The sequence below is a fragment of the Poecilia reticulata genome, chromosome 12 (assembly GCF_904066995.2).
Source record: "Poecilia reticulata chromosome 12, P_reticulata-male-v2, whole genome shotgun sequence".
Taxonomy (NCBI): Eukaryota; Metazoa; Chordata; class Actinopteri; order Cyprinodontiformes; family Poeciliidae; genus Poecilia; species Poecilia reticulata.
The window spans coordinates 26,064,687-26,136,775 of NC_088841.1; the positions used below are offsets into that span (position 1 = coordinate 26,064,687).

General features: G+C 39.4%; 1 protein-coding gene and 1 pseudogene across 3 annotated transcripts; one reads left to right on the forward strand and one right to left on the reverse strand.

The window, feature by feature from the left end:
* Positions 1-3,772: 3,772 nt before the first annotated feature.
* LOC145554136 (cyclin-I-like) lies at positions 3,773-13,413 on the reverse strand. 2 transcript variants are annotated; one of them, XM_081613529.1, is made up of 10 exons: positions 13,267-13,413; positions 11,345-11,504; positions 7,998-8,132; positions 7,799-7,873; positions 7,567-7,707; positions 6,851-6,976; positions 6,678-6,779; positions 5,526-5,664; positions 4,945-5,084; positions 3,773-4,610 (listed from the first exon to the last, which is right to left on the reverse strand). In XM_081613529.1, exons 2-10 carry the CDS (start codon positions 11,456-11,458, stop codon positions 4,449-4,451), a joined length of 1,134 nt encoding a protein of 377 aa, XP_081469655.1. In that variant the 5' UTR covers positions 11,459-11,504; positions 13,267-13,413; the 3' UTR covers positions 3,773-4,448. The 2 variants fall into 2 exon arrangements, with proteins under 2 accessions (XP_081469655.1, XP_081469654.1); XM_081613528.1 differs by having other exon boundaries at positions 7,998-8,195.
* Positions 13,414-14,709: 1,296 nt separating this feature from the next.
* LOC145554137 (cyclin-G2-like) lies at positions 14,710-19,691 on the forward strand (annotated as a pseudogene). The gene is made up of 7 exons (XR_014090179.1): positions 14,710-14,981; positions 16,901-17,039; positions 17,115-17,252; positions 17,678-17,928; positions 18,723-18,801; positions 18,891-18,989; positions 19,453-19,691. The product of XR_014090179.1 is annotated as a cyclin-G2-like (transcript).
* The last annotated feature ends 52,398 nt before the right edge of the window (positions 19,692-72,089 follow it).

Below are 72,089 nucleotides of genomic sequence, written 5' to 3' on the forward strand. Positions count from 1 at the left end.
TGTTTTTTATGCTTTTATATATTTTTATTTTTCCCATAAACAAAGTTTTTATGAAGTTAATCCAGAATAACCTGGAATATGTTTCTTTTTACATTGAATGAACGTCTGCTGGCTCCATTTTGTTTGCTTCGGTCTCGTATCTTTGGCCGCTCCGCCCGTTTCTAACTGTCGCATTTAGTTTCTGCAGCGGCTGAAAACAAAGGAAGGATTTTATCTCCGGTTTCAGTTTGATGTGGGAGGATAAATGTGTAAAAATCCTCCAGACGCCACGATCTCAGGTTTCACTCTGAAGCTGTGAATCAGAGTGAAAACTCTGCTCTGATTTTAACTGAGTTTTATACCAGAAACAATAAAAACTACATATTTACTAACATATTTAACGTCCCGTTTAATTTAGGGTTCAGGTTCAAAGATGCTTATAGAAATTAATTTCTGCTGGTTTTAACATGGTTACTTTTATTAGTTTTTTTTAATAAAAGTGTGGCGAAACTTTTACTTAGGTGCTTTTATTTTGAAGGAATAGTATTGATTCCTTCAAACCCTAACCTCTGATTGGTTGATCAGAGGTCAGGGTTTAAACTTCAGCTGGTTCTGGTTCTGTTCTGCAGACGACCATCAGAATGCTGCGCAGCAACAGAGTCTCCAGTCAGAGGCTTTATTAGAAACGCTGTGCACAGACTGCTACAGGAGATGCCTGCTGCATCTGTAACAAACTCAGTGAGTTAAACATGACAGAGTCTGTTGATCTGTTATTGTTTCTGCAAAACTTTTATCTTCTTAGAAATGAACAATCTGATGCTCTGTTAGCCCCGTTGGTAGCCTGGAACGTAGAGACGGTTCGATTCCTTTAAGTTAAAACACATAAAGTTCATCATAATCAGTCAAAATTCACAGTTTATGCTGAGAAAAACATGATTTCTGCTTAAATATGATGCTTTTTTAAATATGTTTTCACTCCAATTTCAGCTGAAATTTATGTTTCTGGTTTTTGCTTCATAACAGAGAAAATCAATATTAACTTCCATCTTTGTCACCTGACCAAACAAACACCAGACGACCGACCCACTAAACTCCCTCTAAATAATTAATAATGATTAAATAAATAAATAAATTTGATACATATATATAGTAAATATCGGCCCAGTACCACTTATTGACCCAAAAAAAATGTAAATTTAGTCACAATTTAACTTATTTTTTTCCACTATATTATTTCACAAACTAAATCTACGGAAGAGGATTAGGGCCACTGGGAAAAAAATGAAACAGTTCTGACTTTAATCTCAGAATTCTGAGAAAAAATTCTGAATTTTGAGAAAAAAAATCAGAATTTTGAGAAAAAGTCAGGATTCTGAGATTAAAGTCAGACCTTTTTTTTCCCCAGTGGCCCTAATCCTCCTCCGTACTAAATCAGATATGATTCTAAACTAAAAGCTGTTTGTTTTCATAGGAACCCTGAAGTGAAGCCGGATCTGCAGCCCGGCGTCCCGCCCCGATGTGTGATCATGTTGGGTCTGGCAGCTGTTTGCTCAGCGCCGTGTTGGTGTCAGGAACCGGTTCCACACCAACGGGTCAGAAACGTTCCTGTTTTTAGGTTTTGTCGTGATGTAAATAACAGATCAGATGTGGATTATTAATGAAACAAAACAAAAACACTGTTAGGAAAAGTGAAATTCCTCCTGCAGGACAAACAGACTCCAGGTCAGATTCAGACTGGAATGAGAGACGATTTGCAGCTTTTCTGATAAGAGCCTCACATTCCTGGAATCGATTCAGAAACGAGAAGGACAGAAACGAGAAGGACAGAAACGAGAAGGACAAACGGAGCGTAAACAACTCAGGTTTTCCTTCTCTGTCGTCAGTGAGACTCTGCAAGTCATGGAAAAGCAAAACCATCTGTGAAATTCAAACAATGAGAGGAATCTCAAGGTGTCATAAAAACCTGACTGGGACTTTGGAGCGTTAGCATTAGCGTTAGCATTAGCGTTAGCGCCTGTCACTGTGGGCAGACAGAGGAACAAACGCTGCAATCAGGAAGTCATCGGTTCCTCCTCCGACTTTAATAACGTTTTAAACCAGATTGAATCGCTGAAAACGGTCAGGAACGGTTTCCTGCCTGAACCTGTTGTTCAGTCAGATGCTTCATTTCTTCATTCTCCTCTGTGCTGCTGTCAGATTCTGAGAGATTCTGAACGAATCAAACACCCGGAACAAAAATACGTAACGAGATCCGACTGGTTTCATTTGAGAGAGAAACAAGAATCATAACAACATGATGCAGAACGCAGTGGGAGGCAGTTATTGTATTATATTTATTATTTAAAAATCATGTCACTGCCTGGCGCTACGGGTTGAACCAGCAGCAACAAAACCTGTTTCTGTAACGGCTGAAGATTTTCACTAAAAGTTACGTTAAAATATGGAGCAACATGTGATGACAGCAAATTAATATGTTTCAAAGATAATTTTTGACTTTTTCCCAAACGACAATAAATATCATTTACGTGTTTGACGGGTTGAAAGGTTGAATGTTTGGGTCAAAAATAATCAAATATAGATAAGAAACTTTCCTAACAGGTAAATCTCTTCACAGTGTGAGCAAGAAGAGACTTCAGTGATGTCACTTCCTGGGTGCAGAGGAAATTGAAAATTCTTTTCAGGTGACAGGAAGTGATTCTTTTGAACTGTCAGGAAGTGATTCTTTTGAACCGACAGGAAGTGATTCTTTTGAACTGTCAGCAAGTGATTCTTTTGAGCTGACAGGAAGTGATTCTTTTGAACTGTCAGGAAGTGATTCTTTTGAACCGACAGGAAGTGATTCTTTTGAACTGTCAGCAAGTGATTCTTTTGAATCGACAGGAAGTGATTCTTTTGAACCGTCAGGAAGTGATTCTTTTGAGCTGACAGGAAGTGATTCTTTTGAACTGTCAGGAAGTGATTCTTTTGAACCGACAGGAAGTGATTCTTTTGAACCGACAGGAAGTGATTCTTTTGAACCGACAGGAAGTGATTCTTTTGAACTGTCAGGAAGTGATTCTTTTGAACTGTCAAAATGTGTTCGGTGGGAAGCTAGCTGTGCTAAATCTTTTCAAATTCATCAAAAAATGCTAAAGCGCTAAATAATTAGCTCTGCTATCAGAAGCTCAGTAGAAATGTTCCCACCACTGTATTTTTATAACTTTTATCTAATTGTGTAAAATTTTAATTCTGCTGCTGTGATGAAACATTTTTCCCTCTTTGGAGAGTTCGGAGCTACGGGCGTGAAAAAATACACCTCTTTAAAAATTCAGTGTTTTTTATGCATTTATGGGTGAGAAAGTTATTTAACTACAAACAAATGTTAGAGATTAATTCATTAAACAAAATAAGTGCTTCCTGGAGGAGGTAAAAAGTTAGCACACCCTCCTTGCAGTGGTTAATATTTAGCTGAAATAACTTCAGTAAGAAGGTTCAAGAATTGGACTGAGAAGATGTTTAATAATTTCTGGGCTTTGACTAGGCCAACGGTGAATCTACTGGTGAGTTTTGGGTCATTTTTCTGCTTCAGATTAGAGCTTCAGGTTCTGATCATCCCCAGATCATGACACTTCCACCTCCATGCTTCAGTGTTGGAGCTACATTGTTCCAAACGCGACATGGCGCCCTCTGGTGGCTGTTCAAGGAATGACAGCTTCTTGCATTTTAAATGGACCCAAATGAAGGCCGAACTGGACTCGGTTTTGCTCTAAAATCACTTTTTGGCCTATTTAAATCAGAAGAAGAAGAGCAGGAGTCTCGTTGTAAGGTCTTTATTTAGCGTTCAGGGTCCCGGAGCAGCAGCTCCTCCAGCATGAGCAACAGAGCTTTTTACACGGAGGACAAATCATTTAAACAGGAAGTTAAAACGTCTTAAACGGGAGGGAACATCGTCTCCGAGAGCCTGGACACAAAGACGTCCATCCAGAGGAGGAGACGCTTCGTCCTGATTGGTCGACAAGCGGAGAGTCGTTGGCTGGGAAAGCAACAAAACACGTCTCATGCATTCACCTCAAGGAAACAGACTGGAAAAGAAAGACACGTTTTGGCAGGTTGAGTTTTAAATGTAACATGAATAAATGGCACCGAGCTGCTGCTCTTCCTCCTCTTCCTCCTCCTCTTCCTCTTCCTCCTCCTCCTCTTCCTCGGGGGAGGAGTCGCATTTTAGGAACCAACAAAAGAGGAAAACATGCAGAAAAACCCACAAATAGGGAAATTTTCACCATTAGCGACACGTTCAGGTTTTAAGGAAGCTTTATGTTTACATTTTTTTTTTTTTTTGAGTTAAACAATAATTACATCAGAAGCAGATTTTTTTTTTTTTTTTACATTTTGGATGTTTAGTTTTTTTTTTTGCTCTGTTTTCCAGCTGCAGGGGCTGATGGGACACCAGAACCCGGTGGGTCGGTCGGTCCGCCGAGCCGGTTCCCGTTCTACGAGGCGCCGACCGGCTGCAGAGGAGGGCAGGGGGAGGAGCCGCCGCTGTAAGCCCCGCCCCCGGCGGGCGGCGCCCCCTCGTGGACGACGGAGGTGGCGTCTTCGTTGTAGAGGCGCTTGATGCCGTCGTAGAAGTCGTCCACGTCCATCTGCTCCACCTAGAGGCAGACGGAGGTAATGCACAATTACATCATTGTTTTTTACCTAAAAACAACAAACAAAACAACCAGAGTGAAGTTGGTCAGGTGGTCAAACGTTTTACAGACTTTAATAAACGTTTCCAGAGGTCAGAGGTCAACCAGCCAATCCACTTTTACAAATCAAATGAAACATTTGTGCAGCAAAACATTTTACTTGTGCCGTTATAATAATAAGATTTAAAGGGAAAAAACGTTTCCAGAGGTCATTGATGTAAACTAATTGATTAATCCTGTAAATGGTTGACCTTTGATGACCTTCGGAGCCATTTGTGAACCAAACTCCAGGGCTCACCTTGCGCTTGGCGGAGGCTTTGCAGCGCAGCGGGGCTTTGTGCAGGTGGCTCAGGCGTTTCGGGGAAGGGGGCGGAGCTTTGCTCTCCTCTCCAGCCGTCTGAGGCGGGGCGGGTTGGTCCCTGGAGGTCTCCATGGTGCCTGGACCAAAGCAGACCAAGAAGAAGAGCCACATTCACACCACGTTATGTGATCGGTCGTATTTACGGTGGCTCACTGGGGCCATAGAGGTAAAAAAAAAGTGACATTTTTCAGTTTTTAAAAGCCTTTAGACGACAGGAAGTATTGGTTCATTTGCATCTTTTAATGTTTTTCTAACACTGAACAAAAAGAGGCTTAATTAGTTAAAGAATCACAGAATCTGTTAAATGTGATTATTTGTTCATCAGATTAATTGATTAATCGCAAGAACAACCAATTAATCATCCAAATAATCAATTAACCTGCAGAATAAATACGTATATTTTTATTTTTTCCAGACTTCATTGTCATATTTGAGGCTCTAAACCAGTTTGTTTCATTGGCCCGAGGCTAGAAGAGGTTCTGCATGGTTCTTCTGGACCGGTTCTGGAGGGAACCTACCCAGCGGGCGGCGGCGTGCCGGGGCGGCGAGCTGCAGGGGGTGGTAGATGTAAACGGTGTTGGGAGGCAGGGAAGCTCTGGGAGTGGACAGGCTGCGTGAGACCAGCTCTCTGCTGCGGATCAGCGCCGAGCTGTCCATCTGGGAGGAAGAGGAGCGGGAGAGGAAGAGTTACACCTGGTCGCCACGGCGACGCAGAGGGACTTAAGGACGTCTGCTCTGATTGGAGGATTCAGACTGAGATGGAGAAGGATTTTAGTCGGGCAGATTCAGAGGCAGCTAAACAGATTATAATGGTTAAGAGGAGGGAAGGAGACAAGGAAGGAGGGAAAAGAGAAGGATGGAGGGAACGAGAGAAGGATGGAGGGAAGGAGAGAAGGAGGGAAGGAGAGAAGGAAGGAGGGAAAAGAGAAGGATGGAGGGAACGAGAGAAGGATGGAGGGAATGAGAGAAGGAGGGATTAAGGAAGGAAGGAGAGAAGGAAGGAGGGAAAAGAGAAGGATGGAGGGAACGAGAGAAGGATGGAGGGAATGAGAGAAGGAGGGATTAAGGAAGGAAGGAGAGAAGGAAGGAGGGAAAAGAGAAGGATGGAGGGAACGAGAGAAGGATGGAGGGAATGAGAGAAGGAGGGATTAAGGAAGGAAGGAGAGAAGGAAGGAGGGAGAGAAGGAAGGAGGGAACGAGAGAAGGATGGAGGGAACGAGAGAAGGAAGGAAGGAACGAGAGAAGGAAGGAGGGAACAAGAGAAGGATGGAGGGAACGAGAGAAGGAGGGATTAAGGAAGGAAGGAGAGAAGGAAGGAGGGAAAAGAGAAGGATGGAGGGAACGAGAGAAGGATGGAGGGAAGGAAAGAAGGATCTAGGGAATAAAAGAAGGAGGGATGAAGGAAGGAACAAAAGGATGGAGGGAACAAAGAAAAGATGGAAATAAAGGATAAAAGAAGGAAGAGGGAAGGAAATATGGGAGGAAGGTCAGACTAAAGAAAAGAAAATTATATTAAATATTTTAGGGAATAAAATCTGGAAACTTAATTTTTTTTAATTTGGTCTAAATTGATCTCCATCTGTTCCGGTTCATAACCTTTGACCTTCACTCCTCTGCTGTCTGGCTTCACGGCTTCATGAGCCTCTAGCTTCGTTGTGATGAAGACTCACCTGAGCCTTCCTCAGCAGGTCGATGGTGAGCGCCAGCCAATCAGGACAGCAGGTCTCCAGGTCCAGGCTGACCAGGGCCAGGGCCAGAACAGAGCCTCTGAGCTGCAGATCAAATCAGACCCAGTCAGTCAGAACCAGCCGCACACCAACAGGAAGCGGCGCCGGGCGCCCACCTGCATGAGGGCGTGGTCGGCCAGGCAGGTGTAGAGGCGGCGGGTGAGGAGGCAGAGGTGCTGGGAGCGGTTCAGCCCGGCGGAGTCCAGGAAGCCGGAGTGAGACGCCGTCACCGTCGCGTGGAACTGAGGCACAAAGCAGAGCTGTTCACATTTCCTGCCACCGGGTGGCACTGCTGAGCCGATTCAGTCTCTCATCTACTTTAATCTATGAAATACAAACTGAATCAATACTGTATTTTTGATGTTTAATCAGAGGCTGAAACAACTTTTACCCTCTAAAGAAACCAGGAAACGAGCAGAAATTTATTTTAGAATTCAATTATTCACAAGATTAATCAGATTAATCTGTTATTCAGACTTAAATGAAGATTTTTCATTTAACCGCTCAAGTCTTTTTTACGCAACATGGAAAAAAAAATGCAAATAAAGAAATAATTCAATTCCTTTTTTAAATGTTGCTGCCTGAACTGCAACAAGACTAATTTAGTGAACGGCTGTTTTTAACCGATTAGGGTTTAGAAGGCAAGAGGCCGCTGCCAAGCCGAGTCAGCAGATTCACGACAACAACTAAAACACCCAGTCAGAATTTAACCTTTTCATGAATCGTTACATTACTTCTATGACTGATTAATCACGATGAATCTGATTAATCGTTTCAGCTCTAAGTGTGTGTGTGTGTGTGTGTGTTGTGTGTGTGAGTGAGAGACACGTACGATGTGCAGGAAGTCCAGAGCGGTGGCGGTGTGCAGGTCCCAGTCCAGTTTGTCCAGGATGAGTCTCTCCATCCTCAGGATCTCCGACGGAGAGCAGCCGCAGTTACTGGAGGCAGCCAGCTCCTTCAGAGAGGGAACACACTGAGACACACACACACACACACACACACACACGGTTAGCCTCCCCTGCCGTTCCTCCAGCGGCGCTGCCCCCGGTGATGAAGGCTTTTACCTCGTCCTCCTCGCAGGTCTTGGCAGCCAGGAAGAAGCAGGCGACGGCGATGCAGCGCAGATACTTCGGACGGACCTGAGAACCATTAATCGATCGATGGAAGGAAAACACAGAGGTTTTGAGTATTTATTGTCGATATAGTTTTGACCTAACACAGATGTTCTGGTACCAGAACCAGGTTGTGTTGTTCTTCCGGTACCTTGATGGGAGCCAGGAAGCGGTCCAGGATGCTAACGGCTAACACCAGGGTCTCCGGGTAGAGCTGCAGCCGGCCGTGGAGCTCCGTCAGCCAGCGGACCGCCTCGTCCCGCTGCGCCGGGGAGACGTCTGCGTCCTGAAACCACAGGGACAGGTTACCATGACGACGGCCAGGCTTCCATCTTCCCCACTTTGGAGACTTAAAACGACACAAATGAACCGAAAAGACGACATTTAAATTCACTATTATATGATCTGATTTTTTTTATGGAGTAAAATAAAATATGATTTAATTTTATGTTTCACTGGTCTGAAAAAAAATCTGTAATTTAACAAAAAGATTTTAAAAACTTGGTTTAACATATAAAATATAAGCAGATCAATAAAGAAAAATAAGTTTTTTAAATTAAATTCAAAACTTTCTCACCAAGTCTTCTGACATTTTGCAAATGAAAATAATTTTGCTAATTTTACTGAACCTAAAACAGAAAAAGTTTAGATTTATCTTTAAATTTTTTGAATCCTTTTATCAGGTGTATGAATACATCTGGTTTCAACTGTTAATGTTTTCAAAATTCACCTTTTTAATCAAACGTTACATTATGTACAGACCTTAAAAACAACTCATTGAAGTTCAAGGATTTTCAAGAACTTTTAAGGATTTAAAGTATGAAGCCTTCCTGTGGGGTCAGAAGGTCAAATGGACCGGACAGAAACTTTAACTTCGTTTGTTTATTAATGGACGTAAACGACAAGCGAGAAGAAGAGTTAAAACAGGGCTGTTCAAAGTGTGGCGCGGGGGCCGTTTGTGGTACCTTGAAATGATTTTGTTCGGCCACAAATAAAAACTGGGGGAAATTTGGCCAAGAAAACAGGAAACAGGTGAGAACCCAAAAAGTTAGAAATTTTTCTTTTATCTTCTTAAAGCAACAGTGAAAGCATTTTTATGTTTGGATCTAAAATGGATATTCAAACTTCTTTTATTTTTATTTTTAAAACCAGATAAATTACAGCAAACTAAGTTTTCACTTGGAATTTAACGACTTTGGTTTGGAAACAGTAGTTGAGTTAAGGCGTGTCCAGGATCTGACAAAACGTCTGAAGCAAACAGGTGACGCCACGAAGCGCAGACAGGGTGAGACCAGCTGATCGAACACAAACACACACCCTGTCAGCTGGTTTGTTCTGTGACTCAAGTGTTTTTTGCTGCTTTCTGAATGTGTGTCACGTCTGAGAACTGCAGGTTTTATTTCTGTCTTTTGTGAAACGCTGAGTCGAAACGCCGCCCAGACTCACGTGACCATGGCAACCGAGCAATTCGTCAACAGTTTAACAATCGTTTCGCAACTTTAGCCTCACGGTTTGGAAACACGTCACACCTCATGGAGACTGAAAAAAATAAAACATTTTTAAGGATATGATTCTCTGTGGTTGGTTGGTTTTTCATAAACCGGTGAATGAATAGACGGTATTTATGGCATTTATGGTATTTCATATTTAGAAAGTGGGTTGGAATGTTGGTTGTGTTTTGCTTTCGATTCCTAAACCAACTCTATTTAAAAAGCACTTCAAAGAAACAGCAGCCATTTACTAAAACCAGCTGCACAACCAGAATGACTAGAATAAATAAAACACAATAGAAATACAATACAAGAAAACACAGAGAGAAGAAAATCTAAATAAAATGATTCCCTCCCGTCTGTTCCTCCATTTCTGGATCCAAATAAATCCTCAAAACATTTACAAGTTTGTTAATTATAAAACTCGAGAGAAACATTTCAAGACATTAATTTTAATTAATACATAAAAAATTTAACAGAATTTATTTATTTATTTTTTTACTTTTGTAAAAGTTTTGACGGAACCTTTTTATTTGTACGTTTCTGGTACATCCGTAAATCTGACGCACAAGCGACATCCGCTAACAACAGTGATGGAAAAAACTTCTCTGTTTTAATTTCTGCTTCTAAAAACGATCTGATTGGTTCCCATAAAAGACTGTTCAAGTTGTGCTAAAAGGAGTTAGCCTATCAGCGAAGCTATGCTAGCCTAAAACAGCAATAACAGGGATAGGGTTTGGGTATGCTAGCTCAAAATAGCATCTCAATTCTAACGGTGTAGCAGCTAATGCAACCCATAAATGTTTTAGTGTTTTATTCAGAACCTGAACAACAAACTGGAGGTTTGGACTTTAGCATTTTTCAGAGTTTAGTGTCTCTGTAAAAGTTAATAAAGTTAAATTTGTTTACAGAGACGCCTGGGAGCCGCTGCTGCCTCTATTTCTCCTTTAGTCAAAAACAACAAACAGAAACTTTGACCAAAGTTGACTTTGACCTCATATGGATGCATCTGCATGTATATGACAGAGAGAGTCGACGCTTCCTTCTTGTGTCGTTTTACGGTTTCACAACTGAAAGGGAAGAAAAAGCAGAAATGGGTTTGTTTTTGACGTCGTTCAGGTTTTTCCCTGAAAACCGACTGAAATCAGTGACGTAAAAAAATCCCAAAATGAAGCCAGAAACGGTTTCCACAGTGGAAAATCTCTCTGACTGGTTTGAGACCCAGTAACCAGATTTAAATAAAATTTACTGTTAGGAGTATTTTTTACTATGCTGTAGTAAAAATTCAGTTTTATTATGAAGTATTTCTGCTCTTGAGTAAAATCTCTGGATTTTCTTCCCACTGAATGAAAAACAAACATGTTTCAACCAAAAACTCACAAACACAGAAACACACCTGCAGTTTAGTTAAAGTTATTTAGTGAAAGAAACTGATATGGAAAAATTCATTTTGCCATTTTTTTTTTTTACTTAATGAATTATCATCATTTTGGTTCTTAAAATACTACTGAACTTATATTTTGCTCTGTCTGATGATGTATCAAATGACTGATAATTTAATCAGTTACTCAGTAAACTTTTTACCAAATATGTTTTTACTCTTACTTGAGTAATTTCTTGGACGATACTTTTTACTTTTACTTAAGTAAAATATATTGAAGTACTGCGATTGTTACTTGAGTAGTTTTTGGGGACTCTGTTGTTAGAGCACCTGAAAAAAGAAAACCAACTTAAAAGTATCTTTTCAGCAAGAGATAGAAGTCAATAATTTCTCAGTATTGATGTTTGTTTCATTGGCAGATTATTTCACTAGTAATGTGGGAAAAATGTCTTGTTTTATGTGAATAGAAGTTTTTTTTAAATCAAATTTAAGGTGTTTTTAAATAAAACAAGCTCAGATTTCTTGCTGAAAATGTACTTATAAGTTGTTTTTGTGTCATTTCTGTAGATATTCTCTCTGGAAACGTGTTAACATGTATAGTTTCTGCAGTTTTTCGCCGGTCCTGACCTGGGAGGTTTGCTTCTTGGCCACGTAGCCCCTCCACGTCTGGGCTTCCCTAGAGGCGGCCTTCTCCAGGAGAAAAGACAGCCTCTGGCGTCCCCAGGGTTGGGCGAACTTCATCCTGGCCTCCCCGGGTCGAGCCGACCTCCCCACTGGATACAGCTACCTGCACACACACACACACACATACTTGTATTTCCCAAAACGTGAGGACTTAGTTTTGCGAGTGACTAGGTGGTTACACGTGGGGACACAACTTTCTAAATGAGCTAGACTCTGTTTTAGGTTTTGATTTTTTTCTTTAGCCTTCCATCGTGTTATAATTTCATTCCCTCATCAAAACCAGACCTGGAGTGTTGCTTTGATTCTTTCACATACGTTTGAAGAATCCTTCAATCTCCATGGCAACCATTCAGCTGTGCAAAACGCCTGGGTGGGCCTAGCCCCATCTTCTAAACTCAGTTCCTTCAGACTAGCCAGCAGCAATTAGCAAACACCTGCTGAGCTCATTATAGAAGCTGCTGCTCAGTGAAACGCTGGTATAAATGACTTAAGGGTTAATAAAGGCAGAGTTTCAGAGAGAGCAGGAGTTTCTTAAAGAGACAGAGGTCCAATTTTAAGGCATTGAATTACTAAGTTAAATATCTTTTAAGTCATATTTGTTATATGTGGCATTTTTAAAACAATCGAAGGTGACAGTTAGTTGATTATGCTATAATGCCACTACATATTACTGCCCCATTCATTTTTGGAAATTCATTTTACATGGGAAGCCAAACTTACTTGCCTCCATAAAGGTCTCAAAATCAGCCATTGTCCCCATTTGCTCTTGATGATTTCAGACAAAAAAAAAGTCCAACATTGGAATCGCCAGGTCAGGATCTTTAAAGATTGGTAATCGGACAGAAAATTGTAATCGGTGCACCTTTAAATCAAACTGATTTGAAAACATAAGGCCGTGGTTTTGCAAGTCAAGTAACGGCTGTAAACATGACATCCTGGACTGGTGATGTTTATAATGGGAAACATAAAATGTTATGACAATTTTGACCTAAATATCTAATAAAAGTAATAAATTAACCAGAAAAATGGGTAAAATATTAATTACGAAACTGAGGCTGAAGGGCAAAATCTAAAATGTTTAAATATGGAATTTCTGAGATTTTTATATTTTTTTCCTTTCAGAGGCTTCAATGTAAGAAAATCAGTTTTTGAATATCCGACACATCGCTGTGCTAAAGATACATTCGTTTCAACATCTGACACCATCATAGTTGAACAAAAATATGGTAATTTGTAAAGTTATTCTTCAAACTTTGCTGCATTATAACCGCAAAGATACAGATCAATATTTTTAATCAGTTTTTACTGACATTCAGCTGCAAAATGTTCATTATTACAAAACATCCAAAGCTCAGTCAGACTGAGTCCAGACCTAAATGAAAATTTACTTTGACTAGGTCATTCTAAGACTTGATCTAAATCACCCTATAATATCTTTGGATGGATAATTGGTCAAAAGGGTTGGATTTTGTCAACAAAAACGTAATAATTCTAGTTGCTAATTTTAAACAAAGCTTTAGAAACAGCCAGCGCTTGCTGACAGGTTGGAAAACACCTGGACGGTCCGACGGAAATTAGGGAAATTTCCAGATCTCAACAGACAGGCGCATTTGAAAATGAAACGAACTACTTTCTGGAATGCAGCTAATTTCACAGCGAAGCTAGCAGCTTGATGGCTAACGTCACGGACAACAAAAAGAAGATTTATTGTTTAAATATATTCTAGAAACAAAACTCAGAGCTTTCCGTTGGGGTGAAATAAAGGCGATCGGTTGCTATGTTGCAGTAATAAACACGAACACGACCACAGGGACATTTAAATGCCCGAGTCAGCGCCAGGAAGTAGACGGAGCCCGGCGTCTTACCTCCCCTGCGAAGCGGAGAAAACCACAGTTGGGTTTCATCCGGTCCTCTCGATCCAAGCAGGAAGAAAGACGGGTGGAATCGAGGACCCGGGCTCCGGTTTAGTCGTCCAATGTGAGTTTTGAGGGTAGAAGGGTTTGTAAATAAATATATAAAAAAAAAAGAACGGAATATAGACGGGATACGTCTACTTCCGAGGAGGGGACTGGGAGAGAGAGGGAGCGGATGAAACCCGCCCCCTACGGCCAGAGCTAACGCGAGAAACAATCGCACCTTCTGTTTGTAGTTCATTGTTATGTAACGATGCCACTGTAAATAAGGCGTTACATTTGTACAAATACAGATTTTACCTTCTGTTTCACACGCTCACAGCGCACAGACACTAAATATAGAGAGCAGATAAAAAGAGCAAATATGTACATTTATGTACGCGGGTTAGCATGGTGGAAAAGTACTTTTTATTTGTTCCATAACATTTGTGGAACAAAAACAGTCAAAAGTAAAATAATAATAAAAACAATGAAATCAAACAAAAGAGTTCAGTTATTTTCTTTATTAGTTTTTCATTTGTTAGTTTATTTATTTTTTTTTATAGGAAACATGCCATTCACCCAAAACTTTAAAAAGATGTTGCATGTTTGCTGTATCAAAACCGACATTTCGTTTTCATATTCATTTGGACTCAATTGCACAAATTTATTCTCAGTTATAAAAACAGGATTTCTTTCAAAATGCTTCCTATATTTAACTACCAGCTGATTTAGTTCAGTAAAACCTCTAGATAGATGTGGGTCTATAATTATAAAGTATTTGTTATACATAAACAAATACTTTGTGTTGTATTTAACGTTTTATTTAAGTATTTCGGAATATTTTGGTAGTAAATTGATAGGCTTCTTCAGAATTGCTGTAACACAAACATCTACAGATGTTTCCTACCCACAGATATCAACTTCTACGTTATTTATCTCATTGTGAAATTAAATGTGACTCAAAAACTCAATTTCTATCTGAGATTATTAAAGTATTTCAAATTGAAATGAATTAAATGGGTAGTGTTTCGCTTTAATTAGCTTTGAAAGGCTCTTCTGACATTTTAAACATAATTTTACATAAGTCAGCTTTATCAGAGTCCGAAAGAAGTCAATAAGTGTCTCAGCTGATTACAGAAGTTGTTTTTGAGATTAATACCCAGTTTGGTTGATAACAGTTGTTAAAAAGCTGTCAAATACAACTACGTAATGTCCTGATTACGTCAGGAGCATTTATTTCCCTAGACCAATCAGAATGTAGAATTTTGGGCGGACTATTTGAAAACAACAAGTGGCCGGTTGCTGATTGGCTAATGGAAAGGTCAGTCACAGGGGGTGCGTCTAGCCGAAGAGCTGTTAGATTTCTGTCACTCTTAATATTCCTCAACAGATGATACACCTAGAGGAAACATATGGATATATTAGATCGAACTAAAGTGAAAAATCTTAGTAAAATGTTCGTTGCAACCGTCGATTTATGCGATTAGCCCTTAAAATGAGGCGGTTGCTAACGTCAACCAAGGCTGTGATTGGTTGTTGCGGTTTTGCTAGGACATGTGGGCGGGGCTTGTCTGAACATCAACAAAAGAGAGGAAAGAGAAAGGAGGAGTAGAAAAGAGGAGAGAAGGCTGGAAGGAATAAACGACAACAGACGACAGATATGTGGCTTTAACCAGAAATAACAGGTAGGAGAACTATTTTAAAGTGTTTTCCAGCTTTTAACTCGTCCTGACACCAAGTTGTTACGGGATAATATTCGGTTTTAAACCACAGGAAGAATAGATGGCCAACAACCGTCTTTTAGCTACAGACATTTTACAGATAATATAAAGATATTAATGCTGTTCAAACGTTACCAAGCTGTAGTTATGCTGTTATTCCTACAACCGAAAATAACTCCGGAAAGGCTACGAAGATGGTTTCCGATTCAGAGCCTCGGTAAAGGACTATTCCGCAGCGTTTTACAAATCTGGAGCATTTTATATCTGTATTTTTTTACATCTTCGTTGTGTTGGTAAATAATCAAACATAAACCCAGCTTCAGTTTTATTTTCTCTGTAAACCACATCCAGCCTCAGAGTTTAACACTTTTAATCTGCTTTAAATTGAAGTTATGTTCCTTAATTTAAATACAATTTATACCTGTGAAACCTTTGTTCTGCGCGTGAAATGCAAAAATAATAAATTAATTTTGAACACTAAATTCCTCTTAATATAATCTCTATTATTTTGCAGTTAAATACATTTAACACAGACCTGTGCAACATTAAATTATGATGCAATTTTTTTCTACTTTTTGTGGAAAATTAAATAATGAAGGTTTCCTGGACAACCACAGAACAACTTGATCTGTTATTAGTCAAGAATATAACTTAAAAGATCTAATTTTCCTGAATTTGAAGCCAGTAGATCTTAAATCTTTATGAAAAAGAGTGAAATTCTCCTTTTTACTTTGTATGTTTACGTGACCGAACCGGAAGCCAACTTCGGCGTCCTCCATCTGGAATCTTGACATACATTCTCCAGTTTCCAAATATTAAAGGATATTTTTCCCACATTTTCTGTCAGATTTCTGTTAAATGTTCCGATAATGAACTAAAATGTGTGAATGTGGCTGTTTTAGAAGTGCGTGGATGTGGATATGTGTGTTAGAAGCGGTTCCCCTCCCCCCGCTCCGACCAGAGGATTTAAAAACGCAAACAAACGGTTCGAGCTCAGTTCGACGGTAACGGTCCACTTTAACGACCCAAACCCGGCCGGTTCGGGTTTTCTGGTTAAACTACAGGGGGAAACGTCTGAAAAAATGCAGATTTCTGTTTGTGGGTCAAACTGAGAGGCGTCTACCGAGGGAAACCTGACACCGGAGCCCAGCTCCAGCTGGGGGAAGTGGGCCGGGTTCGGGCTCCCTGCCGGGGCCAAGAGGCCGATCAGTGACAGGGTTACATCACAGCACAGCCCCGGAACACAAACCGGGTTCTACCCGAACCTGAAGCCTTACTAGGAGGTCAGAAACAGTTTACGATTGGAGATCTGAAAAGTGCGGAGTGCTTTTTTTGTTTTTAGGAATTCAGTTTTACATAATGAATGCAGGGGAAATCACAAATTATGGATCACAGCGTCATTGTATGGCGATATGGACTTGCATTTTAAACAGCATATTCTCTGGTACTATTGTAAAATCAATTAAAGTGACAATAAAACCTAAGTATTACTATTTTTTTTTAGCTAATACGGCTGTGACTGTGTTACAGCAGTTATAGCCCCACAAATACAAATACTGTTGTAGAAAAACATTCCTATTGTAGTACACTTTTTTAAAACAACATTCACACAAAGTGTGATTAGTACCAATAAACCGCAAACAGTAACAACATTTAATCATATTTTCAAATTTATTAACACTTTTTTAGAACAAAAAAAAAATACAGATAGTTTTGACTTCTTTTTAACATCACTATTTAGGATTTATCATGACCGATGAATTAAAATTGTCATGATAAACCAAACGATGAATGGGACTCTTTTTAGCTTTTTACAGAAGCTACAGGGAAGCTACTATGCTAGGCTACGCTAAAGGTTAAATGACCTTCTCTTTTCCTTGCAGTGTCTGAACTGTGGTGGGAAAACGAACCGTGAACATGGATGCCGTGCGGCTGATGAAGGAGCTGAGGGTGAATTATGAGCAGGAGGCCAACTTTCTGCCCAGAGAGACGGGTCTGAACCTCATCGTTTCTGCCCAGCAGGTGAGAAACGCGTCCGTCCGGTAAAGTCCAGAGAAACTCTGCTGTGAGATGCTCTAAACTGTCTTTGCCCCCCAGAGCGGCGGCCAGATCACAGCCAGGAGCCGGGATGTGACCGTGGAGGATCTGTGGAGCCTGACCAGCTTCTTCGGCTACAGCACCCAGAGCTTCGTCCAGGCCGTCAGCCTGCTGGACAGATTCCTGGCCATGATGAGGGTACGACCGACCGCCCAGTCCAGAAAATTACTGGGAAAATCTTTAAACTGTGGATACAAGCATTAGCATGCTAACTCCTCTGGTCGTGTGTTTTTCATATTAGCCACTTGAATTTCAGGGTGACGGCCATTTTTTAAATTTTATGTTTATGATTAGCATAGCAAAGTTTTTGGCTAGCTGTGCCCACCACTTGCAATAACTACGGCTGAGTTTAGTTCAGATTTTTCACTACAACCATGGCGGCCATTTTGAAAAGTGTCAAAAAAGGAAACACAAGATGATAATCTGTGAAATATTCTCAAATTTAGTACAAAAATTTGTTTTCCTTGACAACCATGGCGGCCATCTTGAATTAGTGGCTAATGGTGAAATCTGTGTAAAGTTCTTCCATCGACGTGTGAAAGATTTTTCTGAATGTTCTCCAGGTCCAGCCCAAACACCTGTCCTGCGTCAGCCTCAGCTGCCTCCACCTGGCGGCCAGAGTGACGGAGGCGGAGTGCGACCAGACGCCGGCCGACGAGCTCATCCGCATCGGCCAGTGCCGCTTCACCGTGTCCGACCTCAGCCGCATGGAGAAGATTGTCGCCGAGAAGCTGCGCTTCAAATCCAAAGCCGTGACCGCCTTAACCTTCCTGCAGCTGTACCACCAGATCACGCTCACGCACGCCACCTACAGGTGAGGCGCAGGCTGCAATCGCAACCGTTTCAGTCAACAGCTATTCTGCAGATTAAGCGGTTATTCTGATGATTAATCGTTATTCTGTCAATTAATCAAATGGGAAAATGGTCGCATCCTGCAGATTTTTCATTTAATCACTAAAGCGTTTTTCTGCAATATTTAGAAATGCGTTGAAACATGCAGATAAAGAAACAACTAAGTCAGAATCAGCTACAGCCTCCATAAAAGCCTCATCGGTGCATCAGTGCCGGGTTCGGGTCAGAGCTGCTCCCTGTTTGAGGGTAAAGCAGGGCAGCCGGCGATAAGGCCGGTCGTTCAGCCGTCTGCAGCCGCTTACGCAACGCGGCTGCTTCCAGTCTGCAGAGGTCGAACACAAAGTTCAGTTCCAGTCTGTTTACAGTTTACACTGTCAGCTTGTTGACCTGAGAAGAAGCATAAAAATGTCCAGATTTCTTCTGCAGTCGGTTTATTTCATGAATTTCGCCTCCAAAAGTCGGATCAGCTGTGAGGAACATCACCAGGTTTAGATCTGTTATGGCAACGAATGTTTCTGGAGTTATTATGATTAAATGACAGAACTGTTGCTCTGAGACCATTTTCTGGATAATATAATGGAAGAACACATTCAGGGAGACCAAACTTTAAATTCTAGTGAATATTTTAACCTGTAAAATGCTGAAGGCTCATTAGAACATCAGTTGTTTTCCTCATGTGGTTGAAGGTTTGAGCATCTTGAGATGCCAGATGTGCAGAAAGTCGTCGTGACTCTGATGTGGTTTGGTTGTGAACAGGAAGGAGACGCTGAGTCTGGAGAAGCTGGAAGCTCAGCTGAAAGCCTGTCTGTGCCGGATCTCCTTCTCCGAAGCAAAGGTAGGACGAGCCGTCGGTCCCGCCGAGCCCCTGTGGGTCTGACCGCACCGAGGTTCTGATCCGGCCCGTCTGTCTGTCTGTCCCTGCAGCCGTCCGTCCTGGCCCTGGCTCTCCTCAGGCAGGAGATGAAGAGCATCCAGTCAGACGACATGCTGGAGATCGCCTTCCACATCCAGAGACACCTGAAGGTACGTCCAGGAAACCGGATCTGACCGGGTCTGACCGGGTCGTTCCTCCTGATGTGTTCTTGTGTTTATATCAGAACATCCTGGGTTTATTATTCCTAATCGATCGTCTTGTAGTTCATCTGTTAGTGAAACTGGAGGATTTATTGCTGTTAAATGTGTATTTAGTTGTCAGATCAGTCAGGAAACGTTACAGAACATGATGTGATGGTTTTCTGCAGCCGTAAATGATGTTTATGTGACGTTAAAGTGAAACTGGCTGGCGGCACACGGAGCCGCAGAGCTCGCTTTCCTGGAACACGGAGAAACTTTCTGTCTCTGGAATTCCCTGAATTCCGCCTGCAGGCTCTGAGCTGCAGGTCGGGTTTTAACCTGCCGACCCGAACAAAACGGCCCGTTTCCGTTCACAGCTCTTCAGGAAAGCCTCGGTTCTGACCGGCCGTTTCACCCGCTGTCTGGGTTTCAGATTCCCGACGCGGAGCTGCAGCGGTGGAGCGAGCAGGTGGCCCGCTGCCTGTCGGACTACGCCTCGCCAAGTGCAGCAAGCCCAACCACCGGAAGCTGCAGTGGATCGTGTCCCGGCGGACCGTGCAGAACCTGCACAGCCACCGCAGCGTCCCGGAGCTGCCCACCATCCAGAGGGCTGCTGGGACGAGAGCGAGAGGTGAGGGAGCCCAGGGATCACTGTGAACCGGTCCACCGCCGGCGCCGAGCTCCACCCGGACGGTGGGAACACCGTCAGCCTCATGAACGCTCGGCGCCGGCAGCAGCTGTGAGGGAGACAGTTTGGTGCGTAAATATCGAAGCTTGAATCGGTCCTACAAAAAAATCCAACGTGTCGGAACCGAAAAGCCCGGTTAGTCAGCCCGAAGTAAACTACGTTTATTTATTTCTCTCTGCTGGTTTTTAGTGTCGTTTCCCCCGTTTTTAACTTTTTGTTGAATATCTTTCCATGTCGTCGCTCGTTGTTTGAGAAGAATGACGTGAAAAAATAATAAATAAGAAAATACCTCGTTTATGAAATTAGGTGAAAAATCTTCAAGCTTAAATGAAGGGAATATAAAGTTCAATGTTTACTAATAACCTCAATATAAATTATCATTTTAAAGGTTAATCAGTTTTTGCACTTTAAATTCTGTTTTATATTTAGGCCCGAGCAGCTAAGCGCTGCGAAGGCCTATTGCGCTGCGAAGGCCTATTGTAATCGTGCTGTAAATTATTATTATTAGGCCCGAGCAGCTAAGCGCTGCGAAGGCCTATTGTAATCGTGCTGCGAAGGCCTATTGTAATCGTGCTGTAAATTATTAGGCCCGAGCAGCTAAGCGCTGCGAAGGCCTATTGTAATCGTGCTGTTTATTATTAGGCCCGAGCAGCTAAGCGCTGCGAAGGCCTATTGTAATCGTGCTGTTTATTAGGCCCGAGCAGCTAAGCGCTGCGAAGGCCTATTGTTTTTCAAATGTTTATTTTTAGGCCCGAGCAGCTAAGCGCTGCGAAGGCCTATTGTTTTTCAAATGTTTATTATTTTTTTTTTTTTTTTTTATTTTTCTTCTGTCAAATGAATTGCCTTTTTGGGGGCTTTAACATATTCAAAAACTCACCAAAATTGGTAGGCCCATAGAGACTGTGAAAAATTTACGTATTTTAAGGTCCGCGCAAAAATCGCAAAAAAAATGGCTCAACAGCGCCCCCTAGAAATTTTCAAAAGACCCTTTCCTATTCACTTACTTTATTGTAGAGACTTGAAATTTGGTACACTTGTAGAACTCCCCAAGCCACTCAGAATTTATAATTGTTCTCATAGTGTATGTCAAACAGGAAGTCGGCCATTTTGGATTGAATTTCCAAATTTCACCCCATTTTGGCCGTTTATAGCCTTCGCATTTGATCGAACTCCTCCTAGGGCTTTTGATGGATCGGCTTCAAACTTGGTCAGTTGGTTCAGAAGGCATGCCCGATTAAAAGTTATCAAAACGGTGAGTTTTCGTGCATGCGTGAGGGGTGATACTAGGGGTCAAAGTTCACTGACTCACCATAAAATAATAAACAGTTATATCTCCTACAAAGAAACTCACAGAGCCACCAACCTTTCTGTGTGTGATCACCTTTGGATGCCCTACAAGACCCAATTGTGAAATTTTGAGATCACATAAGCCACGCCCCCTTAGAACAGGAAGTGTCAGGTTTTATTGTGATCGGTCCCTATCTGACCTCTTTAACCTAATCAACATGAAACTGTGTCCACAAACAGAAGACATGTTGGTGTGTTATGGTTTCCAACGCCGTTTGTTTTGGAGGAAGCAAGTGGGCGTGGCGGCGTGGCAAGTTTACCTGTAACGCCGTGTCCATACGTTTGGCTGTTAATTCCACAATTGTGAGTCCAGCTGCACCAAACTCACTGAGATCGATCCTTATCCAACTCCGGACAGTAATCCAGTGCAATATTTGGTGGGCGTGGCCTAATGTCTCAACAGCGCCCCCTAGAAGAGTTTAAATCATCAGCCCCAAGCCATGCTTTAACCTAGAATTATGAAACTTGGTACACATGTGTATCTTGTCAGGATGTACAAAAAAGTCTCTTGGAGCCATGGTCCAAACCCAACAGGAAGTCGGCCATTTTGGATCAAAGCCGCCATTTCCGGTTTTTCATAGACGTCGCATCTGATCAAACTCCTCCTACAGCTTTTGAGATACAGACTTCAAACTCGCTCAGCACACACTTAAGACATTGAAGGTGAAAAGTTATCAAAAGAATTCTCGTACATCAAAGCATGTGGGCGTGGCTAAGTGTCAAACTTTGGCTTTGTGCCATGAAATACTAAAATGCAATAACTTCTACAAGAAAAGGGACAACTTCATCAGACTTTCCATTTCTCATTATTGGCCAGCCTTGATCACATTCACAAGGTCATATGATGACATCACCTTAGCCACGCCCCTCTCCAACAGGAAGTCACCTGTTTTTGTCTGCCGGAAGTCTTGCTTTTACTCTGACTCAAATGGGTTCAATGCTGTGCAAATTAATATAAAATGACATGATGATGAACTCTGTGTATGTTTACTGCTAGCTGAAGCATGTGGGCATGCCTTATTAGCAAATAGCAATGCCAGCCATGTCTACAATCATCTCTAAATCAACCAGGCTTCATCCAATTTGCACCAGATTTTCTATGATTGACTGTGGTGATCCTCTAAAGATTGGATTATAACTTGACTTCACTTCACTCCCTAGGCTAATCAAAAAGCTGTATCTTATCTCTACATTGGCTAATCTGCATGAAATGTTGTGGGCTGCAGCAGGGAGCGCTGCTGTGAACATATATATATACACACATTTATTTAATCACTGAATAAGTAAAAGTTGAACGTATGAACACAGAGCATGCTCATTGCTCATTGCTAATTGATTTCATCTCCTATCATGGTGGCAAACTGCAGTGGGAGGGAGGGTGAAAACAGTTACAGTGCTCCTTCTGCTTGGTTTCTTGTTGCGCCATTGGACAGTGTTCATAGTTGAACGTTATTTACCGTTACTTGCGATATTTACGGAGTGAAGCTTCTTCAAACAAAACGGAGGCTCGTATGTCTTTTACTGAACTTCATCCTTGTATTTTATACAATCATGTTCAATTCAATTAATAATAACAATAATCATGTATTCTATGCTTAACATATAATTGTAAATCAGTCTTTTATACTGAACAACATATGAGTGTAAAAAAGTCACAACAGTTGTGGTTTCTGACATGGGCAATATGAGCAACCACCCAGGGAGGTATTTTTCTAGGGATAGAAGGAGACCTCTGCGGATTGTAGCACAGCGATGAAAGCAAAACAGAATTAAGTATATGTAAAACTTAAAGTTCCACCCTGTTAGGAAAGACTGTGAAAAATGTTTATTCAGTAGAATTTAGAAAATATAATGTTAGATTTAGTCATTAAAGGTTTGTGATTTTGTTGAAGGTTAGCTAGCTAAATGTTTACCACATAAAGAGCTAAAGATGAATTAGTTAGAAAGTTCCACCCTGTTATGTTCCACCCTGTTAGGAAAGATTGTGAAAAATGTTAATTCAGTAGAATTTAAAAAACATAATGTTAGATTTAGTCACTAAGGGTTTGTTATTCGGTTTAATGTTAGCTAGCTAAATGTTGACCACATAAAGAGCTACAGGTAAATTAGTTAGAAAGGTTCCACCCTGTTATCTTCCACCCTGTTATGTTCATGAACCAAATAAGGTAGAAATTAGGGTGAAAAGAAATAATTTTAAGTCAAATAAAAAATTTTGAGTTGATGGAATAGAGTTGCAGAGTAGTCTGAGGTATTATCAGATGTCTTTGCCATTTGTCTGTTTTCATTTCACTAGTTACCCCCATTTACTCATGTGAGGGGAACAATGAGTACATGTCATGGGAAAATCAACTACAGGGATATCAAATGATCTTGCGAAACAGAACCAGGAAAAACACTCTACCTGTACTTTGACTGAGCCAATCCTGCAACTAATAATGAAAATCATCTGATTTTAGAATCAAATACTTTGATTTTCCACCCTGTTATGGTACAATCCAGCATGTTATGTTCCATTCCACACATGTTTTTATTAAATATTGTTACAGAAACATTAAGTACTGTGGATTTTTCTGAGCCATGTTGGGAGTTAAAGACAAATAAATGAAAATATTGGTATAAGTTTTTGAAATTACCAATATTTTCAATGCTGTCAGTGTTATCTTTGCAATACAGTCATAAATTATTCGTAACTTCATGATGTGTTACAATTTCAAGAAAAAACATATTATATAGTAAAAGGGACACACTCTTTCTAAGAAAAAAAATCATTATTTTTTTAATTTAAATGTTTAACTATTTGTGGTCCATATCTAAATGTTCATAACAAGGTGGAACACATTCAGAGACAATGGTGAAAAAAACCCACATGTAATAATTAATTTATCCAATCCTGAGCTTGCCCATTATTTTTAATTTCTTATTGTTAAACATGTCAGTGTTGTAACAAAATATTTAAAACTTAAAACAATACTTTTTTTTCAAAAATCCTGAGGCCGAAATGTTGCTGCAAAAAAGAATCACACAATTACTGAGATTAAAAGAGATAAAGTGCTGAATATTGATATCTGTTTCCCACCTTGTTTTTGTTGCTAATTATTGTGAGAAATCATTAACGTGAACAGTGCCTTCTCATGGATGAGTATTCTCATGGATCAGTAACATTAATCATTACTGATAATGTATAAGGCAAACTGAGTTAATTTGTTATTTCAGAAGAGCGTGTCAAACTGGTAGCCTTTATATGACTCGGTACCCATGAAGTAGCTCTCAGTTTCAAAAAGGTTGGTGACCCCTGATTTACTCGCTGCAGCCAATCAGCAACAGATTTTTGTGCATTGTCTATGAGCAAAGCCAAACATGACACACTGAGTAAATTCAAGGAGGGCGGGTTCGGCTGTTCCGTCAGAGCATCGGCGGTGGCTGGGGGAAGGCGGTGCTGGGCACACGCGGTGGCTATAGGCCGAGCGGCGCTTGGCTGCTCGGGCCGCTCGATGCTCCGCGGAGCTTTAATTAGGCCCGAGCAGCTAAGCGCTGCGAAGGCCTATTGTAATCGTGCTGTTTATTAGGCCCGAGCAGCTAAGCGCTGCGAAGGCCTATTGTTTTTCAAATGTTTATTAGGCCCGAGCAGCTAAGCGCTGCGAAGGCCTATTGTTTTTCAAATGTTTATTATTTTTTTTTTTTTTTTTTTTATTTTTATTTTTCTCGCCTCAAATGAATTGCCTTTTTGGGGGCTTTAACATATTCAAAAACTCACCAAAATTGGTAGGCCCATAGAGACTATGAAAAATTTACGTATTTTAAGGTCCGCGTAAAAATCGCAAAAAAAATGGCTCAACAGCGCCCCATCGAAAATTTCAAAAGACCCTTTCCTATTCAGTTACTTTATTGTAGAGACCTGAAATTTGGTACACTTGTAGAACTCCCCAAGCCACTCAGAATTTATAATTGTTCTCATAGTGCATGTCCAACAGGAAGTCGGCCATGTTGGATTGAATTTGCAAATTTCACCCCATTTTGGCCGTTCATAGCCTTCGCATTTGATCGAACTCCTCCTAGGGCTTTTGATGGATCGGCTTCAAACTTGGTCAGTTTGTTCATAAGGCATGCCCGATTAAAAGTTATCAAAACGGTGAGTTTTCGTGCATGCTGAAAGGGTGATACTAGGGGTCAAAGTTCACTGACTCACCATAAAATAATTAACAGTTATATCTCCTAAAAAGAAGGTCACAGAGCCACCAAACTTTCTGTGTGTGATCACCTTTGGATGCCCTACAAGACCCAATTGTGAAATTTTGAGATCACATAAGCCACGCCCCCTTAGAACAGGAAGTGTCATGTTTTATTGTGATCGGTCCCTATCTGACCTCTTTAACCTAATCAACATGAAACTGTGTCCACAAACAGAAGACATGTTGGTGTGTTATGGTTTCCAACGCTGTTTGTTTTGGATGCAGCAGGTGTGCGTGGCGGCGTGGCGAATATACCTGTAACGCCGTGTCCATACGTTTGGCTGTTAATTCCACAATTGTGAGTCCAGCTGCACCAAACTCACTGAGATCGATCCCTATCCAACTCCGGACAGTAATCCAGTGCAATATTTGGTGGGCGTGGCCTAATGTCTCAACAGCGCCCCCTAGAAGAGTTTAAATCATCAGCCCCAAGCCATGCTTTAACCTAGAATTATGAAACTTGGTACACTTGTGTATCGTGTCAGGACCTACAAAAAAGCCTCTTGGAGCCATGGTCCAAACCCAACAGAAAGTCGGCCATTTTGGATTAAATTCGCCATTTTCTGTTTTTCACAGACGTCGTATTTGATCGAACTCCTCCTACAGCGTTTGACATACAGACTTCAAACTCAGTCAGCAGAGAGTTCAGACATTAAAGGTCTAAAGTTATCACAGGAATTTTGGTATGTCAAAGCATGTGGGCGTGGCTAAGTGCCAAACTTTGACTATTCGCCATAAAACATAAAAGTGACATAACTTCCACAAACAAGGTCACTGCTGCTTCCGACTTCCTATGTCTCACTACTGACAAACCCTCATTACATTCACATGGTCAGATGATGACGGAACCTTAGCTCCGCCCACTTTTGAAAGGAATTCAGCTGTTTTTTTCTACTGTATGTCTTACTTTTACTGAGTAATACATATGGAATTAATCTTCTACCACCTGACATAATATGAGCTGATGATGAACTGTGAGGATGAACTCTGACTCATAGGGGCGTGGCCAACTGTCTGTTCTTCACCATATGCATACAACTGTCTCTGAATCACACACGCATCTTCCGATTGGCACCAAACTGGATACGTTTGAGCTGTGTTCAATGCTAAAGAGCCCATCAGGTTTGAATTGAGATTTTAATCTGCAGCGCCCCCTAGGTTATCCCGTCACCAATATCTCCTCTCTACATCGACCGATCTGCACCTAATTTGTGGTGTATCGCCAGGGAACCATGCCAAAGTCAATGGTGCGAACTGCCTTGCGGACGCGCGCCTCAACGGTGCGAAAGGGTACGCGGTGGCAGGCGGGCGGCGGTGCTGGGTCCCCCGCGGTGGCTATAGGCCGGAGCGGCGCTTGGCTGCTCGGGCCGCTTGAGGCTCCGCGGAGCTTTAATTAGGCCCGAGCAGCTAAGCGCTGCGAAGGCCTATTGTTTTTCGAATGTTTATTATTATTAGGCCCGAGCAGCTAAGCGCTGCGAAGGCCTATTGTTTTTCAAATGTTTATTATTTTTTTTATTTTTCTCGCCTCAAATGAATTGCCTTTTTGGGGGCTTTAACATATTCAAAAACTCACCAAAATTGGTGGGCCCATAGAGACTGTGAAAAATTTACGTATTTTAAGGTCTACGCAAAAATCGCATAAAAAATGGCTCAACAGCGCCCCCTAGAAATTTTCAAAAGACCCTTTCCTATTCACTTACTTTATCGTAGAGACTTGAAATTCGCTACAGTTGTAGAGCTCCCCAAGACACTCAGAATTTACAATTAATGTCATAGTGCAAGTATCCTAGGAAGTCGGCCATTTTGGATTGAAGTTCCGATTTTGACCCCATTTTGGCTGTTTACACACGTCGCATTTGATCGAACTCCTCCTAGGGCTTTTGATGGAACGGCTTCAAACTTGGTCAGTTGGTTCATAAGGCATGCCCGATTAAAAGTTATCAAAACGGTGAGTTTTCGTGCATGCTGAAGGGGTGATACCAGGGGTCAAAGTTCACTGACTCACCATAAAATAATTAACAATTATATATCCTACAAAGAAACTCATAGAGCCACCAAACTTTCTGTGTGTGATCACCTTTGGATGACCTACGACACCCAGTTGTGAAATTTTGAGATTACCTAAGCCACGCCCCCTTAGAACAGGAAGTGTCATGTTTTATTGTGATCGGTCCCTATCTGACCTCTTTAACATAATCAACATGAAACTGTGTCCACAAACAGAAGACATGTTGGTGTGTCAGGGTGTCCAACCCCGTTTGGTTTGGATGCAGCAGGTGGGCGTGGCGGCGTGGCGAATATACCTGTCCTTACGTTTGGCTCTGTATTCCACAATTTTGAGTCCAGTTGCACCAAACTCACTGAGATGGATCCTGATCCAACTCCGGACAGTAATCCAGTGCAATATTTGGTGGGCGTGGCCTAATGTCTCAACAGCGCCCTCTAGAATATTTTAAATCATCAGCCCCAAGCCATGCTTTAACCTAGAATTATGAAACTTGATACACATGTATATCTTGTCAGGATGTACAAAAAAGTCTCTTGGAGCCATGGTCCAAACCCAACAGGAAGTCGGCCATTTTGGATCAAAGCCGCCATTTCCTGTTTTTCATAGACGTCGCATCTGATCGAACTCCTCCTACAGCTTTTGAGATACAGACTTCAAACTTGCTCAGCACACACCTAAGACATTGAAGGTGAAAAGTTATCAAAAGAATTCTCGTACATCAAAGCGTGTGGGCGTGGCTAAGTGTCAAACTTTGGCTTTGTGCCATGAAATACTAAAATAACTTCTACAGGAAAAGTGGCAACTTCATCAGACTTTCCATGTATCATTATTGGCCAGCCTTGATCACATTCGCAAGGTCATATGATGACATCACCTTAGCCACGCCCCCCTCCAACAGGAAGTCACCTGTTTTTGTCTGCCTCTAAATCAACCAGGCTTCATCCGTTTTGCACCAGATTTTCTATGATCGACTGGTGGACCTCTAAAGATTAGATTATAACTTGACTATACTGCACCCTTTCGGTTAATAAAATAGCTGCATCTCCTCTCTACATTGGCTAATCTGCCTGAGATGTTGTGTGCTTCACCAAGGAGTTCTGCTGTAAACACAATGCAGCTAATGCCAACGTAAGTGACTAGATATAAAGTATCAATCCAGCTGTTCAGACACACATATTTTCTTCCAAAACTTAAACTGTCATAAACTGTTTTTGTTGGTGGTGAGGATGAACGCTGAGACCAAGGTGATGATGATGATGATTATAATTTAATAAAGAGAATCTCAAACACAGTCCAATATGGGCAACACGGAAGGAAAACCTGCACACATCTAATACAGGTAGCCACTGAAAAAACTGAAGACTGAATGTTACAGCAACATATTACATTATAACTTGACTCTACTGTGCCCTGTAGGTTAAATGGAATCAATCCAAACCAAACCAACTTTATTTACAAAGCACTTTAAAACAACCACAGCTGATACAAAATAAAACATACAATTTAAAACTAGATCCAACTGGTATTGAAAGTAAAATAGATGGTGCAGTGGTGTAAGCACAGCATCTATGAAGGTTACCAGCCTGTTTGGTTCAACCTATCTCTGTGAATCAGCGTTTTCTGACATGAACTTCATCAAGAACAGACACAGAACATGTCTCCCTGATGCACATCTCAAAGATGCACTCACAGTTGCAGTTTCAAGTTACACACCAGATTACAGAGCACTGGTGAACAGCATACAATGCCAGTCTTCTCACTAATAAGGAAGCCATTGTCTGTGAGCAAAGCCAAACATGACACACTGAGTAAATTCAAGGAGGGCGGGTTCGGCTGCTCCGTCAGAGCATTAGCGGTGGCTGGGGGAAGGCGGTGCTGGGACCACACGGTGGCTATAGGCCGAGCGGCGCTTGGCTGCTCGTTATTATTACGATTCTGCCCCCCAAATGAATTGCCTTTTTGGGGGCTTTATCATATTCAAAAACTCACCAAACTTGGCGGGCGCATAGAACCCGTTTAAAATTTACGTATTTTAAGGTCCTCGCAAAAATCGCACAAGAAACGGCTCAAGGGCGCCCCCTAGAAACTTTCAAAAGACCCTTTTCTATTCACTTACTTTATCGTAGAGACTTGAAATTCGGTACACTTGTAGAGCTCCCCAAGACACTCTGAATTTACAATTAATGTCATAGTGCAACTATCCTAGGAAGTCGGCCATTTTGGATTGAAGATCCGATTTTGAGCCCATTTTGGCCGTTTACACACGTCGCATTTGATCGAACTCCTCCTAGGGATTTCGATCGATCGGCTTCTAACTCGGTCAGATTGTTCATAAGGCATGGCCGATTCAAAGTTATCAAATTCGTGAGTTTTCGAGCATGCTGAAGGGGTCGTTCCAGGGGTCAAAGTTCACCGACTCACCAGAATGTAATAAACTGTTATATCTCTTACAAATAAACTGAGAGAGCCACCAAACTTTATGTGTGTGATGACCTTTGGATGACCTACGACACCCAGTTGTGAAATTTTGAGATTACCTAAGCCACGCCCCCTTAGAACAGGAAGTGTCATGTTTTACTGCGAACGTTCACTATCTGACCCCTTTCACCTAATCAACATGAAACTGTGTCCACAGACAGAAGACATGTTGGTGTGTCAGGGTGTCCAACCCCGTTTGGTTTGGATGCAGCAGCTGGGCGTGGCGGCGTGGCGAAGTGACCTTTAACGCCGTCTCCTTACGTTTGGCCTTGAATTCCACAGTTTAAAGCCCAGCTGCACCAAACTCACTAGGTTTGATCCTTGTGGGCCCCTCGACAGGAATCCAGTGTTATTTTTTGTCGGCGTGGCCTAATGTCTCAACAGCGCCCCCTTGAAGATTTTAAATAATCAGCCCCAAGCCATTCTTTAACCTAGAATTAGGAAACTTGGTACACTTGTGTATCGTGTCAGGACCTACAAAAAAGCCTCTTGGAGCCATGGTCCAAACCCAACAGGACGTCGGCCATTTTGGATTAAATTCGCCATTTGCTGTTTTTCAGAGACGTCATATTTGATCGAACTCCTCCTACAGCGTTTGACATACAGACTTCAAACTCAGTCAGCAGAGAGTTCAGACATTAAAGGTCTAAAGTTATCACAGGAATTTTTGTATGTCAAAGCATGTGGGCGTGGCTAAGTGCCAAACTTTGACTATTCGCCATAAAACATCAAAGTGACATAACTTCCACATACAAGGTCACAGCTGCTTCAGACTTCCTATGTCTCACTACTGACCAACCCTCATGGTCAGATGATGACGTAACCTTAGCTCCGCCCACTTTTGACAGGAAGTCAACTGTTTTTTCTACTGTATGTTTTATTTTTACTGAGTAATACATATGGAATTAATCTTCTACCACCTGACATTATATGACCTGATGAGGAACTGTGATGATGAACTCTGACTCATGGGGGCGTGGCCAACTGGCTGTCCTTCGCCATATGCATAAAATTGTCTCTGAATCAAACACGCATTTTCCGATTGGCACCAAACTGGATACGTTTGACCTGTGCTCAATGCTAAAGAGCCCAATGGCTTTGAATTGTGATTTTACTCTACAGCGCCCCCTAGACTATCCCATCATCAATATCTCCTCTACATCGACCGATCTGCTCCAAATTTGTGGTGTGTCCTCAGGGAACCATGCCAAAGACAACGGTTCGAACTGCCTGGCGGAGGCGCGCCTAAACTGTGCGAAAGGGTACGCGGTGGCAGGCGGGCGGCGGTGCTGGGTCCCCCGCGGTGGCTATAGGCCGGAGCGGCGCTTGGCTGCTCGGGCCGCTTGAGGCTCCGCGGAGCTTTAATTTTTTTTTTTATTTTTCTCGCCTCAAATGAATTGCCTTTTTGGGGGCTTTAACATATTCAAAAACTCACCAAAATTGGTGGGCCCATAGAGACTGTGAAAAATTTACGTATTTTAAGGTCTACGCAAAAATCGCATAAAAATGGCTCAACAGCGCCCCCTAGAAATTTTCAAAAGACCCTTTCCTATTCACTTAGTTTATCGTAGAGACTTGAAATTTGGTACAGTTGTAGAGCTCCTCAAGGCACTCAGAATTTACAATTAATATCATAGTGCAAGTATCCTAGGAAGTCGGCCATTTTGGATTGAAGTTCCGATTTTGACCCCATTTTGGCCGTTTACACACGTCGCATTTGATCGAACTCCTCCTAGGGCTTTTGATGGAACGGCTTCAAACTTGGTCAGTTGGTTCATAAGGCATGCCCGATTAAAAGTTATCAAAACGGTGAGTTTTCGTGCATGCTGAAGGGGTGATACCAGGGGTCAAAGTTCACTGACTCACCATAAAATAATTAACAATTATATATCCTACAAAGAAACTCATAGAGCCACCAAACTTTCTGTGTGTGATCACCTTTGGATGACCTACGACACCCAGTTGTGAAATTTTGAGATTACCTAAGCCACGCCCCCTTAGAACAGGAAGTGTCATGTTTTATTGTGATCGGTCCCTATCTGACCTCTTTAACATAATCAACATGAAACTGTGTCCACAAACAGAAGACATGTTGGTGTGTCAGGGTGTCCAACCCCGTTTGGTTTGGATGCAGCAGGTGGGCGTGGCGGCGTGGCGAATATACCTGTCCTTACGTTTGGCTCTGTATTCCACAATTTTGAGTCCAGTTGCACCAAACTCACTGAGATGGATCCTGATCCAACTCCGGACAGGAATCCAGTGCAATATTTGGTGGGCGTGGCCTAATGTTTCAACAGCGCCCTCTAGAATATTTTAAATCATCAGCCCCAAGCCATGCTTTAACCTAGAATTATGAAACTTGGTACACATGTGTATCTTGTAAGGATGTACAAAAAAGTCTCTTGGAGCCATGGTCCAAACCCAACAGGAAGTCGGCCATTTTGGATCAAACCCGCCATTTCCGGTTTTTCATAGACGTCGCATCTGATCGAACTCCTCCTACAGCTTTTGAGATACAGACTTCAAACTCGCTCAGCACACACTTAAGACATTGAAGGTGAAAAGTTATCAAAAGAATTCTCGTACATCAAAGCATGTGGGCGTGGCTAAGTGTCAAACTTTGGCTTTGTGCCATGAAATACTAAAATGCAATAACTACTACAGGAAAGTGACAACTTCATCAGACTTTCCATGTCTCATTATTGGCCAGCCTTGATCACATTCACAAGGTCATATGATGACATCACCTTAGCCACGCCCCCCTCCAACAGGTAGACACCTGTTTTTGTCTGCCGGAAGTCTTTCTTTTACTCTGACTCAAATGGGTTCAGTGCTGTGCAAATTGATATAAAATGACATGATGATGAACTATGTGTATGTTGGCTGCTAGCTGAAGCATGTGGACGTTCCTTATTAGCAAATAGCAATGCTAGCCATGTCTACGATCATCTCTAAATCAATCAGGCTTCATGTGATTTGCACCAGATTTTCTATGATCGACTCTGGTGGACCTCTAAAGATTAGATTATAACTTGACTCCACTGCACCCTTTGATTAATGAAATAGCTGTATCTCCTCTATACATTGGCCAATCTGTGCCTTATTAGCAAATAGCAATGCTAGCCATGTCTACGATCATCTCTAAATCAATCAGGCTTCATGTGATTTGCACCAGATTTTCTATGATCGACTCTGTTGGACCTCTAAAGATTAGATTATAACTTGACTCCACTGCACCCTTTTGATTAATGAAATAGCTGTATCTCCTCTATACATTGGCCAATCTGCATGAGATGTTGCAGGCTGCAGCAGGGAGCACTGCTGTAAACATAATGTAGCTAATGTCAACACAAGTGAAAAGATAAAGTATCAATGAAGCTGTTCAGATGCACAAACATTCTCCCAAATCTTAAACTTTCATGATTTGTGGTTGTTGGTGGTGAGGATGAACACCGAGACCCAGGTGATGATGATAATGATGTTTATTATAATTTAATAAAGAGAAGCTCAAACACAGTCCAGTACGGGCAACACAGCAGGAAATCTTGCACACATCTAATACAGGTAGCCACTGAAAAAACTGAAGAATGAATGCGACAGCTACACTATAACTTGATTCCACTTAGCCCAGTACGTTAAGTGGAATCAAACCAAACCAACTTTATTTACAAAGCACTTTAAAACAAACACAGCTGATAAAAAGTGCTGGACATTAAAACACCACATAATAAAAAAAATTAAGACATACAGCTTAAAAATACAACATACAATTTAAAACTAGATCCCGCTGGTGTTGAAAGCCAAATAAAATTGATGGTGCTGTGGTGTATGCACAGCAGCTATGAAGGTTACCAGCCTGTTTGGTTCAGCCTATCTCTGTGAATCAGCATTTTCTGACATGAACTTCATCAAGAACAAACAGAACATGTCTCACTGATGCACATCTGAAAGATGCACTCACAGTTGAAGTTTCAAGTTACACACCAAATTATGGAGTACTGGTGAACAGCATGCAATGCCAGTCTTCTCACTAATAAGAAAACCAACACCAGATGTCAGTGGCAACATGGCAGTGTCATTGCAAAGTTGAATTAAAATATTGAGGAATTGTGTTCAATTTAAGTGTGTTCATGACATGGAAGAGTTACAATTTTCTTAAAAATGCAGCAGATTGGGTCATGATTTCAAAATGTGATAAGATTTATTTAAAAATATGTAAGTTGATTCTTTTTTGAGGCAACATTCCATGTCCCCATGTTTTGCTTACAATTATTTTTTGTAAAATGTGCCAAATTTGTACAACAAAGTATTTAATTATACATTTAGATGCTTGCACGCTAGCTGGAGATGTGCACCAGCAACACTCCCGACCACACTAAGGGAAAAGGATGCAGGAAAATGGATGGATGGATGGATTTAGATGTTTACCATTATTCAAATATAAACAAAATGCCTTTTAAATATAATTTTGTTCTTTACACACCTTTTTGTTGATGGATATGTTCAATTTCATGTGTCCCCAGTGCAGCGTAATAGACTTAATCATGACATTTAAACTATAAAATATATTTTTATATTTATGTTTTTCTTCAATAAGTTGATTGACTGGACTTAACATTATTTTAATATGCAATTTAAACTACTGAAACTATTTTCTCATTTGATATTTTCTTCATATTATACATGTGCCAGTTCTAACTTTCCACCCTGTTAGGATGTTTCAATTCTGCCTTCAAATGTCTGAAATTCCATAAAAACCATTTAATGTAAATGACTTCAATTGGTTCTGATGTGAATTCAACCATGGAAAACAAAGTAAGCTTCAACTGTCACCATCTCTGTACTTTTCTTATTTCAAATATGTTAAACATGTATATGTAAACTTAAAGTTCCGCCCTGTTAGGAAAGATTGTGAAAAAATTTTATTCAGTAGAATTAAAAAAACCTAATATTATAATTAGTCATTAAAGTTTTGTTATTTTGTTGAAGTTTAGCTAGCTAAATGTTGACCACATAAAGAGTTACAGGTAGGGTAGTTTTATTTGGAACATACCAGAGTGTTATGTTCCACTCTGTTATGATCCACCCTGATAGGAAAGATTGTGAAATGTTTAATCAGTAGAAATTAAAAACATAATGTTAGATTTAGTCACTAAAAGTTTGTTATTCGGTTGAATGTTAGCTAGCTAAATGTTGACCACATAAAGAACTACAGGTAAATTAGTTAGAAAAGTTCCACCCTCTTATGTTCCACCCTGTTATGTTCATGAACACAATAAGAAAGAAATTAGGGTGAAAAGAAATAATTTTAAGTCATATAGATATCACATGTTCTTTCCAAATAGAGCCAGGACAAATACTCTACCTATACTTTGACTTGAAAAAGCCAATCCTGCAACTAATAATAAAATCATCAGATTTTAAAATCAAAGACTTTGATTTTCCACCCTGTTATGGGACAATCCACCATGTTATGTTCCATTCCACACATTTTAATTAAATATTGTTACAAAAACATTAAGTACTGTGGATTTTCTGAGCCATGTTGGGAGTTGAAGACCAATAAATGCAAATATTGGTATAAGTTTTTAAAATTACCAATATTTTCAATGCTGTCAGTAATAATGAGTAAAAAACAAGGGTTTTCTTTGCAATACAGTCATAAATGATTTGTAACTTTATGATGTGTTACAATTTCAAGAATAAAACATATATAGTAAAAGGGACACATTCTTCCTGAGAAAATTCCTTTTTAAATTTAAATTTTTAACTATTTGTGGTCCATATGTAAATGTTCAGAAAAGGGTGGAACACATTCAGAGACAATGGTGAAAAAAAAACCCACATGTAATAATCAATTTATCCCATCCTGTGCTTGCCCATTATTATTTCTTATTGTTAAACATGTCAGTGTTGTAAACAAATATTCAAAACTTAAAACAATACTTTTTTTCAAAGAACCTGAGGCCGAAATGTTGCCACAAATAAGAATCACCCAATTACTGAGATTAAAAGAGATAAAGTGCTGAATATTGACATCTGTTTCCCACCTTGTTTTCATTGCTAATTATTGTGAGAAATGATTAACGTGATCAGTATCTTCTCATGGATGAGAATCATTAATCATTATTGATAATATATAACTGAAGGCAAACGGAGTAAATTTATTTCAAAAGAGAGTGTCAAACTGGTAGGCCATTGTATAACTCTGTACCCATGAAGTAGTTCTCAGTTTCAAAAAGGTTGGTGACCCCTGATCTATTCACTGCAGCAAATCAGCAACAGATTTTTGTGCTTTGTCTGTGAGAAAAGCCAAACATGACACACTGAGTGATTCAAGGAGGGCGGGTTCGGCTGCTCCGTCAGAGCATCAGCGGTGGCTGGGGGAAGGCGGTGCTGGGACCACGCGGTGGCTATAGGCCGAGCGGCGCTTGGCTGCTCGGGCCGCTCGATGCTCCGCGGAGCTTTAATTAGGCCCGAGCAGCTAAGCGCTGCGAAGGCCTATTGTTTTTCAAATGTTTATTATTTATTTTTTTTTTTTTTTTTTTTTTTTTTCTTCTGTCAAATGAATTGCCTTTTTGGGGGCTTTAACATATTCAAAAACTCACCAAAATTGGTAGGCCCATAGAGACTGTGAAAAATTTACGTATTTTAAGTTCCGCGCAAAAATCGCAAAACAATTGGCTCAACGGCGCCCCCTAGAAAATTTCAAAAGACCCTTTCCTATTCAGTTACTTTATTGTAGAGACTTGAAATTTGGTACACTTGTAGAGCTCCCCAAGCCACTCAGAATTTATAATTGTTCTCATAGTGTATGTCAAACAGGAAGTCGGCCATTTTGGATTGAATTTGCAAATTTCACCCCATTTTGGCCGTTTACACACGTCGCATTTGATCGAACTCCTCCTAGGGCTTTTGATGGATCGGCTTCAAACTTGGTCAGTTTGTTCAGAAGGCATGCCCGATTAAAAGTTATCAAAACGGTGAGTTTTCGTGCATGCTGAAGGGGTGATACCAGGGGTCAAAGTTCACTGACTTACCATAAAATCATAAACAGTTATATCTCCTACAAAGAAACTCACAGAGCCACCAAACTTTCTGTGTGTGATCACCTTTGGATGCCCTACAAGACCCAATCGTGAAATTTTGAGATCACGTAAGCCACGCCCCCTTAGAACAGGAAGTGTCATGTTTTATTGTGATCGGTCCCTACCTGACCTCTTTAACCTAATCAACATGAAACTGTGTCCACAAACAGAAGACATGTTGGTGTGTTATGGTTTCCAACGCTGTTTGATTTGGAGGCAGCAGGTGGGCGTGGCGGCGTGGCGAATATACCTGTAACAACGTGTCCATACGTTTGGCTCTGTATTCCACAATTTTGAGTCCAGCTGCACCAAACTCACTGAGATGGATCCTTATCCAACTCCGGACAGTAATCCAGTGCAATATTTGGTGGGCGTGGCCTAATGTCTCAACAGCGCCCCCTAGAAGAGTTTAAATCATCAGCCCCAAGCCATGCTTTAACCTAGAATTATGAAACTTGGTACACATGTGTACGTTGTCAGGATGTACAAAAAAGTCTCTTGGAGCCATGGTCCAAACCCAACAGGAAGTCGGCCATTTTGGATCAAAGCCGCCATTTCCGGTTTTTCATAGACGTCGCATCTGATCGAACTCCTCCTACAGCTTTTGAGATACAGACTTCAAACTCGCTCAGCACACACTTAAGACATTGAAGATGAAAAGTTATCAAAAGAATTGTCGTACATCAAAGCATGTGGGCGTGGCTAAGTGTCAAACTTTGGCTTTGTGCCATGAAATACTAAAATGCAATAACTTGTACAGGAAAAGTGACAACTTCATCAGACTTTCCATGTCTCATTATTGGCCAGCCTTGATCACATTCACAAGGTCATATGATGACATCACCTTAGCCACGCCCCCCTCCAACAGGAAGTCACCTGTTTTTGTCTGCCGGAAGTCTTTTACTCTGACTCAAATGGGTTCAGTGCTGTGCTAATTGATATAAAATGACATGATGATGATGAACTCTGAGTATGTTGGCTGCTAGCTGAAGCATGTGGGCATGCCTTATTAGCAAATAGCAATGCTAGCCATGTCTACGATCATCTCTAAATCAACAAGGCTTCATCCAATTTGCACCAGATTTTCTATGATCGACTGTGGTGATCCTCTAAAGATTAGATTATAACTTTACTCCACTTCACTCCCTAGGTTAATCAAACAGCTGTATCTTATCTCTACATTGGCTAATCTGCATGAGATGTTGTGGGTTGCAGCAGGGAGTGCTGCTGTAAACACAATGCAGCTAATGTCAACACAAGTGACTAGATAAAGTATCAATCAAGCTGTTCAGATGCACATACATTCTCCCAAAACTTAAACTGTAATGATTTGTGGATGTTGGTGGTGAGGATGAACACTGAAACCCAGGTGATGATGATGTCGATGATGATGTTTATTATAATTTAATAAAGAGAAGCTCAAACACAGTCCAGTACAGGCAACACTGGCAGGAAAACTTGCACACATCTAATACAGGTAGCCACTGAAACAACTGAAGACTGAATGTGACAGCTACACTATAACTTCATTCCACTTAGCCCTGTAGGTTAAGTGGAATCAAACCAAACCAACTTTATTTACATAGCAATTTAAAACAACCACAGCTGATGCAAAGTTCTGTAAATTAAAACACAACAATAAAAAAATTAAAACATACAATTTAAACCTAGATCCCGCTGGTATTGAAAGTAAAATAGATGGTGCAGTGGTGTAAGCACAGCAGCTATGAAGGTTACCATCCTGTTTGGTTCAGTCTATCTCTGTGAATCAGCATTTTCTGACATGAACTTCAACAAGAACAAACACAGAACATGTCTCACTGATGCACATCTGAAAGATGCACTCAGTTGAAGTTTCAAGTTACACACCAGATTACAGAGCACTGGTGAACAGCATGCAATGTCTTCTCACTAATAAGAAAACCAATATCAGATGTCAGTGGCAACATGGCAGTGTCATGGCAAAGTTGAATTAAAATATTGAGGAATTGTGTTCAATTTAAAAGTGTGTTCATGACATGCAAGAGTTACAATTTTCTTAAAAATGCAGCAGATTTGGTCATGATTCAAAACGTTATAAGATTTATTTAAAAAATGTAAGTTGATTCTTTTTTGAGGCAACATTCCATGTCCCCATGTTTTGCTTACAATTATTTTTTGTAAAATGTGCCAAATTTGTACAACAAAGTATTTAATTATACATTTAGATGCTTGCACGCTAGCTGGAGATGTGCACCAGCAAGCTTCCCGACCACACTAAGGGAAAAGGGTGCAGGAAAATGGATGGATGGATGGATTTAGATGTTTACCATTATTCAAATATAAACAAAATGCCTTTTAAATATAATTTTGTTCTTTACACACCTTTTTGTTGATGGATATGTTCAATTTCATGTGTCCCCAGTGCAGCGTAATAGACTTAATCATGACATTTAAACTATAAAATATATTTTTATATTTATGTTTTTCTTCAATAAGTTGATTGACTGGACTTAACCTTATTTTAATATACAATTTAAACTACTGAAACTATTTTCTCATTTGATATTTTCTTCATATTATACATGTGCCAGTTCTAACTTTCCACCCTGTTAGGATCTTTCAATTCTGCCTTCAAATGTCTAAAATTCCTTAAAAACCATTTAATGTAAATGACTTCAATTGGTTCTGATGTGAATTCAACCATGGAAAACAAAGTAAGCTTCAACTGTCACCATCTCTATACTTTTCTTATTTTAAATATGTTAAACCTGTATATGTAAACTTAAAGTTCCGCCCTGTTAGGAAAGATTGTGACAAATTTTTATTCAGTAGAATTAAAAAAACCTAATATTATAATTAGTCATTAAAGTTTTGTTATTTTGTTGAAGTTTAGCTAGCTAAATGTTGACCACATAAAGAGTTACAGGTAGATTAGTTAGACATCTACCTATAACTAGAATTCCTGTTTGGAACATACCAGAGTGTTATGTTCCACTCTGTTATGATCCACCCTGATAGGAAAGATTGTGAAAATGTTTAATCAGTAGAAATTAAAAAACATAATGTTAGATTTAGTCACTAAAAGTTTGTTATTCGGTTGAATGTTAGCTAGCTAAATGTTGACCACACAAAGAGAAACAGGTAGATTAGTTAGAAAAGTTCCACCATGTTATTTTCCACCCTGTTAGGAAAGATTGTGAAAAATGGTTATTCAGTAGAATTTAAAAAATATAATGTTAGATTTAGTCACTAAAAGTTTGTTATTCGGTTGAATGTTAGCTAGCTAAATGTTGACCACATAAAGAACTACAGGTAAATTAGTTAGAAAAGTTCCACCCTCTTATGTTCCACCCTGGTATGTTCTTGAACCAAATAAGGTAGAAATTAGGGTGAAAAGAAATAACTTTGTCAATTAAAAAATTTTGAGATGATGGAATAGAGTTGCAGAGTAGTCTGAGGTATTATCAGATGACTTTGCCATTTGTCTGTTTTCATTTAACTAGTTACCCATTGACTCTTGTGAGGGGAACAATGAGTACCTGTCATGGAAAAATCCACTACAGGGATATCACGTTCTTGCCAAATAGAGCCAGGAAAAAATCTCTACATATACTTTGATTTCAAAGAGCAAATCCTGCAACTAATAATGAAAATCATCAGATTTTAGAATCAAAGACTTTGATTTTTCACCCTGTTATTGGAGAATACACCATGTTATATTCCATTCCACAAAAGTTTTTATTAAATATTGTTACAGAAACATTAAGTACTGTGGATTTTTCTGAAGCATGTTGGGAGTTGAAGACCAATAAATGCAAATATTGGTATAAGTTTTTAAAATTACAAATATTTTCAATGCTGTCAGTAATAATGAGTAAAAGAACAGATTTTTCTTTACAATAGTCATAAATGATTCGTAACATCATGATGTGTTACAATTTCAAGAATAAAAGATATTATATAGTAAAAGGGAAAAACTCTATGTAAGAAATGTCATTATTTTTCAAAATTTAAATGTTTAACTATGTGTGGTCCATATCTAAATGTTCATAACAGGGTGGAACACATTCAGAGACAATGGTGAAAAAACCCACATGTAATAATTAATTTATCCAATCCTGAGCTTGCCCATTATTAAGTTCTTATTGTTAAACATGTCAGTGTTGTAACAAAATATTTAAAACTTAAAACAATACTTTTTTTTCAAAAATCCTGAGGCCGAAATGTTGCTGCAAAAAAGAATCACACAATTACTGAGATTAAAAGAGATAAAGTGCTGAATATTGATATCTGTTTCCCACCTTGTTTTTGTTGCTAATTGTTGTGAGAAATCATTAACGTGAACAGTGCCTTCTCATGGATGAGTATTCTCATGGATCAGTATCATTAATCATTACTGATAATGTATAAGGCAAACTGAGTAAATTTGTTATTTCAGAAGAGCGTGTCAAACTGGTAGCCTTTATATGACTCGGTACCCATGAAGTAGCTCTCGGTTTCAAAAAGGTTGGTGACCCCTGATTTACTCGCTGCAGCCAATCAGCAACAGATTTTTGTGCATTGTCTGTGAGCAAAGCCAAACATGACACACTGAGTAAATTCAAGGAGGGCGGGTTCGGCTGTTCCGTCAGAGCATCGGCGGCGGCTGGGGGAAGGCGGTGCTCAACAGATTTTTGTGCATTGTCTGTGAGCAAAGCCAAACATGACACACTGAGTAAATTCAAGGAGGGCGGGTTCGGCTGTTCCGTCAGAGCATCGGCGGTGGCTGGGGGAAGGCGGTGCTGGGCACACGCGGTGGCTATAGGCCGAGCGGCGCTTGGCTGCGAGGGCCGCTCGATGCTCCGCGGAGCTTTAATTAGGCCCGAGCAGCTAAGCGCTGCGAAGGCCTATTGTTTTTCAAATGTTTATTTTTTTTTTTTTTTTTTTTTTTTTTATTTTTCTTCTGTCAAATGAATTGCCTTTTTGGGGGCTTTAACATATTCAAAAAGTCACCAAAATTGGTGGGCCCATAGAGACTGTGAAAAATTTACGTATTTTAAGGTCCGCGCAAAAATCGCAAAAAAATTGGCTCAACGGCTCCCCCTAGAAAATTTCAAAAGACCCTTTCCTATTCAGTTACTTTATTGTAGAGACTTGAAATTTGGTACACTTGTAGAACTCCCCAAGGCACTCAGAATTTATAATTGTTCTCATAGTGCATGTCAAACAGGAAGTCGGCCATTTTGGATTGAATTTGCAAATTTCACCCCATTTTGGCCGTTTACACACGTCGCATTTGATCGAACTCCTCCTAGGGCTTTTGATGGATCGGCTTCAAACTTGGTCAGTTGGTTCAGAAGGCATGCCCGATTAAAAGTTATCAAAACGGTGAGTTTTCGTGCATGCTGAAGGGGTGATACTAGGGGTCAAAGTTCACTGACTCACCATAAAATAATAAACAGTTATATCTCCTACAAAGAAACTCACAGAGCCACCAACCTTTCTGTGTGTGATCACCTTTGCATGCCCTACAAGACCCAATTGTGAAATTTTGAGATCACGTAAGCCACGCCCCCTTAGAACAGGAAGTGTCATGTTTTATTGTGATCGGTCCCTACCTGACCTCTTTAACCTAATCAACATGAAACTGTGTCCAAAGACAGAAGACAGGTTGGTGTCTTATGGTTTCCAACGCTGTTTGTTTTGGATGCAGCAGGTGTGCGTGGCGGCGTGGCGAATACACCTGTAACGCCGTGTCCATACGTTTGGCTCTGTATTCCACAATTTCGAGTCCAGCTGCACCAAACTCACTGAGATGGATCCTGATCCAACTCCGGACAGTAATCCAGTGCAATATTTGGTGGGCGTGGCCTAATGTCTCAACAGCGCCCCCTAGAAGAGTTTAAATCATCAGCCCCAAGCCATGCTTTAACCTAGAATTATGAAACTTGGTACACATGTGTATCTTGTCAGGATGTACAAAAAAGTCTCTTGGAGCCATGGTCCAAACCCAACAGGAAGTCGGCCATTTTGGATCAAAGCCGCCATTTCCGGTTTTTCATAGACGTCGCATCTGATCGAACTCCTCCTACAGCTTTTGAGATACAGACTTCAAACTCGCTTAGCACACACTTAAGACATTGAAGATGAAAAGTTATCAAAAGAATTCTCGTACATCAAAGCATGTGGGCGTGGCTAAGTGTCAAACTTTGGCTTTGTGCCATGAAATACTAAAATGCAATAACTTCTACAGGAAAAGTGACAACTTCATCAGACTTTCCATGTCTCATTATTGGCCAGCCTTGATCACATTCACAAGGTCATATGATTACATCACCTTAGCCACGCCCCCCTCCAACAGGAAGTCACCTGTTTTTGTCTGCCGGAAGTCTTGCTTTTACTCTGACTCAAATGGGTTCAATGCTGTGCAAATTGATATAAAATGACATGATGATGAACTCTGTGTATGTTGACTGCTAGCTGAAGCATGTGGGCATGCCTTATTAGCAAATAGCAATGCCAGCCATGTCTACGATCGTCTCTAAATCAACCAGGCTTCATGTGATTTCCACCAGATAACTTGACTTCACTTCACTCCCTAGGTTAATCAAACAGCTGTATCTTATCTCTACATTGGCTAATCTGCATGAGATGTTGTGGGCTGCAGCAGGGAGCACTGCTGTAAAAACAATGCAGCTAATGTCAACACAAGTGACTAGATAAAGTATCAATCAAGCTGTTCAGATGCACATACATTCTCCCAAAACTTAAACTGTCATGATTTGTGGTTGTTGGTGGTGAGGATGAACACTGAGACCCAGGTGATGATGATGATGTTTATTATAATTTAATAAAGAGAAGCTCAAACACAGTCCAGTACGGGCAACACTGGCAGGAAAACTTGCACACAGCTAATACAGGTAGCCACTGAAACAACTGAAGACTGAATGTGACAGCTACACTATAACTTCATTCCACTTAGCCCTGTAGGTTAAGTGGAATCAAACCAAACCAACTTTATTTACATAGCACTTTAAAACAACCACAGCTGATGCAAAGTTCTGTACATTAAAACACAAAAATAAAAAAATTAAAACATACAATTTAAACCTAGATCCCGCTGGTATTGAAAGTAAAATAGATGGTGCAGTGGTGTAAGCACAGCAGCTACGAAGGTTACCAGCCTGTTTGGTTCAACCTATCTCTGTGAATCAGCGTTTTCTGACATGAACTTCATCAAGAACAAACACAGAACATGCCTCACTGATGCACATCTGAAAGATGCACTCACAGTTGCAGTTTCAAGTTACACACCAGATTACAGAGCACTGGTGAACAGCATGCAATGCCAGTCTTCTCACTAATAAGGAAGCCAATACCAGATCTCTGTAGCAACATGGTAAAGTTTAATTAAAATATTGAGGACCTGTGTTCAATTGTGTTCAATTTAGAAGTGTGTTCATGACATGTAACAATTACAATTTTGTTAGAAATGCAGCATATTTTCATGAGTTCAAAATGTGATAAGATTTATTTAAAAATATGTAAGTTGATTCTTTTTTGTGGAAACATTCCATGTCCCCATGTTTTGTTTACAATTATTTTTTGTAAAAGTTGCAAAATATGTACAACAAAGTATTTTAATTATACTTTTAGATGTTTGCATGCCAGCTGGAGATGGGCGCCAGCAACCCTCCCGACCCCACTAAGGGACAAGGGTGCAGGAAAATGGATGGATGGATTTAGATGTTTGCCATTATTCAAATATAAACAAAATGCCTTTCAAATATTGTTTTGTTCTTTACACACCTTTTTGTTGACGAACATGTTTAATTTCATGTGTGACCAGTGCAGCGTAATAGAATTCCTTATGACATTTAAACTATAAAATATATTTAGGCCCGAGCAGCTAAGCGCTGCGAAGGCCTATTGTTTTTCGAATGTTTATTAGGCCCGAGCAGCTAAGCGCTGCGAAGGCCTATTGTTTTTCGAATGTTTATTATTTTTTTTTTTTTTTTATTTTTCTCGCCTCAAATGAATTGCCTTTTGGGGGCTTTAACATATTCAAAAACTCACCAAAATTGGTGGGCCCATAGAGACTGTGAAAAATTTACGTAATTTAAGGTCTACGCAAAAATCGCATAAAAAATGGCTCAACAGCGCCCCCTAGAAATTTTCAAAAGACCCTTTCCTATTCACTTACTTTATCGTAGAGACTTGAAATTCGCTACAGTTGTAGAGCTCCCCAAGACACTCAGAATTTACAATTAATGTCATAGTGCAATTATCCTAGGAAGTCGGCCATTTTGGATTGAAGTTCCGATTTTGACCCCATTTTGGCCGTTTACACACGTCGCATTTGATCGAACTCCTCCTAGGGCTTTTGATGGAACGGCTTCAAACTTGGTCAGTTGGTTCATAAGGCATGCCCGATTAAAAGTTATCAAAACGGTGAGTTTTCGTGCATGCTGAAGGGGTGATACCAGGGGTCAAAGTTCACTGACTCACCATAAAATAATCAGCAATTATATCTCCTACAAAGAAACTCATAGAGCCACCAAACTTTCTGTGTGTGATCACCTTTGGATGACCTACGACACCCAGTTGTGAAATTTTGAGATTACCTAAGCCACGCCCCCTTAGAACAGGAAGTGTCATGTTTTATTGTGATCGGTCCCTATCTGACCTCTTTAACATAATCAAAATGAAACTGTGTCCACAAACAGAAGACATGTTGGTGTGTCAGAGTGTCCAACCCCGTTTGGTTTGGATGCAGCAGGTGGGCGTGGCGGCGTGGCGAATATACCTGTCCGTACGTTTGGCTCTGTATTCCACAATTTTGAGTCCAGTTGCACCAAACTCACTGAGATGGATCCTGATCCAACTCCGGACAGTAATCCATTGCAATATTTGGTGGGCGTGGCCTGATGTCTCAACAGCGCCCTCTAGAATATTTTAAATCATCAGCCCCAAGCCATGCTTTAACCTAGAATTATGAAACTTGATACACATGTATATCTTGTCAGGATGTACAAAAAAGTCTCTTGGAGCCATCGTCCAAACCCAACAGGAAGTCGGCCATTTTGGATCAAAGCCGCCATTTCCTGTTTTTTATAGACGTCGCATCTGATCGAACTCCTCCTAAAGCTTTTGAGATACAGACTTCAAACTCGCTCAGCACACACTTAAGACATTGAAGATGAAAGTTATCAAACAAATTCTCTTACATCAAATCATGTGGTCGTGGCTAAGTGTCAAACTTTGGCTTTGTGCCATGAAATACTGAAATGCAATAACTTCTACAGGAAAAGTGACAACTTCATCAGACTTTCCATGTCTCATTATTGGCCAGCCTTGATCACATTCACAAGGTCATATGATGACATCACCTTAGCCATGCCCCCCTCCAACAGGAAGTCACCTGTTTTTGTCTGCAGGAAGTCTTTCTTTTACTCTCAATCAAATGGGTTCTATGATGTGCAAATTGATATAAAATGACATGATGATGAACTCTGTGTATGTTGACTGCTAGCTGAAGCATGTGGGCATGCCTTATTAGCAAATAGCAATGCCAGCCATGTCTACAATCGACTCTAAATCAACCAGGCTTCATGTGATTTGCACCAGATTTTCTATGATCGACTCTGTTGGACCTCTAAAGATTAGATTATAACTTGACTCCACTGCACCCTTTTGATTAATGAAATAGCTGTATCTCCTCTATACATTGGCCAATCTGCATGAGATGTTGCAGGCTGCAGCAGGGAGCACTGCTGTAAACATAATGTAGCTAATGTCAACACAAGTGAAAAGATAAAGTATCAATAAAGCTGTTCAGATGCACAAACATTCTCCCAAAACTTAAACTGCCATGATTTGTGGTTGTTGGTGGTGAGGATGAACACTGAGACCCAGGTGATGATGATGATGTTTATTATAATTTAATAAAGAGAAGCTCAAACACAGTCCAGTACGGGCAACACAGCAGGAAATCTTGCACACAGCTAATACAGGTAGCCACTGAAACAACTGAAGACTGAATGTGACAGCTACATTATAACTTGATTCCACTTAGCCCTGTAAATTAAGTGGAATCAAACCAAACCAAACCAACTTTATTTACAAAGCACTTTAAAACAACCACAGCTGATACAAAGTGCTGTAAATTAAAACACAATATTATTAAAAATATTAAAACATACAGTTAAAAAACCAAAACATACAATTTAAAACTAGATCCCTCTGGTGTGGAAAGCAAAGTAAAATTGATGGTGCAGTGGTGTATGCACAGCAGCTATGAAGGTTACCAGCTTGTTTGGTTCAACCGATCTCTGTGAATCAGTGTTTTCTGACATGAACTTCATCAAGAACAAACACAGAACATGTCTCACTGATGCACATCTGAAAGATGCACTCACGGTTGCAGTTTCAAGTTACACACCAGATTATGGAGTACTGGTGAACAGCATGCAATGCCAGTCTTCTCACTAATAAGGATACCAATACCAGATGTCAGTGGCAACATGGCAGTGTCATGGCAAAGTTCAATTAAAATATTGAGGAATTGTGTACAATTTAAAAGTGTGTTCATTACATATAAGTTATAATTTTGTTAAAAATGCTACAGTCATGAGTTCAAAATGTGATAAGATTTATTTAAAAACATGTAAGTTGATTTTTCTTTAACATTACATAACTGATAACTTTTTGAAATATGGTGCAACATAGTTCATAATTTGTTAAAAGAAATGTTTGTGAGTGGCAAGGGAAAATTGGAAATTTTTCCTACAAAATGTAGTGATATAAGTGGCTATCTAAAAATGTAACAATTATTGAGATTAAAAGATAAAGTGATGAATATTGATTATCTGTTTCCCACCTTGGTTTCATTGCTATTTATTGTGAGAAATCATTAACGTGATCCGTTTCTTCCCATAGATGAGAATCATTAATCATTATTGATAATGCATAAGGCAAACTGAGTAAATTTGTTATTTCAGAAGAGCGTGTCAAACTGGTAGCCTTTATATGACTCGGTACCCATGAAGTAGCTCTCAGTTTCAAAAAGGTTGGTGACCCCTGATTTACTCGCTGCAGCCAATCAGCAACAGATTTCTGTGCATTGTCTGTGAGCAAAGCCAAACATGACACACTGAGTAAATTCAAGGAGGGCGGGTTCGGCTGCTCCGTCAGAGCATCGGCGGTGGCTGGGGGAAGGCGGTGCTGGGCACACGCGGTGGCTATAGGCCGAGCGGCGCTTGGCTGCGAGGGCCGCTCGATGCTCCGCGGAGCTTTAATTATTATTTTTTTTTTTTTTATTTTTCTTCTGTCAAATGAATTGCCTTTTTGGGGGCTTTAACATATTCAAAAACTCACCAAAATTGGTAGGCCCATAGAGACTGTGAAAAATTTACGTATTTTAAGGTCTACGCAAAAATCGCATAAAAAATGGCTCAACAGCGCCCCCTAGAAATTTTCAAAAGACCCTTTCCTATTCACTTACTTTATCGTAGAGACTTGAAATTTGGTACACTTGTAGAACTCCCCAAGACACTCAGAATTTATAATTGTTCTCATAGTTTATGTCAAACAGGAAGTCGGCCATTTTGGATTGAATTTGCAAATTTCACCCCATTTTGGCCGTTTATAGCCTTCGCATTTGATCGAACTCCTCCTAGGGCTTTTGATGGATCGGCTTCAAACTTGGTCAGTTGGTTCAGAAGGCATGCCCGATTAAAAGTTATCAAAACGGTGAGTTTTCGTGCATGCTGAAGGGGTGATACTAGGGGTCAAAGTTCACTGACTCACCATAAAATAATAAACAGTTATATCTCCTAAAAGAAGGTCACAGAGCCACCAAACTTTCTGTGTGTGATCACCTTTGCATGCCCTACAAGACCCAATTGTGAAATCTTGAGATCACATAAGCCACGCCCCCTTAGAACAGGAAGTGTCATGTTTTATTGTGATCGGTCCCTACCTGACCTCTTTAACCTAATCAACATGAAACTGTGTCCACAAACAGAAGACATGTTGGTGTGTTATGGTTTCCAACGCTGTTTGTTTTGGAGGCAGCAGGTGGGCGTGGCGGCGTGGCGAATATACCTGTAACAACGTGTCCATACGTTTGGCTCTGTATTCCACAATTTTGAGTCCAGCTGCACCAAACTCACTGAGATGGATCCTTATCCAACTCCGGACAGTAATCCAGTGCAATATTTGGTGGGCGTGGCCTAATGTCTCAACAGCGCCCCCTAGAAGAGTTTAAATCATCAGCCCCAAGCCATGCTTTAACCTAGAATTATGAAACTTGGTACACATGTGTATCTTGTCAGGATGTACAAAAAAGTCTCTTGGAGCCATGGTCCAAACCCAACAGGAAGTCGGCCATTTTGGATCAAAGCCGCCATTTCCGGTTTTTCATAGACGTCGCATCTGATCGAACTCCTCCTACAGCTTTTGAGATACAGACTTCAAACTCGCTCAGCACACACTTAAGACATTGAAGGTGAAAAGTTATCAAAAGAATTCTCGTACATCAAAGCATGTGGGCGTGGCTAAGTGTCAAACTTTGGCTTTGTGCCATGAAATACTAAAATGCAATAACTTCTACAGGAAAAGTGAACACTTGATCAGACTTTCCATGTCTCATTATTGGCCAGCCTTGATCACATTCACAAGGTCATATGATGACATCACATTAGCCACGCCCCCCTCAAACAGGAAGTCACCTGTTTTTGTCTGCCGGAAGTCTTACTTTTAATCTGACTCAAATGGGTTCAATGCTGTTCAAATTGATATAAAATGACATGATGATGAACTCTGAATTTTGGCTGCTAGCTGAAGCATGTGGGCATGCCTTATTAGCAAATAGCAATGCCAGCCATGTCTACAATCATCTCTAAATCAACCAGGCTTCATGTGATTTGCACCAGACTTTTCTGGCTGACTTCAGTGAACTTCAAAAGACCACAATAGTATTAGATTATAACTTGACTCCACTGCACTCCCTAGGTTAATCAAATAGCTGCATCTCCTCTCCACATTGCACCAGGGAGCGCTGCTGTAAACGCAATGCAGCTAATGTCAACACAAATGACAAGATAAAGTATCAATCAAGCTGTTCAGATGCACATACATTCTCCCAAAACTTAAACTGTCGTAACTTGATTCCACTTAGCCCTGTAGGTTGAGTGAAATCAAACAAAACCAAACCAACTTTATTTACAAAGCACTTTAAAACAACCACAGCTGATAAAAAGTGCTGTACATTAAAACACAACATAATAAAAAAATTAAAACATACAGCTTAAAAACAAAAACATACAATTTAAAACTAGATCCCGCTGGTGTTGAAAGCCAAGTAAAATTGATGGTGCTGTGGTGTATGCACAGCAGCTATGAAGGTTACCAGCCTGTTTGGTTCAACCTATCTCTGTGAATCAGCGTTTTCTGACATGAACTTCATCAAGAACAAACACAGAACATGCCTCACTGATGCACATCTAAAAGATGCACTCACAGTTGCAGTTTCAAGTTACACACCAGATTACAGAGTACTGGTGAACAGCATGCAATGCCAGTCTTCTCACTAATAAGGAAACCAATACCAGATGTCAGTGGCAACATGGCAGTGTCATGGCAAAGTTTAATTAAAATATTGAGGAATTGTGATAAATTTAAAAGTGTGTTCATGACATATAAGTTATAATTTTGTTAAAAATGCTACAGTCATGAGTTCAAAATGTGATAAAATTTATTTAAAAATATGTAAGTTGATTTTTCTTTAACAATACATAATTGATAACTTTTTGAAGCCTGGAGCAACATCGTTCATGATTTGTTAAAACAATGTTTGTGAGTGGTTAGTGAAAATTGGACATTTTTCCTACAAAATGTAGTGATGTAAGTGGTTATCTAAAAATTTAACAATTACAGAGATTAAAAGATAAAGTGCTGAATATTGATTATCTGTTTCCCACCTTGGTTTCATTGCTATTTATTGTGAGAAATCTTTAACGTGAACAGTGTCTTGTCATATATGAGTATCATTAATCATTATTGATAATATTTAACTAAAGGCAAACTGAGTAAATTTGTTATTTTAGAAGAGTGTGTCAAACTGGTAGGCTTGATATGACTTGGTACCCATGAAGTAGCTCTCAGTTTCAAAAAGGTTGGTGACCCCTGATCTACTCGCTGCAGCCAATCTGCAACAGAATTTTGAGGATTGTCTGTGAGCAATGCCAAACATGACACACTGAGTAATTCAAGGAGGGCGGGTTCGGCTGCTCCGTCAGAGCATCGGCGGTGGCTGGGGGAAGGCGGTGCTGGGAGCACGCGGTGGCTATAGGCCGAGCGGCGCTTGGCTGCTCGGGCCGCTCGATGCTCCGCGGAGCTTTAATTATATTTGTTTTTCTTCAATAAGTTGATTGACTGGACTACACCTTATTTTAATATACAATTTAATCTACTGAAACTATTTTCACATTTGATATTTTCTTATTATACATGTCCCAGTACTAACTTTCCACCCTGTTATGATGTTTCATTTCTGCCTTGAAAAAGTCTAAAATTCCATAAAAACCATTTAAAGTGAGTGACATCAATTGGTTCTGATGTGAATTCAACCATGGAAAACAAAGTGAGCTTCAACTGTCACCATCTCTGTACTTTTTCCTTTCTTAAATATGTTAAACCTGTATATGTTAAGCTTAAAGTTCCACGCTGTTAGGAAAGATTGTAAAAAATGTTTATTCAGTAGAATTTAAAAAGCATAATGTTAGATTTAGTCATTAAAGGTTTGTTATTTTGTTGAAGGTTAGCTAGCTAAATGTTTACCACATAAAGAGCTAAAGATGAATTAGTTAGAAAGTTCCACCCTGTTATGTTCCACCCTGTTAGGAAAGATTGTGAAAAATGTTAATTCAGTAGAATTTAAAAAACATAATGTTAGATTTAGTCACTAAAGGTTTGTTATTCGGTTTAATGTTAGCTAGCTAAATGTTGACCACATAAAGAGCTACAGGTAAATTAGTTGGAAAAGTTCCACCGTGTTATGTTCATGAACCGAATAAGGTAGAAATTAGGGTGAAAATAAATAATTTTACGTCAAATAAAAAATTTTGAGTTGATGGAATAGAGTTGCAGAGTAGTCTGAGGTATTATCAGATGTCTTTGCCATTTGTCTGTTTTCATTTCACTAGTTACCCCCATTGACTCATGTGAGGGGAACAATGAGTACCTGTCATAGGAAAATACACTACAGGGATATCAAATGTTCTTGCCAAACAGACCAGGAAACAAATCTACTGTACTTTGACTGAGCCAATCCTGCAACTAAATAATGAAAATCATCAGATTTTAGAATCAAATACTTTGATTTTCCACCCTGTTATGGTACAATCAATCCACATGTTATGTTCCATTCCACACATGTTTTTATTAAATATTGTTACAGAAACATTAAGTACTGTGGATTTTTCTGAGCCATGTTGGGAGTTGAAGACCAATAAATGCAAATATTGGTAAGTTTTTAAATTACCAATATTTTCAATGCTGTCAGTAATAATGAGTAAAAAAACAGGGTTTTCTTTACAATACAGTCATAAATGATTTGTAACTTCATGATGTGTGACAATTTCAATAAAAACATATTATATAGTAAAAGGGACACACTCTTTCTAAGAAAAATTCATTATTTTTTTAATTTAAATGTTTAACTATTTGTGGTCCATATGTAAATGTTCATAAAAGGGTGGAACACATTCAGAGACAATGGTGAAAAAACCCCACATGTAATAATTAATTTATCCAATCCTGTGCTTGCCCATTATTAATTTCTTATTGTTAAACATGTCAGTGTTGTAACAAAATATTCACAACTTAAAATACTTTTTTTTCAAAAATCCTGAGGCCGAAATTTTGCCGCAAAAAAAGAATCACCCAATTACTGAGATTAAAAGAGATAAAGTGCTGAATATTGATATTTGTTTCCCACCTTGTTTTCATTGCTAATTATTGTGAGATAATTAACGTGATCAGTGCTCTCTTCTCATGGATGAGTATTCTCATGGATAAGTATCATTAATCATTATTGATAATATATAACTAACGGCAAACTGAGTAAATTTGTTATTTCAGAAGAGAGTGGCAAACTGGTAGCCCATTGTATGACTCAGTACCCATGAAGTAGCTCTCAGTTTCAAAAAGGTTGGTGACCCCTGATCTACTTGCTGCAGCCAATCTGCAACGTATTTTTGTGCATTGTCTGTGAGCAATGCCAAACATGACACACTGAGTAATTCAAGGAGGGTCGGTTCGGCTGCTCCGTCAGAGCATCGGCGGTGGCTGTGGGAAGGCGGTGCTGGAACCACGCGGTGGCTATAGGCCGAGCGGCGCTTGGCTGCGAGGGCCGCTCGATGCTCCGCGGAGCTTTAATTTTTTTTATTTTTTTTTTTTTTTTCTCGCCTCAAATGAATTGCCTTTTTGGGGGCTTTAACATATTCAAAAACTCACCAAAATTGGTGGGCCCATAGAGACTCTGAAAAATTTACGTATTTTAAGGTCTACGCAAAAATCGCAAAAACAATGGCTCAACAGCGCCCCCTAGAAATTTCAAAAGACCCTTTCCTTTTCACTTACTTTATTGTAGAGACTTGAAATTTGGTACAGTTGTAGAGCTCCCCAAGACACTCAGAATTTACAATTGTTCTCATAGTCAAGTATCAGGAAGTCGGCCATTTTGGATTGAATTCCGATTTCACCCATTTTGGCCGTTTACACACGTCGCATTTGATCGAACTCCTCCTAGGGCTTTTGATGGAACGGCTTCAAACTTGGTCAGTTGGTTCATAAGGCATGCCCGATTAAAAGTTATCAAAACGGTGAGTTTTCGTGCATGCTGAAGGGGTGATACTAGGGGTCAAAGTTCACTGACTCACCATAAAATAATAACAGTTATATATCCTACAAAGAAACTCATAGAGCCACCAAACTTTCTGTGTGTGATCACCTTTGGATGACCTACGACACCAGTTGTGAAATTTTGAGATCACCTAAGCCACGCCCCCTTAGAACAGGAAGTGTCATGTTTTATTGTGATCGGTCCCTATCTGACCTCTTTAACATAATCAACATGAAACTGTGTCCACAAACAGAAGACATGTTGGTGTGTCAGGTTCCAACCCGTTTGGTTTGGATGCAGCAGGTGGGCGTGGCGGCGTGGCGAATATACCTGTCCTTACGTTTGGCTCTGTATTCCACAATTTTGAGTCCAGTTGCACCAAACTCACTTAGATTGATCCTGATCCAACTCCGGACAGTAATCCAGTGCAATATTTGGTGGGCGTGGCCTAATGTCTCAACAGCGCCCTCTAGAATATTTTAAATCATCAGCCCCAAGCCATGCTTTAACCTAGAATTATGAAACTTGGTACACATGTGTATCTTGTCAGGATGTACAAAAAAGTCTCTTGGAGCCATGGTCCAAACCCAACAGGAAGTCGGCCATTTTGGATCAAAGCCGCCATTTCCGGTTTTTCATAGACGTCGCATCTGATCGAACTCCTCCTACAGCTTTTGAGATACAGACTTCAAACTCGCTCAGCACACACTTAAGACATTGAAGGTGAAAAGTTATCAAAAGAATTCTCGTACATCAAAGCATGTGGGCGTGGCTAAGTGTCAAACTTTGGCTTTGTGCCATGAAATACTAAAATGCAATAACTTCTACAGGAAAAGTGACAACTTCATCAGACTTTCCATGTCTCATTATTGGCCAGCCTTGATCACATTCACAAGGTCATATGATGACATCACCTTAGCCACGCCCCCCTCCAACAGGAAGTCACCTGTTTTTGTCTGCCGGAAGTCTTTCTTTTACTCTGACTCAAATGGGTTCAGTGCTGTGCAAATTGATATAAAATGACATGATGATGAACTCTGTGTATGTTGGCTGCTAGCTGAAGCATGTGGACGTTCCTTATTAGCAAATAGCAATGCTAGCCATGTCTACGATCATCTCTAAATCAACCAGGCTTCATCCAATTTGCACCAGATTTTCTATGATCGACTGTGGTGATCCTCTAAAGATTAGATTATAACTTGACTCCACTTCATCCCTAGGTTAATCAAACAGCTGTATCTTATCTCTACATTGGCTAATCTGCATGAGATGTTGTGGGCTGCAGCAGGGAGCGCTGCTGTAAACACAATGCAGCTAATGTCAACACAAGTGAAAGATAAAGTATCAATCAAGCTGTTCAGATGCACATACATTCTCCCAAAACTTAAACTGTCATGATTTGTGGTTGTTGTGAGGATGAACACTGAGACCCAGGTGATGATGATGATTTTATTATAATTTAATAAAGACTCAAACACAGTCCAGTACGGGCAACACAGCAGGAAATCTTGCACACATCTAATACAGGTAGCCACTGAAACAACTGAAGACTGAATGCGACAGCTACATTATAACTTGATTCCACTTAGCCCTGTAGGTTAAGTGGAATCAAACCAAACCAACTTTATTTACAAATCACTTTAAAACAACCACAGCTGATGCAAAGTTCTGTAAATTAAAACACAACAATAAAAAAATTAAAACATACAATTTAAACCTAGATCCCTCTGGTGTGGAAAGCCAAGTAAAATTGATGGTGCAGTGGGTATGCACAGCAGCTATGAAGGTTACCAGCTTGTTTGGTTCAACCTATCTCTTTGAATCAGCGTTTTCTGACATGAACTTCATCAAGAACAAACACAGAACATGTCTCACTGATGCACATCTGAAAGATGCACTCACGGTTGCAGTTTCAAGTTACACACCAGATTATGGAGTACTGGTGAACAGCATGCAATGCCAGTCTTCTCACTAATAAGGATACCAATACCAGATGTCAGTGGCAACATGGCAGTGTCATGGCAAAGTTTAATTAAAATATTGAGGAATTGTGTTCAATTTAAAAGTGTATTCATGACATGTAACAGTTACAATTTTGTGAAAAATGCAGCAGATTTCGTCATGAGTTCAAAATGTGATAAGATTTATTTAAAAATATGTAAGCTGATTCTTTTTTGCGGCAACATTCCATGTCCCCATGTTTTGCTTACAATTATTTTTTGTAAAATGTGCCAAATATGTACAACAAAGTATTTAATTATACATTTAGATTTTTCACGCCAGCTGGAGATGGACACCAGCAACCCTCCCTGCCCACTAAGGGACCAGGGTGCAGATAAATGGATGGATGGATGAATTGAGATGTTTGCCATTATTCAAATATAAACAAAATGCCTTTAAATATTATTTTGTTTTTACACACCTTTTTGTTGACTGACATGTTCAATTTCATGTGTCCCCAGTGCAGCGTAATAGATTCTCATGACATTTAACTGTAATATATATATATATATATATATATAATATATATATATATATATATATATATATATAATGTTTTTCTTCAATAAGTTGATTGACTGGACTACACCTTATTTTAATATACATTTAATCTACTGGAACTATTTTCACATTTGATATTTTCTTAATATTATACATGTCCCAGTACTAACTTTCCACAATGTTATATGTTTCATTCTGCCTTCAAAAATGTCTGAAATTCCACAAAAACCATTTAATGTAAGTGACATCAATTGGTTCTGATGTGAATTCAAACATGAAAAACAAAGCGAGCTTCACTGTCACCATCTCTGTACTTTTTCTTATCTTAAATATGTTAAACCTGTATATGTTAAGCTTAAAGTTCCACCCTGTTAGGAAATACTGTGAAAAATGTTTATTCAGTATAATTTAAAAAACATAATGTTAGTTAAGTCATTAAGGTTAACCCTTCGGAGACAATTGAGGCGTATCCGATTTTTTTACATGTCTGATTTGCATGTCGTAGCAGCAAGACTCCGCCCCCCAGTCCACTTTCTACTGGTGTTTAAGTGCACATGTTAAACTACACAACAGTTTTAAATTGTGTTAATAGGCCAAGTAAAACCGGAGTTATGCTTAAATATGTAAACCATATTGTTTCATTAGCGAAATTGTAAACCGCTCCTTTCCACAGTGAGACGGATCGCTCTCTCAACACAAAGAATACAATATAACAGATCCCATCACTCGAGCTCACGTATTAAACTGATAAGAGTTGACATTTTGTTGCAGATAAACGAAGCGCAAGTAGCACGTAACAGCGCTGTTACTTGCGCTGTTTATGCAAGTAACAGCGCGAAAATAGAGAAAAAAATATACCGCGGGAACAGGAACAGAAAAAGAGAGGCACGTCAACAGATAGTTGTATATCAGACATCAGTAAAATCTACCTCGTAATTTGTATTTCGGACATTGTATTTTGTTTTTTCTGTAAAGAATGATGAGAAGAATGAATGTGGGCAGGCAGCAAGCTCTTTTTTTGAGCTCGAAGATGAGGGAAACCGCATCTGAGTCTGAAGCAGACAGCGAGGATCTGATGACAATGTAGCGATTCAGTCATTCATATTAGGAAAGAGAGAGAACATGGCTATCAGAAAGAAGATAGGTAGGGACAAACGTAGTAAGCAAAGATTGAAACTGAGAAGTTGCGGCGCTGTGCAACTGCGCGGTCTCGATCCCTGAGAATGACGCTGCTGAGCCACTCCCCACATGATCCCTGAAGACGGAGGAGGATCCTGACAGTGTGCCGGAGTAAAGCAGGTTTCAGCCATGGCGAACACCCGGTGTCCAAATAAACAACTGTCTTCTCATAGTCCAAAAATCTTTTTTTATATATTTGCCTCTGACACAGTGAAAACAATTTGCCTCAACACAAACAAAAATGCACCAAAAAAACATTAGGGAAAAAGTACAAATGGAATGAAATTGAAATGGAAGATTTGTAATTTTTTTTGGTCTATTGATATATAGTATTTAGTTTCACTGCCCAGTATTCAGGACTATTGAAGCAAACAATATTTTGTCTGTCCCCTTCCATGCAGTGATGTGTTTGCACAAATGAATGAATTACCTACATTTTTTGATATAATATTCTAAACATGAGTTGTTTCCTGTATTTTTACATATTGATTTGAAATTTATAGTGTGTTAAATTGTCAGGAGAATAATTACCAGGATAAATATATTAGGAAGTTATACATTTTGGAATCTTGATTTGATATTTGTAAATAGTAGCACAGGAACGAATGGATTACCTAATTTTATTGATAATATTTAATATAATGATTGCTGCTATTTTTACATATTAATTTTGAAATATAGAGTATACTTAGAATTCAACCATAAACGTAAAACGTGTTATACATATTTGTGGGTTCACAGTGACAAAAAGAAAAACTTTTCTACTCGAATTTTCTTTTGTGTGATTTAGGCCCAAAATGCAATGTCAGTATGTCCAAATGACAAAATATGTGTAAATTGGACAAGTTCAGGTTGTCCTAAAAAAATGATAGCACATAAAGAAATATTCAGTTTTTATTTAGAAATATAAAGGTAAAATCAAAAATTGATAAAAAACGGCCATTTAGAACACTGAATCCATGGGTTAATGGTTTGTAATTCTGTTGATGGTTAGCTAGCTAAATGTGACCACATGAAGAGCTACAGGTAGATTAGTTAGAAAGTTCCATCCTGTTATGTTCCTCCCTTTAAGAAAGATTGGAGAAATGTTTATTCAGTAGAATTTAAAAAACATAATGTTAGATTAGTATTAGCCGAGCAGCTAAGCGTGCGAGCCTATTGTAATCGGTGTCGTGCTTATTAGGCCGAGCAGCTAAGCGCTGCGAAGGCCTATTTTTTTCGAATGTTTATTATTAGGCCGAGCAGCTAGGCTGCGAAGGCCTATTTTTCAAATTTTATTAGGCCCGAGCAGCTAAGCGCTGCGAAGCCTATTGTTTTTCGAATGTTATTATTTTTATTTTTTTTTTTTTATTTTTCTTCTGTCAAATGAATTGCCTTTTTGGGGGCTTTAACATATTCAAAAACTCACCAAAATTGGTAGGCCCATAGAGACTGTGAAAAATTTACGTATTTTAAGGTCGGCGCAAAAATCGCAAAAAAATGGCTCAACGGCGCCCCCTAGAAAATTTCAAAAGACCCTTTCCTATTCATTACTTTATTGTAGAGACTTGAAATTTGGTACACTTGTAGAACTCCCCAAGCACTCAGAATTTATATTGTTCTTATAGTGCATGTCAACAGGAAGTCGGCCATTTTGGATTGAAGTTCGATTTTGACCCCATTTTGGCTGTTTACACACGTCGCATTTGATCGAACTCCTCCTAGGGCTTTTGATGGATTGGCTTCAAACTTGGTCAGTTGGTTCAGAAGGCATGCCCGATTAAAAGTTATCAAAACGGTGAGTTTTCGAGCATGCTGAAGGGGTGATACCAGGGGTCAAAGTTCACTGACTCACAATAAAATAATTAACAATTATATATCCTACAAAGAAACTCATAGAGCCACCAAACTTTCTGTGTGTGATCACCTTTGGATGCCCTACAAGACCCAATTGTGAAATTTTGAGATCACATAAGCCACGCCCCCTTAGAACAGGAAGTGTCATGTTTTATTGTGATCGGTCCCTATCTGACCCCTTTCACCTAATCAACATGAAACTGTGTCCACAGACAGAAGACAGGTTGGTGTCTTATGGTTTCCAACGCTGTTTGTTTTGGAGGAAGCAGTGGGCGTGGCGGCGTGGCAATGTACCTGTAACGCCGTGTCCATACGTTTGGCTGTTAATTCCACAATTTGAGTCCAGCTGCACCAAACTCCTGAGATCGATCTTTATCCAACACCGGACAGTAATCCAGTGCAATATTTGGTGGGCGTGGCCTAATGTCTCAACAGCGCCCCTAGAAGAGTTTAAATCATCAGCCCCAAGCCATGCTTTAACCTAGAATTATGAAACTTGGTACACATGTGTATCTTGTCAGGATGTACAAAAAAGTCTCTTGGAGCCATGGTCCAACCCAACAGGAAGTCGGCCATTTTGGATCAAAGCCGCCATTTCCGGTTTTTCATAGACGTCGCATCTGATCGAACTCCTCCTACAGCTTTTGAGATACAGACTTCAAACTCGCTCAGCACACACTTAAGACATTGAAGATGAAAAGTTATCAAAGAATTCTCGTACATCAAAGCATGTGGGCGTGGCTAAGTGTCAAACTTTGGCTTTGTGCCATGAAATACTAAAATGCAATAACTTCTACAGTAAAAGTGACAACTTCATCAGACTTTCCATGTCTCATTATTGGCCAGCCTTGATCACATTCACAAGGTCATATGATGACATCACCTTAGCCACGCCCCCTCCAACAGGAAGTCACCTGTTTTGTCTGCCGGAAGTCTTTCTTTTACTCCACTCAAATGGGTTCAGTGCTGTGCAAATTAATATAAGATGACATGATGATGAACTCTGTGTATGTTGGCTGCTAGCTGAAGCATGTGGACGTTCCTTATTAGCATATAGCAATGCTAGCCATGTCTACGATCATCTCTAAATCAACCAGGCTTCATCCAATTTGCACCAGATTTTCTATGATCGACTGTGGTGATCCTCTAAAGATTAGATTATAACTTGACTTCACTTCACTCCCTAGGTTAATCAAACAGCTGTATCTTATCTCTACATTGGCTAATCTGCATGAGATGTTGTGGGCTGCAGCAGGGAGCGCTGCTGTAAACACAATGCAGCTAATGTCAACACAAGTGACTAGATAAAGTATCAATAAAGCTGTTCAGATGCACAAACATTCTCCCAAAACTTAAACAGTCATGATTTGTGGTTGTTGGTGGTGAGGATGAACACTGAGACCCAGGTGATGATGATGATGTTTATTATAATTTAATAAAGAGAAGCTCAAACACAGTACAGTACGGGAAACACCAGCAGGAAATCTTGCACACATCTAATACAGGTAGCCACTGAAACAACTGAAGACTGAATGTGACAGCGACATTATAACTTGATTCCACTTAGCCCTGTAGGTTAAGTGGAATCAAACCAAACCAACTTTATTTACAAAGCACTTTAAAACAACCACAGCTGATACAAAGTGCTGTACATTAAAACACAACATAACAAAAAAATTTAAAGATACATCTTAAAAACAAAAACATACAATTTAAAACTAGATCCCTCTGGTGTGGAAAGCCAAGTAAAATTGATGGTGCAGTGGTGTATGCACAGCAGCTATGAAGGTTAACAGCCTTTTTGGTTCAACCTATCTCTTTGAATCAGCGTTTTCTGACATGAACTTCATCAAGAACAAACACAGAACATGTCTCACTGATGCACATCTGAAAGATGCACTCATGGTTGCAGTTTCAAGTTACACACCAGATTATGGAGTACTGGTGAACAGCATGCAATGCCAGTCTTCTCACTAATAAGGATACCAATACCAGATGACAGTGGCAACATGCAGTGTTATGGCAAAGTTTAATTAAAATATTGAGGAATTGTGTTCAATTTAAAAGTGTATTCATGACATGTAACAGTTACAATTTTAAGAAAATGCAGCAGATTTTGTCAGTTCAAAATGTGATAAGATTTATTTTAAAAATGTAAGCTGATTCTTTTTTGCGGCAACATTCCATGTCCCCATGTTTGCTTACAATTATTTTTTGTAAAATGTGCCAAATATGTACAACAAAGTATTTTAATTATACATTTAGATGTTTTCACGCCAGCTGGAGATGGACACCAGCAACCCTCCCCTGCCCACTAAGGGACAAGGGTGCAGATAAATGGATGGATGGATGGATGGATGGATGAATTAAGATGTTTGCCATTATTCAAATATAAACAAAATGCCTTTTAAATATTATTTTGTTTTTTACACACCTTTTTGTTGACTGACATGTTCAATTTCATGTGTCCCCAGTGCAGCGTAATAGATTTCCTCATGACATTTAAACTGTAACATGAGTTGTTTCCTGTATTTTTACATATTGATTTTGAAATTTATAGTGTGTTAAAATTGTCAGGAGAAGTAATTGCCAGGATTTAAATATATTTAGGAAAGTTATACATTTTTTGGAATCTTGATTTGATATTTTGTAAATAGTAGCACATGAACGAATGGATTACCTACATTTTATTGATAATTTAATATACATGAGTTGCTTGCTATATTTGTACATATTAATTTTGAAATATAGAGTATACTTTAGAATTCTAAACCATAAAACGTAATTGTTATACATATTTGTGGGTTTCACAGTGACAAAACAAAAACTTTTCTACTCAAATTTTCTTTTTTTGTGTGATTTAGGCCCAAAATGCAATGTCAGTATGTCCAAATGACAAAAATACGTGTAAATTGACAAAGTTAAGGTTGTCCTAAAAAATGTTAGCACATAAAGAAATATTCATGTTTTTATTAAGAAATATAAAGGTAAAATCAAAATTGATAAAAAACGGCCATTTAGAACACTGAATCCCATGGGTTAATGGTTTGTAATTCTGTTGATGGTTAGCTAGCTAAATGTTGACCACATAAAGAGCTACAGGTAGATTAGTTAGAAAGTTCCATCCTGTTATGTTCCTCCCTGTTAAGAAAGATTGTGAGAAATGTTTATTCAGTAGAATTTAAAAAAACAATGTTAGATTTAGTCATTAAGGTTTGTTATTGTGTTGAAGGTTAGCAAGCTAAATGTTGACCACAAAAAGAGCTACAGGTAAATTAGTTAGAAAAGTTCCACCCTGTTATGTTCATGAACCAAATAAGTTAGAAATTAGGGTGAAAAGAAATAATTTTAAGTCAAATAAAAAATTTTGAGATGATGGAATAGAGTTGCAGAGTAGTCTGAGGTATTATCAGATGTTTATTCCATTTGTCTGCTTTCATTTCACTAGTTACCCCATTGATTCCTGTGAGGGGAACAATGAGTACATGTCATGGGAAAATCCACTACAGGGATATCACATGTTCTTTCCAAATAGAGCCAGGATAAATACTCTACCTATACTTTGACTTGAAAGAGCCAATCCTGCAACTAATAATGAAAATCATCAGATTTTAGAATAAAAGACTTATATTTTCCACCCTGTTATGGGACAATCCACCATGTTATGTTCCATTCCACACGTTTTTATTAAATATTGTTACAGAAACATTAAGTACTGTGGATTTTTCTGAGCAATGTTGGGAGTTGAAGTCCAATAAATGCAAATATTGGTATAAGGTTTTGAAATTACCAATATTTTCAATGCTGTCAGTAATAATGAGTAAAAAAACAGATTTTTCTTTAAAATAGTCATAAATGATTTGTAACTTCATGATGTGTTACAATTTCAAGAATAAAACATTATATAGTAAAAGGGACACACTCTTTCTAAGAAAAAAATCATTATTTTTTAATTTAAATGTTTAACAATTTGTGGTCCATATGTAAATGTTCATAACAGGATGGAACACATTCAGAGACAATGGTGAAAAAACACATGTAATTATTAATTTATCCAATCATCAGCTTACCCATTATTAATTTCTTATTGTTAAACATGTCAGTGTTGTAACAAAATATTCAAAACCTAAAACAATACTTTTTTTCAAAAATCCTGAGGCCGAAATGTTGCCGCAAAAAAAAGAATCACCGAATCACTGAGATTAAAAGAGATAAAGTGCTGAATATTGATATCTGTTTCCCACCTAGTTTTCATGGCTAATTATTGTTAGAAATCATTAATGTGATAGGTTCTTCATAGATGAAAATCATTAATCATTAGTGATAATGTATAAAGAAAACTGAGTAAATTTGTTATTTCAGAACAGCGTGTCAAACTGGTAGCCTTTATATGACACGGTACCATGAAGTAGCTCTCAGTTTCAAAAAGGTTGGTGACCCCTGATCTAATCGCTGCAGCAAACAGCAACATACTTTTGTGCATTGTCTGTGAGCAAAGCCAAACATGACACACTGAGTAATTCAAGGAGGGCGGGTTCGGCTGCTCCGTCAGAGCATCAGCGGTGGCATGGGGAAGGCGGTGCTGGGACCACGCGGTGGCTATAGGCCGAGCGGCGCTTGGCTGCGAGGGCCGCTCGATGCTCCGCGGAGCTTTATTTTTTTTTATTTTTCTTCTGTCAAATGAATTGCCTTTTTGGGGGCTTTAACATATTCAAAACTCACCAAATTCGTAGGCCATAGAGACTGTGAAAATTTACGTATTTAAGGTCCGCGCAAAATCGCAAAAAATTGGCTCAACGGCGCCCCTAAAAAATTTCAAAAGACCCATTTCTATTCACTTACTTTATCATAGAAACTTGAAATGTGACACACTTGTAGAACTCCCCAAGACACTCAGAATTTACAATTATCATAGTGCCAGTATGACAGGAAGTCGGCCATTTTGGATTGAATTTGCAAATTTCACCCCATTTTGGCCGTTTATAGCCTTCGCATTTGATCGAACTCCTCCTAGGGCTTTTGATGGATCGGCTTCAAACTTGGTCAGTTGGTTCAGAAGGCATGCCCGATTAAAAGTTATCAAAACGGTGAGTTTTCGTGCATGCTGAAGGGGTGATACTAGGGGTCAAAGTTCACTGACTCACCATAAAATAATAAACAGTTATATCTCCTACAAAGAAACTCACAGAGCCACCAACCTTTCTGTGTGTGATCACCTTTGGATGCCCTACAAGACCCAATTGTGAAATTTTGAGATCACGTAAGCCACGCCCCCTTAGAACAGGAAGTGTCATGTTTTATTGTGATCGGTCCCTATCTGACCTCTTTAACCTAATCAACATGAAACTGTGTCCACAAACAGAAGACATGTTGGTGTGTTATGGTTTCCAACGCTGTTTGTTTTGGATGCAGCAGGTGGGCGTGGCGGCGTGGCGAATATACCTGTAACGCCGTGTCCATACGTTTGGCTGTTAATTCCACAATTGTGAGTCCAGCTGCACCAAACTCACTGAGATCGATCCTTATCCAACTCCGGACAATAATCCAGTGCAATATTTGGTGGGCGTGGCCTAATGTCTCAACAGCGCCCCCTAGAAGAGTTTAAATCATCAGCCCCAAGCCATGCTTTAACCTAGAATTATGAAACTTGGTACACATGTGTATCTTGTCAGGATGTACAAAAAAGTCTCTTAGAGCCATGGTCCAAACCCAACAGGAAGTCGGCCATTTTGGATCAAAGCCGCCATTTCCGGTTTTTCATAGACGTCGCATCTGATCGAACTCCTCCTACAGCTTTTGAGATACAGACTTCAAACTCGCTCAGCACACACTTAAGACATTGAAGATGAAAAGTTATCAAAAGAATTCTCGTACATCAAAGCATGTGGGCGTGGCTAAGTGTCAAACTTTGGCTTTGTGCCATGAAATACTAAATGCAATAACTTCTACAAGAAAAGGGACAACTTCATCAGACTTTCCATTTCTCATTATTGGCCAGCCTTGATCACATTCACAAGGTCATATGATGACATCACCTTAGCCACGCCCTCTCCAACAGGAAGTCACCTGTTTTTGTCTGCCGGAAGTCTTGCTTTTACTCTGACTCAAATGGGTTCAATGCTGTGAAAATTAATATAAATGACATGATGATGAACTCTGTGTATGTTTACTGCTAGCTGAAGCATGTGGGCATGCCTTATTAGCAAATAGCAATGCCAGCCATGTCTACAATCGTCTCTAAATCAACCAGGCTTCTTCCAATTTGCACCAGATTTTCTATGATTGACTGTGGTGATCCTCTAAAGATTGGATTATAACTTGACTTCACTTCACTCCCTAGGCTAATCAAAAGCTGTATCTTATCTCTACATTGGCTAATCTGCATGAAATGTTGTGGGCTGCAGCAGGGAGCGCTGCTGTGAACACAATGCAGCTAATGTCAACACAAGTGACTAGATAAAGTATAATAAAGCTGTTCTGATGCACAACATTCTCCCAAAACTTAAACTGTCATGATTTGTGGTTGTTGGTGGTGAGGATGAACACTGAGACCCAGGTGATGATGATGATGTTTATTATAATTTAATAAAGTGAAGCTCAAACACAGTCCAGTACGGGCAATACCGGCAGGAAAACTTGGCACACAGCTAATACAGGTAGCCACTGAAACAACTGAACAACAAAGTATTTTATTATACATTTAGATGTTTGCACGCCAGCTGGAGATGGGCACCAGCAGCCCTCCCAACCCCACTAAGGACAAGGGTGCAGGAAAATGGATGGAATTAGATGTTTACCATTATTCAAATATAAACAAAATGCCATTTAAATATTATTTTGTTCTTTACCCATCTTTTTGTTGATGGACATGTCAACCAGATACTTAAGCATTCTTCAAAATAAAAGACTTCTTTCATTCAAATAAATCATGTCTTGCACTTAAATATATTTCACTTCATCCTTGTATTTTATACAATTATGTTCAATTCAATTAATAATAATCATGTATTCTATGCTTAACATATAATTGTAAATCAGTCATTTATACTGAACAACATATGAGTGTAAAAAGTCACAACAGTTGTGGTTTCTGACATGGGCAATATGAGCAACCACCCAGGGTGGTATTTTTCTAGGGATAGAAGGAGACCTCTGCGGATTGTAGCACAGCGATGAAAGCAAACAGAATTAATTATATGTAAAACTTAAAGTTCCACCCTGTTAGGAAGACTGTGAAAAATGTTTATTCAGTAGAATTTAGAAAACATAATGTTAGATTTAGTGATTAAAGGTTTGTGATTTTGTTGAAGGTTAGCTAGCTAAATGTTTACCACATAAAGAGCTAAAATGAATTAGTTAGAAGTTCCACCCTGTTATGTTCCACCCTGTTAGGAAAGATTGTGAAAAATGTTAATTCAGTAGAATTTAAAAACATAATGTTAGATTTAGTCACTAAGGGTTTGTTATTCGGTTTAATGTTAGCTAGCTAAAGGTTGACCACATAAAGAGCTACAGGTAAATTAGTTAGAAAAGTTCCACCCTGTTATCTTCCACCTTGTTATGTTCATGAACCAAATAAGGTAGAAATTAGGGTGAAAGAAATAATTTAAGTCAAATAAAAGTTTTGAGTTGATGGAATAGAGTTGCAGAGTAGTCTGAGGTATTATCAGATGTCTTTGCCATTTGTCTGTTTTCATTTCACTAGTTACCCCCATTTACTCATGTGAGGGAACAATGAGTACATGTCATGGGAAATCAACTACAGGGATATCAAATGATCTTGCGAAACAGAACCAGGAAAAACACTCTACCTGTACTTTGAGTGAGCCAATCCTGCAACTAATAATGAAAATCATCTGATTTTAGAATCAAATACTTTGATTTTCCACCCTGTTATGGTACAATCCAGCATGTTATGTTCCATTCCACACATGTTTTTATTAAATATTGTTACAGAAACATTAAGTACTGTGGATTTTTCTGAGCCATGTTGGGAGTTAAAGACGAATAAATGAAAATATTGGTATAAGTTTTTGAAATTACCAATATTTTCAATGCTGTCAGTAATAATGAGTAAAAAAGGTGTTTTCTTTGCATACAGTCATAAATTATTCGTAACTTCATGATGTGTTACAATTTCAAGAAAAAACATATTATATAGTAAAGGGACACACCCTATGTAAAAAAGTCATTATTTCTCAAATTTAAATGTTTAACTATTTGTGGTCCATATGTAAATGTTCATAAAAGGGTGGAACACTGAATTCAGAGACAATGGTGAAAAAACCCACATGTAATAATTAATTTATCCAATCCTGTGCTTGCCCATTATTATTAATTTCTTATTGTTAAACATGTCAGTGTTGTAACAAAATATTCAAACTTAAAACAATACTTTTTTTTCAAAATCCTGAGGCGGAAATGTTGCCACAAAAAGAACACCCAATTAATGAGATTAAAAGAGATAAAGTGCTGAATATTGATATCTGTTTCCCACCTAGTTTTCATTGCTAATTATTGTGAGAAATCATTAACGTGATCAGTGTCTTCTCATGGATGAGTATTCTCATGGATCAGTATCATTAATCATTATTGATTATATATAACTAAAGGCAAACTGAGTAAATTTGTTATTTCAGAATAGTGTCAAACTGGTAGCCCATTATATGACTCGGTAGCCATGAAGTAGCTCTCAGTTTCAAAAAGGTTGGTGACCCCTGATCTACTCGCTGCAGCCAATCTGCAACAGATTTTTGTGCATTGTCTGTGAGCAATGCCAAACATGACACACTGAGTAATTGAAGGGGGGCGGGTTTGGCTTATCCGTCAGAGCATCGGCGGTGGCTGGGGGAAGGCGGTGCTGGGACCACGCGGTGGCTATAGGCCGAGCGGCGCTTGGCTGCAAAAATCGCATAAAAATGGCTCAACAGCGCCCCTAGAAATTTTCAAAAGACCCTTTCCTATTCACTTACTTTATCGTAGAGACTTGAAATTCGCTACAGTTGTAGAGCTCCCCAAGACACTCAGAATTTACAATTAATATCATAGTGCAATTATCCTAGGAAGTCGGCCATTTTGGATTGAAGTTCCGATTTTGACCCCATTTTGGCCGTTTACACACGTCGCATTTGATCGAACTCCTCCTAGGGCTTTTGATGGAACGGCTTCAAACTTGGTCAGTTGGTTCATAAGGCATGTCCGATTAAAAGTTATCAAAACGGTGAGTTTTCGTGCATGCTGAAGGGGTGATACCAGGGGTCAAAGTTCACTGACTCACCATAAATAATCAGCAATTATATCTCCTACAAAGAAACTCATAGAGCCACCAAACTTTCTGTGTGTGATCACCTTTGGATGACCTACGACACCCAGTTGTGAAATTTTGAGATTACCTAAGCCACGCCCCTTAGAACAGGAAGTGTCATGTTTTATTGTGATCGGTCCCTATCTGACCTCTTTAACATAATCAAAATGAAACTGTGTCCACAAACAGAAGACATGTTGGTGTGTCAGAGTGTCCAACCCCGTTTGGTTTGGATGCAGCAGGTGGGCGTGGCGGCGTGGCGAATATACCTGTCCGTACGTTTGGCTCTGTATTCCACAATTTGAGTCCAGTTGCACCAAACTCACTGAGATGGATCCTGATCCAACTCCGGACAGTAATCCATTGCAATATTTGGTGGGCGTGGCCTGATGTCTCAACAGCGCCCTCTAGAATATTTTAAATCATCAGCCCCAAGCCATGCTTTAACCTAGAATTATGAAACTTGATACACATGTATATCTTGTCAGGATGTACAAAAAAGTCTCTTGGAGCCATCGTCAAAACCCAACAGGAAGTCGGCCATTTTGGATCAAAGCCGCCATTTCCTGTTTTTTATAGACGTCGCATCTGATCGAACTCCTCCTAAAGCTTTTGAGATACAGACTTCAAACTCGCTCAGCACACACTTAAGACATTGAAGATGAAAAGTTATCAAAAAATTCTCGTACATCAAAGCATGTGGGCGTGGCTAAGTGTCAAACTTTGGCTTTGTGCCATGAAATACTAAAATGCAATAACTTCTACAGGAAAAGTGACAACTTCATCAGACTTTCCATGTCTCATTATTGGCCAGCCTTGATCACATTCACAAGGTCATATGATGACATCACCTTAGCCATGCCCCCTCCAACAGGAAGTCACCTGTTTTTGTCTGCAGGAAGTCTTTCTTTTACTCTCACTCAAACGGTTTCAGTGCTGTGCAAATTGATATAAAATGACATGATGATGAACTCTGTGTATGTTGACTGCTAGCTGAAGCATGTGGACGTTCCTTATTAGCAAATAGCAATGCTAGCCATGTCTACGATCATCTCTAAATCAACCAAGCTTCATCCAATTTGCACCAGATTTTCTATGATCGACTGTGGTGATCCTCTAAAGATTAGATTATAACTTGACTTCACTTCACTCCCTAGGTTAATCAAACAGCTGTATCTTATCTCTACATTGGCTAATCTGCATGAGATGTTGTGGGCTGCAGCAGGGAGCGCTGCTGTAAACACAATGCAGCTAATGTCAAGACAAATGACAAGATAAAGTATCAATCAAGCTGTTCAGATGCACATACATTCTCCCAAAACTTAAACTGTCATGATTTGTTTTTGTTGGTGGTGAGGATGAATACTGAGACCCAGGTGATGATAATGATGATGATGTTTATTATAATTTAATAAGAGAAGCTCAAACAAAGTCCAGTACGGGCAACACCGGCAGGAAAACTTGCAAACAACTAATACAGGTAGCCACTGAAACAACTGAAGACTGAATGCGACAGCTACATTATAAATTGATTCCACTTAGCCCAGTACGTTAAGTGGAATCAAACCAAACCAACTTTATTTACAAAGCACTTTAATACAAACACAGCTGATAAAAGTGCTGTACATTAAAACACCACATAATAAAAAATTAAGACATACAGCTTAAAAATACAACATACAATTTAAAACTAGATCCCGCTGGTGTTGAAAGCCAAGTAAAATTGATGGTGCTGTGGTGTATGCACAGCAGCTATGAAGGTTACCAGCCTGTTTGGTTCAGCCTATCTCTGTGAATCAGCGTTTTCTGACATGAACTTCATCAAGAACAAACACAGAACATGCCTCACTGATGCACATCTGAAAGACGCACTCACAGTTGAAGTTTCAAGTTACACACCACATTATGGAGCACTGGTGAACTGCATGCAATGCCAGTCTTCTCACTAATAAGAAAACCAATACCAGATGTCAGTGGCAACATGGCAGTGTCATGGCAAAGTTGAATTAAAATATTGAGGAATTGTGTTCAATTTAAAAGTGTGTTCATGACATGCAAGAGTTACAATTTTCTTAAAAATGCAGCAGATTTGGTCATGAGTTCAAAATTTTACATTTAAAAATATGTAAGTTGATTCTTTTTTGAGGCAACATTCCAAGGCCCCATGTTTTGCTTACAATTATTTTTTTTAAATGTGCCAAATTTGTACAACAAAGTATTTAATTATACATTTAGATGTTTGCACGCTAGCTGGAGATGGGCACCAGCAACCCTCCCGACCACACTAAGGGAAAAGGGTGCAGGAAAATGGATGGATGGATGGATTTAGATGTTTACCATTATTCAAATATAAACAAAATGCCTTTTAAATATTATTTTGTTCTTTACACACCTTTTTGTTGATGGATATGTTCAATTTCATGTGTCCCCAGTGCAGCGTAATAGACTTAATCATGACATTTAAACTATAAAATATATTTTATATTTATGTTTTTCTTCAATAAGTTGATTGACTGGACTTAACCTTATTTTAATATGCAATTTAAACTACTGAAACTATTTTCTCATTTGATATTTTCTTCATATTATACATGTGCCAGTACTAACTTTCCACCCTGTTAGTATGTTTCAATTCTGCCTTCAAAAAGTCAAAAATTCCATAAAAACCATTTAATGTAAATGACATCAATTGGTTCTGATGTGAATTCAACCATGGAAAGCAAAGTAAGCTTCAACTGTCACCATCTCTGTAGTTTTCTTATTTTAAATATGTTAAACCTGTATATGTAAAGCTTAAAGTTCCACCCTGTTAGGAAAGATTGTGAAAAATGTTTATTCAGTAGAATTAAAAAAACCTAATATTATAATTAGTCATTAAAGTTTTATTTTGTTGAAGTTTAGCTAGCTAAATGTTGACCACATAAAGAGTTACAGGTAGATTAGTTAGACATCTACCTATAACTAGAATTCCTGTTTGGAACATACCAGAGTGTTATGTTCCACTCTTTTATGTTCCACCCTGATAGGAAAGATTGTGAAAATGTTTAATCAGTAGAAATTAAAAAACATAATGTTAGATTTAGTCACTAAAAGTTTGTTATTCGGTTGAATGTTAGCTAGCTAAATGTTGACCACACAAAGAGAAACAGGTAGATTAGTTAGAAAAGTTCCACCATGTTATTTTCCACCCTGTTATGTTCCACCCTGTTAGGAAAGATTGTGAAAAATGGTTATTCAGTAGAATTTAAAAAATATAATGTTAGATTTAGTCACTAAAAGTTTGTTATTCGGTTGAATGTTAGCTAGCTAAATGTTGACCACATAAAGAACTACAGGTAAATTAGTTAGAAAAGTTCCACCCTCTTATGTTCCACCCTGGTATGTTCTTGAACCAAATAAGGTAGAAATTAGGGTGAAAAGAAATAACTTTGTCAAATAAAAAATTTTGAGATGATGGAATAGAGTTGCAGAGTAGTCTGAGGTATTATCAGATGACTTTGCCATTTGTCTGTTTTCATTTAACTAGTTACCCCATTGACTCTTG

Excerpts from the sequence above, each read along its gene's own strand:
- LOC145554136 (XM_081613528.1), bottom strand. The coding sequence starts at position 11,458 with ATGAAGTTCGCCCAACCCTGGGGACGCCAGAGGCTGTCTTTTCTCCTG. Across the intron at positions 8,196-11,344 it reads CCAAGAAGCAAACCTCCCAG|TCTCCAAAGTGGGGAAGATG; the intron begins GTCAGGACCGGC and ends TGTCGTTTTAAG. Across the intron at positions 6,977-7,566 it reads CTCTGGACTTCCTGCACATC|TTCCACGCGACGGTGACGGC; the intron begins GTACGTGTCTCT and ends TTTGTGCCTCAG.